This window comes from Nelumbo lutea, chromosome 1 (genome assembly GCF_056320005.1).
Source record: "Nelumbo lutea isolate HS-2025 chromosome 1, American lotus-T2T, whole genome shotgun sequence".
Classification (NCBI taxonomy): domain Eukaryota; kingdom Viridiplantae; phylum Streptophyta; class Magnoliopsida; order Proteales; family Nelumbonaceae; genus Nelumbo; species Nelumbo lutea.
The window spans coordinates 76,256,119-76,328,207 of NC_142684.1; the positions used below are offsets into that span (position 1 = coordinate 76,256,119).

General features: G+C 40.5%; 2 protein-coding genes, 1 long non-coding RNA gene and 1 pseudogene across 4 annotated transcripts; 1 reads left to right on the forward strand and 3 right to left on the reverse strand.

The window, feature by feature from the left end:
- Positions 1-849: 849 nt before the first annotated feature.
- LOC148875456 (DDRGK domain protein) lies at positions 850-9,366 on the reverse strand. The gene is made up of 8 exons (XM_088964770.1): positions 9,060-9,366; positions 8,539-8,638; positions 3,824-3,930; positions 3,210-3,311; positions 2,957-3,118; positions 2,620-2,676; positions 1,986-2,022; positions 850-1,133 (listed from the first exon to the last, which is right to left on the reverse strand). The coding sequence occupies exons 1-8, from the start codon at positions 9,177-9,179 to the stop codon at positions 928-930; spliced, it is 891 nt and encodes a 296-aa protein (XP_088820896.1). The 5' UTR covers positions 9,180-9,366; the 3' UTR covers positions 850-927.
- Positions 9,367-16,080: 6,714 nt separating this feature from the next.
- On the forward strand, positions 16,081-19,627 carry LOC148875457 (uncharacterized). The gene is made up of 2 exons (XR_016105033.1): positions 16,081-16,519; positions 19,442-19,627. It is a non-coding gene; the product is annotated as an uncharacterized LOC148875457 (long non-coding RNA).
- A 3,994-nt stretch (positions 19,628-23,621) lies between these two features.
- Positions 23,622-27,578, reverse strand: LOC148875458 (CRIB domain-containing protein RIC10-like). The gene is made up of 5 exons (XM_088964771.1): positions 27,004-27,578; positions 26,564-26,637; positions 26,358-26,464; positions 26,114-26,222; positions 23,622-24,291 (listed from the first exon to the last, which is right to left on the reverse strand). The coding sequence occupies exons 2-5, from the start codon at positions 26,607-26,609 to the stop codon at positions 24,071-24,073; spliced, it is 483 nt and encodes a 160-aa protein (XP_088820897.1). The 5' UTR covers positions 26,610-26,637; positions 27,004-27,578; the 3' UTR covers positions 23,622-24,070.
- A 31,842-nt stretch (positions 27,579-59,420) lies between these two features.
- LOC148875459 (pectinesterase 2.1-like) lies at positions 59,421-61,019 on the reverse strand (annotated as a pseudogene). The gene is made up of 2 exons (XR_016104977.1): positions 60,076-61,019; positions 59,421-59,853 (listed from the first exon to the last, which is right to left on the reverse strand). The product of XR_016104977.1 is annotated as a pectinesterase 2.1-like (transcript).
- Between the last annotated feature and the right edge of the window lie 11,070 nt (positions 61,020-72,089).

Below are 72,089 nucleotides of genomic sequence, written 5' to 3' on the forward strand. Positions count from 1 at the left end.
AATACAAGTATTTTTTATTATTTTCATCATATATATACATGTTTTTTTTTTAAATAAATAATATAACGAATTTATAAAAATTTAAAAATATAATATAAAAGATATATTTATAAAAATAAATAAATAAATAAATAACATATATATGTATTATATATATTTATAAATATATAAATTGTCGTAAGAGAGAAAAAATGCTAGGCTCAGATAGCATAATTAAAAATAAAAAACACTACAGATAGGTGAATGTCATGAAAAATTGGATAAACACTTGGAAGATGGTGGCGGTGGTGTCCATGCGAACGGTCCAAAGTTCTCTTCATTTTAAGGGTTATTTTAGAAGCTGCTTCTTTTTTAAATGTGTCTTTTGTTTATATAAATAGAAAATGCAATGCCTAGCTCACTCTCTAGAAGGGTCTCCAGAATCAGGATCCTTTTGCTTTCGATTGCCCTGTATTTAGCTTTGGCTGATCTCTGTAGGCCTTCCTACTTCCCCCGTTTTGCACTGTTGTTATTTTGATTGAATGAATTATCTCTGTTTGAGTCAAAAAAAAAAAAAAAAAAAAAAAAAAAAAACAGATGAAAAAACACAATGTAATTTATAGAAACCAGAAACGATTAAATCCAAGGACGAACTGGTTTCTCCTTTTATTAACACTATCAGTCTATCAAAGATAATCTGTTTATTTATTTATTCAAATGCAACAAAAAGCGAAACGAAATTCCTTTCATTTGTACATGTTACCAAACTATGTTAGTGGATTTTATCATCCATTGAGCGGTTTTCCTGTTAGCTTTTCAAATATTACTACCCAAGCCCTCTTGAAACAAAATTGTATCATCTCCCTCAACTTGTGTCTAATTTAGATGCTTTTTTTTATTAACATAATTCAGATGCTTTAAGAACACAGATGTACACTGGGTTTAGACTTAAGAAACAGTAATTCCTTCTGGGTTGCTGATTTCTTCAACAAACTGGGCTTTTGGCTCCAAATCAATGAATTGATTGGACTTGCTTGCTAAATGCGAAATGCTAACCCTTCCCTGGCGCTTTATGTAATCAGCAACTGCTTTCATCTCCTCCGGGGAGATGTATATGTATTTCCCCCGATCATCCATAACTCCAGACAGTCGACCTAATACGCACCAAAGAAAATAAAGAAACGAATCAAATGATATTTTTTTTCTTGGTATATGTGGCTTTCATTTGACTTTAAGGTGGTACACATACAAGTCGCCAAGGTGCTAACCAATGGTGGCTCAGTTGGCAAGTTCTCTGGCTACTTGCAGCAGAGACTTGGGATCAATCCCCGTTGCCACCAGGGTTTGGGGGGTTATGATATTGGACGGGTTACACGAAGAGAAAAAAAAAAGGTGGTAAAGGCCAATATGTATGATTTTTTTTTTCAAATCAAAGTAGCAAAAAACTGCCACATAAGAAAAATTATGGGTAAAATATAAAAATCTCCACTGAGGTTTCTGAAAAAACCTCAGTTACCTCCCTTTATTACTGTCATGAACAGAAAATGTTGGTCTAATGCATTAGTTTTTCAAGAATACCCATTTTACCCTTACATCTATCAATTTACATGAAAATTTACTAAAATACCCCCCCCCAAAAGAATTTCGCTTTTAATGAAAAAAGATCTCCGAGTTAGATTGAAATGAACAAAAGTAATTTTACTCTATAAAAACGTTGGGTCTAATGAAGTTTAGAAGGGAAAATCTGGCATTTTAAATTATATTGAAAGGTTCCCTAATAAGTTGTAAGGGTAATTTCATAACTTTGAAGTCTTCCTTACTGGAACAAAGATGGGAGGTAGCTGCAGGTTTTTGGTAAACTACAGGGAAGGTTTTTATGAAAGTGAAACCTCAAGGGAAATTTTTGCTGATGTGGCAGTTCTGTTTTTGTTTAGAAGAACAAAATCATACATATTGATGTAAACCCCCTAAGTCAACATGAATAGAAGATGCTGCAGAGCACATACCCATGCTTTCCAGTGAAATGATCCTATTGATGCAATCCTGCATTAACCAAGATCACTATTGTGATGAGAAAATCCTAATCCATGATTCAATAGTTCCTGTCATCTATCATTTAATAGAGTAATGTTGATACAAAACGTAAATGCCAATTCCCAAGCAGCTTTAATTACACCTACTAACTTGACTTTCCTCCTAAATTATCTTTACTTAAAGTTACTCTCCCCATTCAATCCTTGAATCCTCCCTCCCTCTCTCCACCATTTGATGCATATACTCGTACATCAGTCAGCTGGGGCATAAACTTGCATCCTAATGGTTGTACATAAACTACAGATTTGAACACTCAGACCATCAGTTCAGAGAGGAAAGGCCCCAGCTTGGATGGTACAATTCCCCCAAATCTCTATTATATCATTTCTTAGGCATGAACCATGCAGTTGGGGTGATGAAATGCCAAACTGTAGAAGATTAGATGCAGTCCAGATCCTACCAATTTTTTTTTCTTTTTTTATTCCGGTAAAGAGGTCCAACCAATGTTGAATGACAAACATAACTTCTCTTACACTGATTCATGAACAACTATTGTTTGTGGTTCCACAGTAAAAGAATAAAGAGATTAATGTGGATGGAAATTACCTGAGTCCGTAGCTTGAACTCTGCAGCAAGATCTTCTAATGGAACGCACTTGTTTTTCTGCATTAACATAGAAAATAGTTAGTTCTGTTTACATTGACAGTATACCATCCAATTTGCCACCCATTGTCTCTATATCTGTCTCATGTTTGTGTCCATATAGTTGACATTCTACTAGAATGCTCACTTTTGAAGAAAATTTCTCCATGTTATCACACAGTTCACATGTTAAAATTACATTTAAGTAGTTGAAAATTACTGAAATGTAGAATTGGAATTATAATAATTGTATTTCTTGACCAAAGGCCAGGATAATAGTAGAAACCAAGAAAATAAATACCTTGATGTATTCCACAAAATCAAAAAGTAATCCCTGATTCCCATCTTGCACCTCACTCTCTGTTGTACCTTCAGCATCAACAGAAAACTCCCCTTTCCATTTCTCAAATTCTAATGCAGCAGCTTCCTCTTCCTTAGCCTTTCGAGCCCTAGCTTCTTCTTCCTAATATGGAAATAGCGAGTTCCTTAAATTGAAATAGGGACATTTTATATTAAAATTCTGAAAACCACAGATTGAAGAGTAATCAACTTACCAATAAACACTCCTGTGCTTCACGCTCCTCATCCTTTTTCCTCCGCATTTCTGCATAATGATCTTGTTTTGTTTTCCTTGACTCACGTGCTGCTTCCTCAGCCTTCAAAAAAGAAGATAAACATATGTGTTTATCATTCAGAACTTGAGTTAACAGATAACAAAATGACAAAGAAAAGATAAATAACAATGTCACTGAAATTATATGGAAGTCCAAGATGTATCACAGTATAGGACACATTATCTAGAACCAGAGATGCCAAATTCTGAATAAATGGTAAAACTTCACTACTCATGAGAATTAGGTGTACATATTCAGATTTAAGAAATGTGGTAAACAATTTTATGCAACTCTTGATTTTCTTCACCTTAAAGAAAAGGTCAGACCAGTGAAAACATATGTCCAACCTTGTCTTCTAGTCTGCCTGTTCATGTGTCCCACCTTGTTTATGGGGAAAGAATCTAGGAGTTGCATAAAATCATTAATGTCAGAATAGACGGGGATATATAAATTTTCCAATAGAATGCAAGACCCATTTAAGAATATAGAACTTCCCATACAAAAGAGATGCCATGGAATCAAGATTTGTTACAGTTGCAATACTATATTTGCACCTGTCGTTGGGCTTCTCGCTCTTGCCGTTTCTTCTCCTTTTTCTTGGATGCTTTAGCAACGTAGTACTCATCTTCAGGAGCATCATCCTCACTTCCATAAACAATATCTGTATTTTGCATATATAATTGGTTAGTCCATACAAAAAATTATAATCCTCCTAACCAATTATACCAGAATATTTGTATTTCAAGTTTATAAATATTATCTGAATACTCTAAAGAGATATCTATATCTAATGTTGGCCAAATATGTTACCTTCTTAAATGAAGATGCAAGGAATGGGACAGTGACTTCAAGGGATCTACCATCAAGAAATATGCTTCGGAGTTTATTAAATAAATAATTTAATAAACAAGCTATACTGAAAAATCCTAAGGAAATAATGTTATTTCCTAAGTTTACACCTCTTCTTCTACACAGCATCTAATGCCTTATTAAGTTAGTTTAATTACTACAGAACTAAATCTTATCTCTTTTCTCATAATCTAGCTTACCTAACTAATAGCTAAAATATGCCAAATTTATAGCTTATATCTCCAGAAAAGAATAATTAAAACTATCATTAAACAGCTTCCAACCCCAAGGACTTGATTGAAAATCAAAACTATCATTCTAGCTTACCTAACTAATAACTAAAAACTATCAGTCTACCCTGGATCAGGTATGAATTGCACTCTGGTAACCTTATTAAGTTCTGGGAACAAGTTTGAATTAGGAATTCCCCCTTGAAGGATCAATTCCCATCCTTGTTTGCTCTATCTATCTAACTTGAAAAATCAGCCTATTTCCAAATTTTTGGTACCTTCTCAAGAAAATTCAGGGTTCGGGTGGAGTTTGGGATTGAGAAGAGCTGTTAGGAATTCAGAACCGAATGGTACCTCGTCTCTCCTAAACATTCATGAGGAGGTTTTATAGAACCCACTAAATCTGACAACAGGGTTTGGATTCTGTTGGCCTCAGGGGTTTTTTCATGTGTTTCCTATTTCAAAGGTTAAACTCAACCATCTGTGCCACTAGGGCAGCATTTCCTGGTTAAGGAAGTCTGGTGTAAACCTATTCCACCAAGGGTAAGGAGTTTTTGTTGGGAAGCTTTCTTGGAAATATTCAACACTTGTGATCTTCTTCAGAGAAAGAGACCTAATTGTTATCTATCTCCTCACTGGTATGTTCTCTGCAAGCCTACGGATGACGCCAGTTGCCACTTACTGATTTCTTGCTCTTTTACTAATTATATTTGGGAAAGGTGTTTCTCTTTATTTGGGTGCAGGTGGTGTGCCCCGCCAGATGTACAAACTCTTTTTGCCTTTACCTTGTTTAATTGGCCAAAGAAGAGAGGAAGAGTATTGTGGAGATGTTTAAGGGCTTCCGTCTGTTAGACTATTTGGGAGGAAAGGAATGGAAGTCTTTTCAGATAAAGAAAGAAGTCCACAAGACCTTCTAGTGGTGATCCTCCTTAGAGTGGTGCAGTAGCTAAAATCATTGAATTTGTTTAAAGACTTTACAGTGACAGATCTGATAAGAAATTGGAAGGAAATTGCAAGTTCAGCTCCAGCTAAGGACACCCCCTACCTTCTTGGACTCCTCCCCCCAGCGGTTTCTTCAAATTAAACTTTGACATAAGTAGCATTGGCGATCCAGGTCTATCAGGTATTGAGGGTGTCTTAAGAAATGAGGAGGGTCAGGTTTTAGCTATGTTCTCGGGGCCAATTGGAGTGGATGATTCTCTTAGGGCTGAGATCTAGCTGTCCTAGAAGGAATTCGAAGAGCTAATGAGCTAAACATCACTACATTGGTTATAGAGGGGGATTCCAAATTGGTGGTGGGCTGGCTAAAAGAAGAAAATGCTATCTTTTGGACTTACAGCAACAAGAAGAGGAAATTCAAGTGGTTGACTTAAGATATTTAAGTCAAATTGAACTGGGTGAAAAGAAGTGCCAACTCCTTTGCTGATGGGTTAGCCAAACAAGAGGTGACTAGGGACTCAATGTTTTGGGCTATCTTGTAATTTTGTCTTGTTTGTGTTTGCCTAAAAGTGGGGTAGTTAAGTGTTTTTATCTCCCTTTCTCCTGTAATTAATTCTTTTCTGTTAATGAAAGTTACGTGTTATTGATCAAAAAAAAAAAAAAGGGAAAATCAAAATCCCAAAGTTTGTAATGCACATGCATAGTATAGCTTGACCTGAAAGTATATCAAGCATGGCCATCTTCTCAAGAAATTGGATAGCTCTTGCTTTGTTATATGCTTAGCATCCTGTAACTTGAGGAATTGAAGGAAATATCAACTTAAAGAGCACAGATAGTCGCTACGTGTATAAATATATATTTTAGCGATAAAATAATGTATAAATATGTTTTAGATATGTTATATGTCTTATTGTATATTTAATATATGTTTTCTAATTCAGTTTTTTATTTTTTATTTATAAAAATATTAAAAATTGCAATTTGAGGCCAAAAAAGGGGTTTTTTCACGAAAGTAGCAGGGCAAGGTCTCTCCCTCTCACCTCTCTCTTTACCTAGGTAACTGTTAGCATACAAGAATGCTAGAAGCATGCTTACCCAAGCAAGATTTACCTAGGAAACACTTGCCTGGGTAAATGCACTTACCTAGGTAAGTAACGAACAAGGCCTAAGTGCAAAAGTAAGCGACTTTATTGTGGTAATTAATCATGATTTATCAAAACCTTTGCAACTTTATTGAGTTTCCATCCAATTTGATCACCAAGTGAAATGAGATGTTCAATGAAAGGGAGAATTTAAGTTCATTTTTATCATCCTCATCTTTTTTGTTTGATAAGGATGTATTTTGATGTATCAAAGAAAGGAATAAGAGAAAAAAAAAACGCCATACAAATAAGAAAAAATAAATCATCTCTTTGTAGTGAGTCATGTAAAAAATATACATCAATGCACTCCCATTGGACATAAAGATGTTAATGTTCTAATCTTTGCAGAAACTTAAGAAAAAACGGCTATTACCCAATGTTGGCCCCAGCTATTTGGAATCTTGGAAGGGGTGAACCGAATACAAACCCAACCTTTGGCCTTTCTCTTTTGCACAAAGTGACTGTTCACAAACTCAATTCCCGCACTTGTCATTATAGAAATTAGCAAATCTTACACTCATAAACTCCATCAAGGAGGAGGGGACAAAAAGTAGATCAGCTGCTCTACCTTCCCAATGATGTCAGATCAGCACACCTCTTGCCTTGAAAATTCCTGTTGTTTCTTTCCTTCCAGAGGCTCTAAAAAACAGCAAGGGGCATAATGAAGTAAAATTCTTATTGTTGATAGTAGTCCACACAAGGCCATTACCCAATATTGGTCCCAGCTATCTGAGTTCTTGGGAGGGGTAGACTGGATATAGTCCTAACTAGGGCAGGCTCAAGTTTGTCTTTTGCCAAAATTTGAATGGGCCTGGCCTGAAGCAGTGTATAATGTTAACTCAGACCGACCCGAATTGCACACCTAGTCCCAACCTTTGGCATTTTTTCTGCACAAAGTGGCTGCCCTCAGACTTGAACCTACATTCTCATGCTTGCCAGCCCAAGATTTTACCATTAAACCAAGTAATGGCTCATATGCATCTGTACGGGAAGGATGAATACTAATCTCCTATGAAAGATAAATAACATGATTGACTGGAAATAGGAAAATTCACTGGGATCCAGGTCCAATATCTTTCTATCCTCCCAATCCTGGTATATCTTGATTTTCTAAGTCCAGCCACCTCGATCAATAATGCTGTCATGCACCATATCGTTTTTTACAAAGAAAATGGGTCTTCTTTTGCTAGATTTTTTTACTATTAAGCTAGCATAATTGCATAAATCCCCCCCAGGCCCCTGTTGCTATTTAGGCCATTGCATTACATCTGATTGCTAATTATTAATTTGTCATTTCTGTTATATCTTCAAACTTGTTGTGTGGTAATTAACATTTGTAACTTTGTTTCTACCTGTACTTGGTGTTAGATTTAAAACATGGCCAAAGGTATCAGAGATAGTGGTAATAAAATCAATGAAGCCATGTTGCACAATACATAATAAATATTATGGAAGCACTATACCACAAATGAGAGCATAATAACTAATTAAGTTCATAGACATGACAGACACTCTAAAGCCAATTGAGTATGCTGTCATACATAATTAACTAAGAATGGGTTGAAATACCTTATTGCCTGTGAGGATCTAACATATACCCATAGTCCCATACAATATGAATCTTAATTTTATTGTGCCCTTATCTTCTTATGCAATTGCCATGCATCAAATGATCAAATGTTAGGTTATTACGATGTTTAATGTTTAAGTACATAAATGCAAGCACATAGGCACCTGATTGATCTAGTACCTCAACAATCAATGATGGAACACCATCATAGAATTATAGCATAAATATTCAGAAAACTCTTTATTGATTGTAACAAGCATAACAGTATCCCAGATGTATAACTCAATTCCTCATCCTGTTTGCTGATAAAATGGGAAACTTAAAACATCCAATTCACAAAATAGTTGCCTTTGTTTGATACATGCATAACTGCAAGATGGGACAAAGGCAATTCGCATTATTAGCTAGCAAACAAAAAATGAGCTCTAAAAGCTATTTAAACACCATTTAAATTATATTTAATAACCATACCAAGAGAAGAATCACCAGTTCGGATTAGCACTTAGAAAGATAAAAAATTCATGGCACTGATTACTGACCCTCTATAGTTTCCGTGGGGGCTGTGGATGTACTGGCGGCAGCTGGTCTACGCCGCATTCGACGAGCTCCAGGGCGAACTACAGCTTCTCTCCGTGGTGCCTGAGATGTATATAAAATATTGATGACGAAAAAACAAAAGAAAGAAATATCCAGTTGAAATTTCTTTTAGGGCTTTCAATTGACTAAGAATCAAATTCTAATTTCCAACAGACTACAAAAAAACAAAAAAAAAAAAATTGATAAAAGATAAAAGCAAAAAATAAAATGAAAATCCGGCACACTATGTTCATCTCTAAAGTCCTAAGTGAAATTAGGGGGAAGAAAAAGAAAGACACATAGAATGTATTCCGAGCAGTATCACGCGATAATCCAAGCCACCAAAAAAGGCACAATTAGAGCTAGGGTTCAAGTTCTTGAAGTTATAACGGGGAAGGAAAGGGGAAAAAATGAGATTGCATTGGAAGGATATCAAAATTTCAGAAAGCAATCACGTCTGAATTTATAATTGAAAAACACGAACCTGTTCATCTTCTTCTCGACCATCGGAAGATCTAGAAACCTGACGGCGTTTCCATAAATAAAGAGGGAGTAACGCCAGAATAAGAAACACGGACAAAATTGCAACAAAAATCTCCTCCATCTTTTTTGCTTTCTTTTGGCCTGCAAATTTCCCGCGAGAATTACAGTGGGTATAGAAACTTCAGGCTTCGGTTTTCTCTTCTCCCGGCCAGATTCAAAAGGAGTGACTTTCAAACTGAACAAGGACGAACGAAATTGTTGCGATTTGCGAATCCGTGAAAAAAAATCAATTAACTCGGGAAGCCGCCGATCTGAGTTACTGCCGAGTCAGTAAAAAGTGAACGCGTTGGATGAACTTGGATCTGGGTCAGGTTCAAGGTAGAACTGGAACCGAAAGGACTCTGAACCAACCCAAATCCGATAGGGGTCTGTAATTTTATACCCATAACTGTTTTCGAGACAACCGGGTCTGACCCGGTTGGGGACTGGTTGGAATTGATTTCGAACTAATAACAATTGAAACAATATATTAAGAACTAGAACCATTATTGGAACCATAACGGACTTAGTCGGTTTGGGTCCGTCGGGTCCAACCCTGATCCATTAACAACCCTAATTCCACATGCACATCTCACCATCCATAGGAAACATCTTCCTACTTGTCAAGGGAATACAGTTGGAATGTGCTATGAGGTACGCATGGGGCATGCTCTGTGGGGCGCTAATGCAAATTCAGGGCTGACATGCCCCAAGTTCCTTAAATCACATCCTACACGTGCTCCACATGCACATCCAACTACGCATTAGGAACATCTCACCATTAAAATAGATAAATAAATAATTATTTATCTATTTTGTTCATGTCAACAGTCTCTCCTTTAAGATAAGTTATTTATCTATTTTTTTCCATTTTTTTTTATTTTTTTTATTTTCTTGTTTTAAAAATATAAACAGTAATCATTGCTTATCTTGATTAGATCAACACTATTAAAGAGAGACATTTGGGTTTTCTAAGGTCTCTTATTTTAATGCATATTATTATTACATTTAAAAAATACATTTAAGAGAGAGACCTTTGGATTTTCCAATACATCTTGTTTTAGTACATGTTATTATTACATTTAAGAAAGAGAGAGAGAGAGAGAGAGAGAGAGAATAATAATAATATAAATAGGTTTAGGTTAAACAATAAAAAAATTATTAATTTAAAAATCCACATATTAAACTTTCACTAAAAATAAATATTAACAAAACTTAGTAAATATTAAAAAATGTGTTTCAATTCCACTTAAAAATCAAACTTAATAAACACTAATAAAAATAAGAAATTTAAATATAAAAATATTAATTGATAGTTTTAAACTTTTAATAATATTATTAGATAACTTATAAGTTGAGACCTTTATTGTGCATAATGAATTCATTAAAAATGATAAAAAATTAATAAAAATTTAAAATGCAGAATCCATTTTATTAACAATATTTTATTACAAAAATTGGTCCGCCCATGTCTCATTTGAAAGAAGCTATTTATCTATTTTCTCAATTTTTTGCATTTTTTCTCATTTTCTTTTGTTTTAAAAAGATAAACCAGTAATCATTACTTATCTTGATTAGATTAATAAAGTTGCACACTATTAGAGAAAGACCTTTGGATTTTCCAAGGCCTCTTATTTTAATGCATGTTATTATTACACTAGTGGGAAAATCTAAAATATTTAATAATTTTATTTACTATTAATTAATATTAAATTATTAATCAAATGTTATTATTAATTAACTAAAAGTATTCAAAATATTCCCACCAAGACTATGAAATGAATTCAGATTCAGTCCTCACAAAACGATCACACCATTCTTACAGCCACTTGCAACCGTGTATTGGGAATATCTCCTTAAGCACCGTTTTGTGAAGACTGAACCCAATTTCCTATGGAATATGGATCATTGTACTCTAGATCACCTACCAACAAATTTCATTACAACACCCTACCACCATGTTTACACAAATGGATAGGGATCAACTACCAATAAAATGCTCCTAACACCGTCTCAATTCTCATTCATAGGGAGATATTCCTGATGTGTAACAATCATGACTAATTGGTGAGCATTTGTTGGTAGCAGATTTGAACTACATGCGGTCTCAGTCTCATGGTGAGATAAGTGATGTTGAGAGGGTATTCGAACATATTTTATTGGTGAGTGATCCTAACTCCTAGATCATCGGTACCAATTAGGATAGGCTCCCCACAAAATGTGTCCCACATTACATCTAACCATGCATTGCAAATATTTCCCACTAGGGGGGACCCGTGCGATGCATGGGAAATCTGAAAGATTTAATAATTTTATTTACTATTAATTAATAATTAAATTTGTTGTTAATTAACTAAAAATATTCAAAGTTAATGTTAATATTTAAACTTTTAATAATTGTATTTTTTCATTTAATGTTGATTTATAGAAAATAATTGTTGTTAATTTAATATGAGCAAATATTTTTTAATAAATTTAGTTTTATTAATAATTTGTAGTAATTTTAATAGTTGTTATTATTTTTATAATTTCAAATGAAATTTTGATTAACTTTAAATAAATAAAAATAATTACAAAACCTAACATTTTTATTAATTTCACTAATAATTAATAATTATATAAGAATGACAACGAGGTGGGTTCAAGGTAGGGCACCCCATCCCTATCCCTACCCCATAATCAAGACACTCTACCCCATCCCCACCCCGTCCCCAGTGTTAGGTAGGTTCAGGGCAAGGCAACCACTCCTCAATGTCGGGCGAGCTCAGCGGCAAGGCACCTCACTCCTTATCAAGGATGAGAAATCCTCGAATTTCCCCGCCCTGTCCCTAGTATTGGGTGGATTCAAGTAGAGGTGTAAATTGGGTCGTGTTGGGCCAATACGACACAACCCGCATGTGGATGTTGGACTACGGGGCATCCCAAGTCGTGCCTTCCTCCCTCGTGATAATTTGGGGGGGTTGGTTCGGCACACCCCATGGGCCGAGACCACATGAGAACGTGTCGTCCCATGGGTCGAGCTGGTCCATGGGCCGAGCCTTGGGCTAGGCCTGGCCGTGGACCGAGCCAAATTTTTATTTCATACAATTTTTTATGTATACAATTGTTTATATATACAATTAAACCTATTCATGGATCGGGTAGCCCGACGGCCCAACCCAACCTAATTCGTTATTTTCAGGCTTGTGGGCTCGAGCTCGGGCTTTCTCAAATAAGCCTGGCCTGTGCCCGAGCCCAGCCCATTACTATTACATATATAAAAAAGTACTTATGTTATATTATATATATATGCTTAAATTATTAATAAATATCAATATTAGGAAATATAAATTAGTTTATTAATTTATTAAATCGTTACTAAATTAATATAATATTAGTTTATAAAAGTATACAAAAAATAAGACATTTTGTGTATAGATCGGTCTTCGGGCTCGAGCTTCGGGCTTTATATAAGGGTTGGACTCGGGCTCAAGATCTAGGCTTGATGGTCGGGCTGGGCTCAAGCTCGGGCTTGTATATTTTTTGTTGATAAGGAGGCCCGTGTTAATTATAAAACTATGATTTTTAACAAATTAAAATTTTTATTTAATTATAGTCTAGTACAAAAAATTATATAACATTTCTATATATATATATATTAACATAAAATTTGTTATTTAAATATTATATAATAATATTTACCATATATGCATATAATTTCCAAGTTGAACTTATTAGGGGTTGTTTAGCTTGAAATCTATCCTCTAAAGCCATCATTGGACTCTAAAAGTTTGATACCCAATTAGACTTCAAATCTGATTATCCCTAATAATGTGTGAACATGGTGCATATCTCAACTAGACCTAATTCAAAAGAAAATAGTTGTTCATGTTGGCCCAACACGACCCAATTTACACTTCTACTGGGGACAGGGTGGGAAAATTCAATGATTCACCATCCTTGATGAGGAGTGGAGTGCCTTTCCCTTGAACTCGTTTGACATTGAGGAGTGGTTGCCTTGCCCTAAACTTACCTGACATTGGGGACGGGGTGGGGATAGGGTAGAGTGTCTTGACTATGGGGCAGGGACAGGGATGGGGTGCCCCACCCTGAATCCACCCCATTGTTATTCCTATATAATTGTTAATTATTAGTGAAATTAATAAAAATGTTAGCTTTTGTAATTATTTTTATTTATTTAAATTTAATCAAAATTTTATTTAAAAATAAAAAAAATAATAACAATTATTAAAATTAATACAAATTATTAATAAAACTAAATTTATTAAAAAATATTTATTCATATTAAATTAACAATAATTATTTTCTGTAAATCAACATTAAATGAAAAATACAATTATTAAAATTTTAAATATTAACAATAACTTTGAATACTTTTAGTTAATTAACAACATATTTTGATTATTAATTTAATATTAATTAATAGTAAATAAAATTATTAATTCTTTCAGATTTTCCATGCACCGCATGAGTCCCCGCTAGTGGGAGATATTTCCAATGCATGGTTAGATGTAATGTGGGACGCAATGATCCAGGAATTAGGGTCACACCAATAAAATATGTTTCAATACCCTCCCAACATCACCTAACATCACTTATCTCACCATGAGATTGAGATCACGTGCAATTCAAACATGCTACCAACAAATGTTCACAACACTGTCCCAATTAGTCATGACTATTAGCATGAGGAATATCACCCTATGAATGAGAACTGAGAAGGGAGATGTTCCCAATATACAACTATAAAGGCCTGTTTGGACAGTGTTAAGAGCAATTTATTAGTAGTTGATCCGTACCCATTTGTGTAAACATATTGGTAGGGTGTTGGAATGAAATTTGTTGGTAGGTGATCTAGACTACAATGATCCATATTCCATAGGAAATTGGGTTCGGTCTTCACAACACAGTGCTTAAGGAGATATTCCCAATACATGGTTGCAAGTGACTATAAGGATGGTGTGAGCACCTTTTTTGTGAGGACTGAATCCGAGTTCATTTCATAGTCCTGGTGGGAGTTTACCTGTGTTAGGACCCACCATTTAAAATAAAAAGAAGTTCAATTTCCATCATTGTCAATGAACCCAAAGAAATTTTCTATCACCGTTCTGTCCTGTGTGTGATTCATTGGGGGTTTACAAATAAGTTGCAAATGGAAGGGGATCGAATGTAGGCATATCCATATTTGATTGATTTATATTTGAATTTGGATGGGAATTTATCCCTCAAATTTATATTGGATTTAAATTGAATTCAGATTTTAATTGGTTATTGAATAATATTAATAAATTAAATTAATAATGATAATATATTATATATTAATAATAAAATGAATTAAAATGACTATTTTATGAACAAAATGAATTGAATAAAATTTATATGAAACTTGATCTATGACAGTCTATTAAAAAGCACAACACTCATATCAATTTTATATATAAATTGAATATGAATAGGATAGGGGTGGATCCCTGTTCCATCTAATTATAAATAAATCAAATAGGGAAAATTTCCGATTAGTACCTTGTACTTTGGGTTTGGTGTCACTTTGGTCCCTGAACTTTAAAACGTGACAATTTAGAATTCGAACTTTCAAAATGTGTCAATCCAATACCTGCTATTAATCAATTCATTAATCAACCGTTAAGTGGCATTTGAAAAGACACAAATGCCCTTCGAGTGTCATCTAATTCTCTTTATCACCCATCCAAACATTGATAAAAAGTGAACAGTCCCAAATCCTTGCCTCTTCTATTCTAGCGACCCCAATTTCTTGAATAGAAGAGGCAAGGATTTGGGACTGTTCACTATTTATCAACATTTGGATGGTTGATAAAGAAATTAGATGACACTCGAAGGGCATTTGCATCTTTTCAAATGCCACTTAATAGTTGGTTAACAAAATGATTAACAACAGGTACTGGGTTGACACATTTTGAAAGTTTGAATACTAAGTTGTCACGTTTTAAAATTCGGAGACCAAAGTGACACTAGACACAAAGTACAAGGTATTAATCAGGAATTTTCCCAATCAAATATAGGCACCATTTGCAGCCTTATTTACAAGGGAATGCTTCATACTCTTACTTAGGTGGTCACTTGGTAACTTTCATTTGTGGAAGCACAAGTTCAAAACCATGAAGATAAGGGCTCTTGACATCGTAAATGGTGGTTGGGTTGAGCAGATTCATATTGAACCAACTCAATTGTATGGGGCTTAGGTCTGAATTATGTGTCCCAATTATAATTAGGTTAGGATTCATTTTTATTGTTTGGGACTAATTATATATAGGGAAAATTCCCAATTAGTACCATGTACTTTGGGCCTATTTCTACTTTGGTCCCCAAACTTTAAAATGCGACAATTCGATACTTGAACTTTCAAAACTTATCAATCCAATACCTACTGTTAACTAGTTATTAAATAGTGGTTAAATGCCTTTGAAAAAGACACAAATGCCCTTTAAGTGCCATCTAATTATCTTTATCAACCATCCAAACATTGACAAAATATTAACAATCCTAAATCCTTGCCCCTTTTATTCAAGAAAGTTGGGGTCCAAAATGCCCACTGAGACGTGCCCCTAACTTTCTTTAATAGAAGAAGCAAGGACTTGGGACTGTTAAATTTTTGTCAATGTTTGGATGGTTGATGAAGAAAATTAGATGACACTCGAAGGGCATTTGTGTCTTTTTCAAGTGCCACTTAATGGTTGGTTAATAATAAGTACTGAATTGACACGTTTTGAAAGTTTGAGTATTAAATTGTTGCATTTTAAAGTTCAATGACCAAAGTGACATTAGGCCTAAAGTACATGGTACTAATCGGGAGTTTTTCCTTATATATATTGACATGTTGCAAAGGCAATCCATTTTACTACCTATTTTTCTCATGATATCCTTATAATAACACTACAAGAAAACTGGTCAAAAGCAGTGGTTTAGAGCTGATGGTCTTAATGGCCACCGCTAGAGTGATATCTAAGGAGGCGGTCTTCTAAAGACCACCACCTACATCGGTTTTAGAAGCTAACGCGGCAGTCCATAAGAATATGTTAGGCATATTTTACAATGGACCAAATTTAAACCGGTTTAATGTTAAATGGATTGGTATAGGATAAATGTGGGGAGGCAAAAAACTTCATTCTCTCGCGTGTAGTCTCTGCAAGACAAAGGTTCATTTGACAAGACAGGTTCTTTGCAAGAGAACCTTGTAGAGAAATTTTGAAGAAGATGACAAACTCTTTTTTTCACGAACAAGAAAAATAGCAGAGGAGAATCATTTCTCGTGGAGAAGTTGGACAAGAAATATAGGGTTACAAGTGTTGTTTGTTGAGTAAAAGAGAGATACCTTTGTGCAGCTCAAGGGGAAATTCCTAGGCGATATCCAAGCACCAAATCTTGTTCATTTGAGCAAAGAAGGTAATGTTCTAACCCTCCTCTTCTTTCTTCCTCCTTTGTCATTCTCTCCTTTTTCGCTCTTTCTTTCTTTTCTTTTCTTTTTTTTTCTCAACGAACCGGATTCTGTACAGTAGCAGTGGCAACCTCTTTTTCCTGCATCTTCTTGTCGATTTCTTTCCTTCTCTCTCTCTCTTCGTATCTCTCTCTCATCGTCTTCATATTTATTGACATTTTTCTTGAATCCTGTTACATTTTCCCCTCTGATCGTTTCATCACATAGTCTGATTATGTTTGTTCTGTTTGGGAATCAATCTAAATACAAGACATGCTATGTTTTGTCTAGCATAAGAATTATGTTGTATTGTTGCTTTATCCCTGTTGAATGGATGTAGTAAGATTGATTTGTTTGACTGATTTAGCTTTACAATTTAATTTGGATGATTCTCAGTTCAAAGTTAAAAAAAAAACATGAAAAGCAATAAAAGAAAAAAAGAAAAGAGAAGGAAAGTAGAGAATGACGGTTGGAAATAGGTAGCGAAATAGTGATGATTTTTCCGTTTGCATAATTAGAGTGAAAAGAGGTGATAAGCCATCGAGGATGAATTAATTCAAACATAAGAAAAAAAGATAAGAGTAAAAAAAAATAAAAGAAATAATAATAAAATAGAATAATAAATAAATTTGGCAAGAGGAGGTGAAATGGAAAGGCTGATTCTACATATTGCGTTATATTTAGGTGAGAAGTGATTAGAATAAGTCATTAAATGAAACAACAATAAAAATACTAATTAAAATAAAAAAATTAAATTAGAAAGAAAATAAATAAATAAAAATAGAACAAATAAATGCCCAATCCAATAAATCAAATAAAATTAAATAGGATCCCATAAAAAATAACAAAAAAATATCGGGTAAAATGAACACACGAGGCGTCTAGAAGCACCACCCATTTTTGAATCAACATTGTACGCCTTTGTCAAGCACTTATCTCCAACCACCACCCAAGTAGAAAACTTGACTTTAGAGGGGGGTCGAACCACCCCGAACTAGAAAACTGGGAAAATAGTCTGGATTGGCCAGTTCCATACTAGAGAAAGGGGACTTCACTGAGAACAATTCAGATTTGGACCAATGCCAACATTGCTGATCTGTGGCAAAGGGATTTAACCTTATACCTTGCAGTTTTTCCAGCATCCCTACCACCTGCTGGACCTCCCAATCATTAAAGTCCCTCCCAAAGATAAGAGAGTCACCTGACACACTACAACACTCAACTACCTTGACATCCTTATCATTTGCCAAGAGAAATAAATCTGGATACAAATCATTCAAAGGATACTCTGAGCACCAGTTGTCATGCCAAAAATTCAGCCTTGGGAGCACCATTCCCAACCTTACACTTAATTCCTTTCATAAAAAGAGGATAAGCCTTATAGATCCCCCTTACACCCACACCTAGGTAGATTCAGCTGCATCCCACCCATCTGCGTGAATACCATATTTCTGTGCCATAACTTGCCACCAAAGCTCATTGGGCTCCTTTAAGAACCTCCATAACCATTTACCGAGAAGGGCTAGATTGAAGGGTTTTAGTTTTCTGATTCCTAAATCATTGTCTTTGATAGGCTTGCAAATCTGGTCCCAATTGACTATGTGGATTTTTCTAGGGTCTTTCCAATCCACCCAAAGGAAGTCTCTCATAATTCTCTCCAACCTTTGAACTATCTTTGAGGGGATTGGAAACAAAGACATAATAAACAGGGATACTGGCCAACACACTTCTTAGAAGAGTTAGTTTACCCCATTTAGACAAAGCTAGCTTACCATTCATTTGTTGCTCTGTACATCCATATGATTTGATATTCAAAATTTTGCTACAAGTTTGGTTCATTTATATTAATAAAATCCCTTTTCTGTGCATTTGATTTCATTTATATTTATAAAAATTGTTGTTTTTAACAAAAGGAATAACTGCAAATCCAATGACTCCATTTCAATGGAGGGTGCAACTTATTGGAATTGACCGAATAGGGAACTCATCAAATGTGTCTCATAATCAAATTCTGGTATCAACTTAATCTAGTTTTGGCATGTCAGAATGCAAATTCAACAGAAAAGTACAGAAAAGTAGATAAACCGATCAAATCATCACTCCCAAACATTCAAACTTATTCTGAGAATAGGAACCAGATCACTCCATTGGGGCCTATCCTTGATTAAACAGTTAGTATTAGTGATTAGTGCGTAAAGGTTTGGAAAAGGTCCTTGAGTTATTTTCTAGGCACAACCGTAGTAAGAGGGTGGTACAATCGGAACCCCATTTCCATTCCTACTGGAATGATATTCCCCCATTTGAGGGTCGGGAATGATCATTCCCTGCCCCTCCCTTGTCCCTTGGGAATGAAATCTCATTCCTGCTAATTCTAATTCCCATTCCTGTCTGAGTCAAACAAACTATGGGAATAGATCATTCTGATTCCAATTCCGATTATGGCTGTGACGAACCAAACAAACCCATATGTACAACTAAATTTAATTTTCATTTTGCTTAAATTAATAATGTGGAATATATCTGCTTATATATTAATAATCTTGCCTCTTATTATCATTTTCACTCTCTTCATAGCCCAGGAGGGCTAGGGAAAGATAAAAGCATGGCATGTGTATCCAGTGTCGTTGTGGAAAGCATTAATGTGCAAAAATGCTTTATATGGAGTTAGGATACTCAAATTTTGAAAACTACATATTTGTATTTGTACTGTTTCCATGTGTACTGTACAAATTTATATAAATATAAGATTTTGCACTCTACATATCTATATTTGTACTCTTAAAATGAGCCTTGAGTACAAAACCTGGATGCCACTCTAATTTGATTAAGAATTGTATTTGATATTTCATTTACTTTACATTATCTAACAATTTATATGTTATGATTTGCAGGTTAAACCATTATGTTAAGTGGATTTGCATTGGAAAGATGTGTTACATTATTCAGGAAGACTTTTTTAAATGCCTTATACTATTTTCTATGTTAATTGGATATTGTATTTAAGCAATTTGTTTCAGAAATTATAATAATTAATAATTAATTTAATTAAAAGTTTTTTATTTTTAAGTTGCATTTTTTATTTAAATTGATTTTTATGTATTATCTGCCATGGGATTTGTATTAAACAGGTACCAAAAAAATGTTGAAATCGAATTGATACAAATAATAAAAAATAAAAAAAATAAAGTCAGGGGTCATACAACCGTCGCCTTAGACATAAAAAAAGACCTAAGACGGCGGTCCAGACTACCACCTAAAAATGCAAGCAACATTTCGATGGACCTAAAGCAGTGGTCCAAAGAGATCTAAGCTAGCGGTCTGGACCGCCACCTAAAAACGGAAGCAACATTTTGACTGACCTAAGGTGGCAGTCTAAAGAGATCTAAGCTGGCGGTCTAGACTACCACCTAAAAATGGAAACAACATTTTGACGGACCAAAGGCGGTGGTCCAAAAAGATCTAAGCCAGTGGTTCAGATCGCCACCTAAAAACGGAAGTGACATTTTAATCGGCCTAAAGCAGTAGTTAAGACCACCACCTTGATTAACTCTGAGCTGATGATTTTGTCTAAGCTGACGGTCTTGACCTAGGCTGGCAATGGTTTAAGGGACGGACACATGACCACCGCCTTACCTCTGAGGTAGTGGTCTAAAGGGATAAAAAGGCGGTCACCTTGATCACCAACTTTGATCGCTTTTCTTGTAGTGTAATATGATATATATTATGGTGTTCAAATGTGTCAATTTAACAAATAAGTAGATTTATTGTCAAATTACAGTTTAAAAATATAATTGTCAATTAAAATCGGATTTTTTCGAATCGAACCCCATAGTCTCAATTACAGGCCTTATAAGGTATACCTGGAGCTGATTGAACAGCTACTTACATGCAGCACAAATTTGAAAACTACTGAATAGCTTTAGTTCCACCTTCTTTGTTATAGGGACGAAAACTTGTCTGCTCATATTTTTTATTACATTGCATGTATCCTACTCCCACCTCAGTGGAGGCCATGCCCTATTCTCAATTATAAATGAATAAAGCTGCTTCTTTTTTGAAAAAAGAAGGGTGTGGTTTGGAACTGGTTGTGCCGGTTGACTTATTGTTTAGGTGTATTTTAGCAATATTAATAGATCTCTTAACATGACTGTTCAAAATCTTGTACAGTTTGTTAAAATTGAGTCTTCGTCTTTCTGGTTTGATATCATATGAGTCCGGATTTCCTACCTACTACAAGTCTGCTCACACTTTAACCACATAGCATCGTAATCACACATGGGGAAGGTTGCATATGTATTTTGATAATCTGAAGTGATGTTTCTAATTTATACATATAAAAAAGTTAGGATAGTTAATCCCCCTTGAATAGTGATAAAGGACCCATGTGATGTAGATGCTTTGTTATAAGATATTGAGTTAGGAGTCTTATGCCATTCCGTAACAGTGGGTTCTCATGTTAGTGGTTTGACCATCCAATTTGAATAGACAATTCATTGCAATTTAAAAAATAAAAGTAAAATAAAAAAGAATTAAAATAAAAAAAGGTCAAAAACCATTGCTTGGGTTGAATAGGTTGATGGTTCAATTGTCTAAATCAGCGGGTCATTGACCAAGTCAGCATTTTTGGCAAAGGAATGATTCAAGGGTGATATGGAATTGGTTGTTTGGATGATTTTTGGGCTAAACGGTTTGACCGTGCAAGTCAATGATGGTTCAAAAACCATGGATTATACAATATTATGTATTGTATAAAATCTATTTATACAGTACATAATATAAAATATTATATTTAATATATATTATAGGTGCCATATTATAATATTTATATATATATATATATATATATCCAATATAAAAGATAATATAAAATATTATATCATAAACATTATCTATTGGGAGGTTAGTGTTAGGTTCAGGGAAGGCTAGAGAAATCATGGTTTCTGAACCGTCGTTGACCCAATTGGTCGAACCATTCGGCTTAGAAACAATCTAGGCAACCAGTTCCGTTTCACCCTTGAACCATTCCTTTGTCAAAAATCATTGACTTGGTTAGCAATCATTGACCCGAGAAATCAAACCGTCAACCCATTCAACCCGGACAATGGATTTTAGCTGTTTTTTTATTTTGATTTTTCAAATTGCAATTAGTCATTGTTTTATATCAAATGGTTGAACAACTGATCTAGAAACTGACGAGCATAATGGTTTTGGTCTAGGTCGGTTTTTAAAATATTGGGATAAATACCACCCCACCCTATTCTTGGTTACCAAAGTTGGGCTTCCTTGAAACCCACCCTAAACCCGATCGACGGTTAAAAACAATTACTCTAATCGGGGCGGGGCAAGTTGGATCTCTAGTAGGGGTGGGTTAGATTACCATCTTTACTTGGGTTTTCAAATGCACTATAGAAAAATACAATTGAAAATCTGAAGGTATGGTTGGTATGGAGTTGAACCCCTATAGGGTTGGGTCAGGTTGAAAACTATATGTCATTATGTTGGGTTTGAGTAAAAGCATTAGAGGGTCAGGTTAGGGTGAAGGCAAACCCACACTGAATTCGGCTTGTTGTGTTTATTTTTTATTATTTTAAAGTTGAATTTAAATCAATTTTAATCTATTTAGTAAATTGTTATTGATGTGTAATTTAAGTTATGATATCATGCTAAGCTTATTACTGTTTAAAATTTTTAATAATGTTAAAATTTGTTATTATAAATTATATAATATTATTATAATTAATTTTACAATTATTAGTATTAAAATTGAAAATTAGTAATTTATTTTGATTTTTCTGTTATGTTAATCATCTTTAAATGGAAATTAAATGAATAATTTTATGAATTACTAAACATTAGTTAACTAATTAATTAGTTTTGCAAACTGTTATTATTAATTGAGTTTAACATACAACTATACATGTAATGTCAACAAATGAGGCCCATATTGTATGTTATAACCATAAATAATTCAAGTTCTCTCCATCTTTTCCCTAAGATTCTCTTTTATTGATTCAAATGAATAGAAAGTAATTAAGAGAATTTTAGGAAAAAACGTGGGGTCAATTAGAGAGAGAGAGAGAGAGATTTTAGGAAGATTTAAAAGAGACTTTAGATGAGAGAGATATTTAAAGAAGATTTATAGGTTATTGGAAAGTGGGGACTCATACGAGCAAGAAGAGCCTTGGTGATGTATTTCAATGAAAGGGTAGGGAGGGGGTAATGGTTACAAGTTCTTCATTTGTAGGTATTTGAAAAGTGGGTCTAATAGGAGCAAGAAGAGAGTTGCTGAATACTGATGTGTTTCAATTAAGGAGAGAGTAGGAATGGGGTTTGGAAATAGGAGAGGCTATATGACGTAGACCACCTTTCTTTATACATATAGTATAGATATCATTTGATTGGTTACTATCATTGATTTAAACATGTCAATCTCCATTACAAGCAATGATCCAGAATCTCATTCTTGCAAATTTGTCTTATATATAAACAAGGCAGCTTTGCAGTTTTGTCCGCGAGTACAAAGAAAGGTTTATAAAAAAAAAGAGGGGTATCGAGTGACTATCTCAAGTCTCAACCACTGAACAAATAGGTTATGGGCGAGGAGATAATACCCACCATTGTAACAATGTTTTCAAAATTGAACTGGATCCGATGGTCGGACTGGAAAAACCTGAAACAGGTCACTTGATTGATTTTGTTTTACTCCAAATTTACTATTTGGCCAAAAATTGTTGATTTGGTCAATGAACCAATGACCTGGGCAGACGAACCATTGAACCATTCAATCCAAGAACAGTTTTGACTGTTTTTTGTTTTGTTTTTTTTTTTTATTAGAGCAAACCATTCATTCAAACCGGATGGTCAGACTGTTCGACCTAAAAACCAGTTCCAAAACGATTCTCTATCTGGTCCGATTTTAAAAACCTTGACTTTTGGAAAACCAAAATTCATTTCTTACTTAAACTAATGACACCAGTTTATTTTATTGTTCCATCCTTGTTTTTTCACATCTATTTATATATTTATTTATTTCTGAAAGTTTGTCTCAAAAAGGATACAAAGTCAACATAATTTGTTAATGCTAGCCATTCTATAAAATAAATCCGAATTCCAAACATAAACAAGTCATTTGAGTTCAACTATATTCCAATTTAGGAAGTACAGGCCGATATAAGATTTGGAGAACAGCTAAACATCAATGCTGAATGCAGAATGCAGAATGCTGAATGCTGAATGCTGAATACTTGTCCTTCTTCCCGATACCCCCCATGTTCACCAATAATAAATTATTATTTCATTGTATTAAAGCTAACCTTACGAGGAAAAGAAGCAAAAAGCACTTCCTCTTTGCTTTGCACAGGAAACATTATCCAACCCACCTGTCTTTCTTTGTGGCCTTGAGAGAGAAAATCCCAAGCACAAAAAAAAAAGGGGGGGGAACCCATCACCCTCTTAAGCTTCTTTGCACATAGAAAGGCCTCCAATACACACATACACCTAAAGCATAATGAGATGGATGTTCATGATGATTTTGATGGCGCAGGAGAAGGTGCTGTCTCCACTTCCGGTAATGAAGATTTTGATGATTTTGCTCTGGAGGACTTCCCCGACTTGGGAGAAGTTGCCGACGATGACTTCACCTTTTTCTTTTTAGGTTTCTTGGGAGCTTTTGGGATGTCTGAAGGTGCGGTGTCGTTCAACGCCTCTGAGGCTGCTTGGGATTGCATCGTTTGCTCAAAATCTGTCATTTCATTGTAACAAACAAATCATTAAATCGACTTAAACGCTACCGATAAATGAGATCGCCTTCCATACCCACACCGTTCCAACCGCTTTTTGCAATCTTGTATAAATAAAGCATATGAGCAGGGAGATATTCTCAATACAACGCTATAAAAGCTGTTTGAATAAACTTTGCCCTGACCAAAGCCAAATTCCCTATTATACATGTGCCCGTTTGGAGAGACTTTTACACAGGCTTCTGGCATTGTATGAATAGGAGTGCAAGTTGGGCAGGCTGGGCCAGATTTATTATCAATTCATGCCCAACCTAGGCGTAAGACTCAAACCCAGATCAAGCCTGAGGTCAAGCTCGACCTCTTCAACTCAAGCCCAGTTCGCAACATAATTTGATGCATTTGAGTTGGGCTCAGGTTCAGGTCAGGCTTAGGTTGGTCAATAAATTTACTCTAAAATTATATATGTATCTATGTGTATAATTGGGCCAAGTTAAGATTAGGTTTGGGTTACCTACAAGATAGGCCTGAGCCCAACCCAAAAAATAAAAAAGCCCAAACCCGAACCCAGCCCAAGGACCAAAAAACTAAACCGAACCTGTGTAAAATTTCAGTTGGATTGGTCGAGGGTCCGCCCAAATTATACCCCTATGTATGAACCAGTCAATAGAAAAAGTCATAAAACCCTGTTTGATGAAAATCAAAAACTAAAAATAGGCTTACACAAATCCAAAAATCAACTTTCCACGCAGCTCAATCACCGTAAAAGCCCTCTCAAACAGAATCTATACTCGTTTAGAACCCTGCGGATCTGTTTTTCAATTATAGAGGCCCAATTAGGCCTGTATTAACAAATGGGCCTAATATCATCAAGTGGGTAAGGCGTAGGTCCAATGGGGCTGGGCCAATACTAATTTGGATAAGGAAGTTGAGTGGTTATGCCTCAAGAGTCAAGACTGTTGAGGTCTGGTATGATAGAGAAAACACAGACATACCAAACATGTAAATACACAGGCAGCGAAGGAGATTCCAAACACGAAATATCATCATCACCATATGAAGCTTATCATTGAACTGGACCACCAAATTATTAATGGAATGACCGAACGACCACAGGAAGGGAATGATGAGATCAACTTTAGATTCAGCACTGCGGAATATGGATCCCAATGGTTTTTTTATTGTCCAGAAGTCACCGTGTGATTCTGAATCGACGGTCACTGGATCTCCCTATCTTCGGATGGACCAATAGTGGGCCCGCCCGACCAGGTAAGGGAATATCGTCCAGGTCCAGGAAGCCCGTGATCAAACAGAATCATTCCCTTCTAGAAGGGTGAATTAATTCTGCTCTGCAGCTCCATTCTCCTTTATTAAGAAGGATAGGGTGTCAATTTGCCAATCCAAAGATTCCCCTATTTTTGTAAGTCTCAAACAAACTCAATAGGTGGTGGGTAGCAAAAAAGCGTGTCCCGTGAGACAACAACCCAAACGGTCCCTACCTCTTCACAGTTCACACTGTGGAAGGCTGGAAGTAAAGCATCTTGTGCATTTTCTAATTGACTAAATTAACCCCCAAAAGGAGGAGACCGGATATGCTCCTCACATCTGGCGCTTCACAGGCACCTTACACGCACATCCAATACTATGCATTGAGAATATCTCCTGTATTTATTAGTTATTATTCACGGGAGATGTTCCCAATGCACGGTGAATGTATCTGTGAAGAGAAGATTCTGCTTCCAAATGGAGTATGTTATTGTTAGGAAGGGAGAAAAAGAATAAGGTGACATCTGGCCTGATGAGAGGGAAACATGAAATGAAACCTACCTTGAGAAGACCAAGGTGAAACAGCACTAGGATTGGAATCCCTTTGTTCATGAGCAATGTTGTTTACGGACGCTGATGAGTAATCCTGTGAAGTCTTGAATTCGTTCATCTACAATGCCAGAAACAGAGAATAAATGTCAAATAAAATTGAGAGAGAGAGAGAGGATCCATCATCTATCATCTACCAAGCTTTGTGTGTGTGTGATATGTAAGAAAGAAGCAAGAAATTAAAGATGTTACGTACCCAACTGGGTGCAGCAGAATTCTGGTCATCCCACCCAATGTGAGCCACATGCTTAACATCTGTTGGGTGCCCAATCTCCATCTCGCGTTCCTTCACTTCCTTGACACCTGCAGAGCAGGACAAACCAGCCCATTTCTCATCTTTTGCTCATAGTAGATGAAAATGTATGAAAAGAGAAGAGAAATGGATCAACAGAGAGGAATTACCAAAGATTTGGGAAATGAACTTGAACCCTTTATAGATCCCCTTCATCTTTGTTATAGACCAAATCCCGCAGACCCTTCAAGATTTGAATCAACGAAGAAAAGAGAAAAAAAAAAAAACACAAACAATACAGAGACAGACCTGGTTATATGGATTTGAATTCGTGAAAAATTTCCATACAGCTCAAGAAAATTAAGCAAAGGTGTTGAACATTAAATAGAGTGCAGCAGGAGAAGCCAGGCGATTGGTATGTATTAAATCCATGATCTCGGAAAACATAAACAGGTTAATAATAATAATAATAATAATAATAATAATAGGGTGCATTGCCGTTGATGAAAAAAAAAAAGAAATAAACAAATTACGTGTCGATGACACTCTTGGGTTTAGGATCTCCGTGGCATTTAATACGAATCAGAAGAAGAAAGAACATTAATGTTACCTTTCGACGAAGAAAAGTTGATTAGTTTGTTTGGTATCGTAAGGTTTGAGATTCAGATGTTAGTTCCTCTGCCTCTTCCTCCTCCTCTCGTCAACAAACTCCATTGTCATTCATCTTTGATACTTTGTGGTTGAAGCCCGAAGGAGACAATTAACATGTGAAATTAAACCTGGGTCGTCTGTTTGGCGGGTCTAGATTTAGAGCATTAGAGAGCAGAGACCCAGGCCAAACACACACAGGCAGAGAGGGAAAATAGAGTTTGGGGCCTGGTATAGATCAGAAATTAAAGCTAAAACTAAAAGGCTTCATGCATTAATGGGGGCGTAAGGATGTTGGGAAGAGAAGCAGAAGGAAGAGGTCTGGGAGGATATCGTGAAACCTCCCAAACAGAGGATAAGAGAAGTCAAGGATTTTAAAGGAGATAGAGAGAGAGAGAGAGAGGGGGTACAACAAGAAGACGGGCCAATTAAAAAATGTCATCTCCCTGTTTCGTTGGGGATACGTTTGTGGTGTTGCCGTTAAACCGAGTAAATCGCGCTACCTCTCTCTCTCGTTGCACACACACTGATACAGACAATAATATTATAAATATATATAGATATAAATAGAGAGTTGTTTGAATGCGAGGCCTTGCCCTGTTCTGACTGAAGGGCAATTTGGTTAGAAAAAATATAACTGGGTTTGTTTGTCATTGACACTAAATGACAGATATATCCTCTCAATGTCCAAGCCAAGGAGGTATCTCCGTTTCTCTTTTGAAAAGGAAAAATAGAAACCTCGTAAATTGAAGAAACTTGGCAGACAAATGTGGAATCATGATTTTGTTGGTATGAGGATATTAACGGTGGACATGAAATCCTCTCGTCTCCTGAGGACTCGCGAACCCAAATATGGAATCATGATGATGAGATGTCGATGTGTTGGCTCGGCTCGGCTCGGCTCGGTTTGCACCAAGAGCTAACCCGAATACCAATTCATAAAACTGGTTCGAGGTCGGGTTTATTGATTTTTCACCCAACCTGAGTCGTGTGTCGTGACTCGTGACTCATCTCTCTGCAGGGTGAATGGGTGATGGCACGAGAGAAGTGGATCGGCCGGGCGGGGACTGGAGCAGAGGAGAAATTCCAAAGACAGTGAGAATCTCGAGAAACGGGGGATTTTGATTTTTGAGAGGAATTGAATTCCAAAGCCATCAGGCGTCAGCGCTTTCAACTTGAGATGTTTGATTACAGTTCAGGGCTGGTCTGGGTAGATCATGTAATGTAATGAATAGACATTCATAGTTATTGATTGCTTACAAGTTACAAGCGTTCCCTTTGATTCGTATTTTTATAATGTTCTTCAGGTTCACTGTGCATCAGAAAATTATATACTGGCCATCTTCTCCCAATTAAAGCCGTTAGATTGGTGGACTTAGACCATCATTTGATGCTTTTTTTTTTAAGCAAAATAATAATAATAATAATAATAATAATAATAATAATAATAATAATAATAATAATAATAATAATTAAACAGAGCGGACATGAGACCTATTACGTTCTAGAGGATGGATGATCTATGAACATTTTAAGTTTTCAATGGACAAAACAACAGAGATTCAGGATTCCTTTAAATCACTAATCATTCATTCTACCCAGATGCTTAAATAATTTTAAAGCTTAGACATAGGTTTATTCCTCTGTGTGCCTCTGGTTTTCCATTTATGAATGATGAATCCACCTCATGTTCTCTGTTTTAATTTCAAGCAATATATAATATAATTCTACAAAATACAAATGCTGGTGTTATCTTGTATTTATATTATTATATATGATGAATGGCGTTGTTTCTTCCTTGGCAAATTGATCCCACCAACTTCCAACAAAGTTTCTAGCAGCTTATGCAACTTGTTCTTCGAAAACATTAAATTATGTAAGCCGTGGTTGATGGTTGGTGGGCAGTGGCAGATGAGAGATGACTTGACGATGGTTGTTGCCTAGCTTAAGCCTAACACAATCCCCTTTTTTACTTCGCTACTGATGTGAACCTCAATATATCTTAGTGTCACCGTTTCCTGATCCGGTTACGTTGGACAGGGTGTGCATTCTGCATTCTATAGGGATCTCCCTGTGTGACATTAATCCATACAAATTCCATGCAAACGGAGAGAGGCTGTCGGACACAGCACAGCTTCACCAAGACACAACCCTTTGAGTTTCCGGGCTTACTATGGGAAAAATATCGAAATTTAGGTGATTTGTTGCATAGTTGGAAGACAGGTTTTTGATTAAGCACAACAGTTATATATATATATATATAATATAATAATAATAATGGATTTTAAATAATGAAGATGACCCTACGTGGGTTGACACCATTATCATATACAATGCCTGCAATAATAAAGAAATTGGAGCTATTTAAGGCGTGATATTGAAACTGACACAGAGTAGTAGAGATATAAATATAGAAACTGCCACGGAGAGGGGGGAGATCAAGTCAATCATGTGATTCTATACCAATTATTATCTTGAATAAGCTTTTGGATGCAATAGCTGTGATGCAAGTTTTCAGGTTTTGTGCTTTTGGGCTTAAAATAGTTTTTGTCTTTAGATTATTACTTAAAAAAATATATATATTCTTATCAAAGGTCAATGATCAAAGTATTGGAATTAAGTATCATATTGGATAAGTCAAATATGAATGTAAATATGTTTTTGAAATGCATTGGTATGAATGAAAGATATAGAAACACTTAGAAACGTTAGGGAAATGTATATAAATCATTTAAGGTAGATAAAATAAATTATTTATAATTTTTTTGGGAAATTAAATCTTAAATTATTCATTTAAGGTTTTTATAATTATAATTTTCTATATTTCATTAATTTTGTTGGGAAATTTATTTATTTAGTACTTTTTGTATAATAGCTCTACTTTTTCAAACGATAACTATATTTTCATTATTAACATATAATTATGTGTAAAATAAAATATATAAATCATTTAAGATAGATGAAATATATTATTTTTATAAATTTTAGTTTTTATTATTTTTTGGAAAAATTAAATCAAAATTTATTTATTTAGTTTTTATAATTATATATTTTAAATTTTTATTAAAGATGATAAACAATCCAAAAGCAATAAATATATAGTTTTGTCAAACTAGACATAAATAGCTTTCATATTTGCACGTATCGGATCATATCCACCGATACGTACCCAGTCATGGCATATGTATCCCATATCCATAACCATGGATACAGATAATGATGTAACCATTTCTGGTCACATACCAAATTTTTGTGATGTATCAATTTTTTTTGGCTAAGTGCCTCATCATTTGACCTACTCCTAGGAGAGGATGGTGGAGCTCCCTGGTGGTGAGCTACTTGGTGACAAGCTCCCTCGTGGTGAGCTACTTGGTGACAAGCTCCTTGGCGGTGAGCTACCTAGTGACGAGCTCCCTAGCAGTGAGCTACCTGGTGATGAGCTCCCTGGTGGTGAACTACCTGGTGACGAGCTCCCTGGTGATGAGCTACCTGGGTGGACTCATCATTTGACCTACTCCTAGGCGGCCTGTAAGTCAGGGGATGGTGGAGCTCCCTAGTGTAGCGCAACCTAACTGCCCTCTGCATGAGGTAATCTCCTCTCCTTTGTAGGCGGCGAAAGCTGAAGGACCTGCGAGAACTCCATCTTTTCCTCCTCTTCGTAGGCGGCAGGAGTTGAGGAACCTGCGAGAAATGAATCAGAGGAACCGAGGGTATTTTCCTGGTGGGGACTCTCTGACGCCTAAGTTAGCATTCTGATTGTAGGGAGCTTAGAGAGAAATGAGAGAGCTAGAGAGCAGGGATTACCTCCATTTTTTCATTCTTTCCCCTTTGTCTTTGGGGGTCAGAGTCCTTATATAGTGGTGTCTTGTCAAATCAGGCGTAATAACCTCTGTCAAGTCAGGCATAACTACCTCTATCTCTTTGCCGCAACCGTTATTGCTAGAGCTGAGGTGGCGGGTGCAGGCTGCTGTTGCAGAGTATGACTCTACCAGTCAAGGGATAGCTCTCAGGGCTGGCAGGCACGACGCCACCTAGCGAGAGACGCGGGCGCAAGTCTCCAGATCTGTCAGGTACGGTTGTCAAGCAGGAGATCTTCCTACGATACGCCGAGCTACCCCTAAGTGGCGAGCTCTTCGTAAGACGCTAGGATGCCTGCGGAGTGGCCAGCTACCTGTGGCGAGCTGCCTATGCCGAACTGCCCCTAGCTTCCCGAGCTCCCCAAGCTATGCCGAGTTACTTGTGGCAAGCTCTGTCGAGCTGCCTGTGGTGAGCCATGCCGAGCTGTCTATAAGTGGCAAGCTGCGGCAAGCTCTTTCGAGCTACCCGAGCTGCCCAGTTGTCAAGAGGCTGCACTTGGTTTGTATGAGGTGCCAGGTGTCACAATTTCACTGGAGGGCCAAATCTGCCCTCATCATTTGCCCCCCACTCTCTTCGCTGAGAGTAACTCAACGAAGGGAGTAGATTTCTTCTTTTGGCCCGTAAGTCGACGAGCTAGTAAGTGCTGGTCCAATTCCTTAGGCTTTGGGAGCTGCCTATTTGTGGCGAGCTGCCTGTAAGGTGAGGAGGTCTCCGCCAGTTCAGTAGTGTAGCCCTTAGGCTCCGGGGGCAACTTATAGTTCACTTTTGCTGATTTTGCTCATGCTGAGGAAGCGACTAGGTATTTAGCAATAGTGTGACCTGTAGGCTTTGGGAGCGACTCGTAGTCCACTATTCTTGACTTTGCCCATGCCGAAGAGGCGATTGGGTCTTAAGCAGTAATGTGGCCCGTAGGTTTTGGGAGCGACTCGTAGTCCACTCTTCTTTGACTTTGCTCGTGCCGAAGAGGCGACTGGGTCTTAAGTAGTAATGTGGCCCGTAGGCTTTTGGGAGTGACTCGTAGTCTACTCTTTTTTGACTTTGCCCGTGCCGAAGAGGCGACTGGGTCTTAAGCAGTAATGTGGCCCGTAGGCTTTGCCTGTGAGGTGCTGAGCTAACCAGGTGCTGAGCTACCTGTGAGGTGTTGGGCTGACCAAGTATCGAGCCACTTGTGAGGTGCCGAATTGACCAGGTGTTGAGCTACTTGCGAGGTGCCGAGCTGACCAGGTGTCGAGCTACCTGCAAGGTGCCTTGCTACCAGTGAGGTGCCGAGCTGACCAGGTGCCAAGCTACCTGTAAGGTGCCGAGCTGACCAGGTGGGTGCCTTAGAGCTATGATTGCGTTGCATCAGCTTTGTAATGCTGGTCACCCACTCCTACAAGAAGCTACTAGGAGCTCGACCTTCGGGGGTAGCACTACTAACTTGTTGCCAGCTCATACGGGAGCCTTGGAAGGATCGACCAGTAAGGGTGCCAATGTAGTCTGTTGGCCGTTAACTCCGGCGGAAGCTACAAAGAGCTCATCTTTGTAGGGGGGACCTTGCGAAGAGGACTGATGAGGCTTTATCTGAATTGAAAGTAAACTTACTCTGTTAGCTCCCTGTGTAGTATTTGAGTTCATGAAAAATGTAAACTATAAAATGAGAGCTTCAATTTCTAAAAAGTGAGGACTTAGCTTTCTAGGAGAAGAGGACTTAGCTTTTGTAGGATGAGAACTTAGCTTTTTGTAGCGTGTTCCCACAGACGGCGCCAATTGATGTAATCGTTTCTGGTCACATACCAATTTTTTGTGATGTATCAATTTTTTTTGGCTAAGTGCCTCGTCATTTGACCTGCTCCCAGGAGAGGATGGTGGAGCTCCCTGGTGGTGAGCTACTTGGTGACAAGCTCCCTGGTGGTGAGCTACTTGGTGACAAGCTCCCTAGCGGTGAGCTACCTAGCGACGAGCTCCCTGACGGTGAGCTACCTGGTGATGAGCTCCCTGGTAGTGAGCTACCTGGTGACGAGCTCCCTGGTAGTGAGCTACTTGGTGAAGAGCTCCCTAGCGGTGAGCTACCTGGGTGGACTCATCATTTGACCTGCTCCTAGGCGGCCTATAAGTCAAGAGATGGTGGAGCTCTCTGGTGTAGCGCAACCCAACTTCCCTTTGCATGAGGTGATCTCCTCTCCTTTGTAGGCGACGGGAGCTGAGGGACCTGCGAGAACTCCATCTTTTCCTCCTCTTTGTAGACGGCGGGAGCTAAGGAGCCTACGAGAACTAAATCAGAGGAACTGGGGGTATTTTCCCAGCAGGGACTCTCCGATGCCTAAGTTAGAATTTTGATTGTAGGGAGCGTGGAGAGAAATGAGAGAGCTAGAGAGCAGGGATTACCTCCATTTTTTCATTCTCTCCCCTTTGTCTTTGGGGGTCGGAGTCCTTATATAGTGGTGTCCTGTCAAATTAGGCGTAACAGCCTCTATCAAGTCGGGCGTAACCGCCTTTGTCTCTCTGCCACAACCGTTATTGCCAGAGTTGAGGTGGCGGGTGTAGGCTACTGCTGCAGAGTACGGCTCTGTCAGTCAAGGGACAACTCTCAGGGCTGGCAGGCATGGCGCCGCCTAGCGAGAGACATGGGCACAAGTCTCCGGATCTGTCAGGTACGGTTGTCAAGCAGGAGATTTTCCTACGATACGCCAAGCTGCCGCTAAGTGGCAAGCTCTTCGTAAGATGCCTGGCTGCCTGCGGAGTGGCGAGCTGCCTATGCCGAGCTGCCCCTAGCTTCCTGAGCTCCCTGAGCTATGCCGAGCTGCTTGTGGTGAGCTATGTCAAGCTACTTGTGGCGAGCTCTATCGAGCTGCCTGTGGCGAGCTATGCCGAGCTGTCTGTAAGTGGCAAGTTGCGACAAGCTCTGCCAAGCTGCCCGAGCTGTCCAATTGTCAAGAGGCTGCACTTGGTTTGTATGAGGTGTCAGGTGTCACAATTTCACCGGAAGGCCAAATCTTCCCTCATCAGATACGATATGCCCCATATCAGAGTATCACATCAATACCTTAAACCTTATCAAAGGCTAAAAGGAATTTTGGTTCATTTTTGTATCCAGCAGCCTAAATCTTAACAGAGAAAACTTATCCAAACAAAGCCTTAATTTTCTCCCATGAAGGCAAGAAGTGTACCCACAGTTACTCTTATATTGGTTTCTTGCTACATCTTGTAATTTAATTTTACTAGTTTCATTTTGTAAAATCATAATATATCTACACACATCGCAAAGAAAGCTTTTCCTATAAACTGTTGGCCTATTGATGATTTTAATTCTAAGATTTCATGTATGGGCATCATAAAATAGATGCTTTAGACTGAACGTTTTGTTTATTTTGGATGTAGAATATAGAAACTAACATTTATAATTAAGAAGAATGATATCAATATGTGGTATTTCATTATATTCGATCTGTTCCTAAAAAGCTTAGGCACTTAGGATTTTATATACCATGCTATAAAAAACAAAAACATCAATATGTAATGTGTGTTTTGTTTCCAAAACTGAAATAAAAAAATGTGTTATTGAATTTTTGGTTTAAAGAACCTTTTTGATTGTTTAATATCATGTTCCATAAATTATATCTATTTATATATATATATATATATATATATATATATATAATTTTCACAAAAAAATTGTTTTTGTTTTAAAAATCACTATATTGATGGTTTCAAAAATAAGTATGGTTTTTTAAAACAAAACCAACTTGTTTTTGACTTTTGAAAAAATGCATAGTGTTCATGAAAGTGTTTTTGTTTTAATTATTATGTGGCAATTTAAAAAAAAAAACAAATAAAAACAATATGGCCTGTGCAATATTTTCCTAACCAATAACTAGTAAGTAGCAACAAAGGTGAAAGCTAAAGTTGTCATTAGAACAAATAAGAAAATTTATTTTTTAGATAAATAAGGAAGATAAAGAGGACAAAATTGTAATTTTCTAGATATTATTATTTAATAGGAAATTGTCAAAAACACACCATGAGTTTTCAACATTTCTCTTAAATTCACCACAACTTTTTAAAACATCTAAAACTCACCATGTCACTAAATTGGCGTTAAAGAGACTAACGGCTGTTAATATATTACCATTTTAACCATCATAGAAAAATATAAAATATATACATATATAAAATACATACATATATTTTAATATTTAGAGATGAAAAAAAGGAAAAGTTCAAAAAATATGTTTAAATATAAAAACACAGGAATTACAAAAGATATAAAAAATTATAGAAACACGCAAAAAAAAATTATTTTCAAATTATAGAAACTATAGAAATTGAAAAACAAAATCAGAAAATAAAAATTCTAGAAAAAACACCAAAAATTAGAAAAACACAGAAATTGCAAATAAAAAACAAAAAATACAGGAAATTTTATACATGGTAGAAAATAGAAAAATGTAAAAAACAGAAATAATAAAAAATAATAGAAATTATAACAAAACAATAAAAATATAAAAAAAAAGAAAATTGAAAAACGAAAAAGACCCTTTTCCTCTAACTCATCATTCAAGGGTGATTTGGTCATAAAAATTATTATTTATGCTGGCATGGACACCTTTGTTAAGAAACATTAACAGTGCACACTAACAGAAGATGAGTTTTGAAAAATAAAAACTTATTGACATGGTGAGTTTTAGACGTTTTGAAAAGTTGCGATGAGTTTTAAGAGAAATGCTGAAAACTTATGGTGAGTTTTAGACAATTTCTCTTATTTAATAACGTCACAACCACCACCATCATCATCATCATGAATTTTATGGGATTGTTGTATATATACAAGTCGTAACCCATAAACCCTATTATGAGTTAAACCTTTTGCCTTGATTATCCCAACCCATCAGTTGGACCCATCCATCTATTCCCATCCTTGAGGAGTTCAAATCTCCACCCCACAATGTCCCACAACACATTCCCGCTGGGAACATCTCCCGATGATAGTACCATTTCCAATGATGTCACCATCGGGAGATGTTCCCAATACGCAGCAGGGATGTGCCGTTGGACGTTGTGGGGCAGTCCCTTGTTGGGCGGAGATGTGAACTCATCCACGGGCTGGTTCTGATCACAATCATGCATTATGCCTCAACCAGAAAATGTGACGAGAAAACAGAAAAAGGGAGTGAGAGAGGTAGTAGAATATTTAGTTATTAGACTTGACCCTCAGTAAAAGGAATACCAGTGTACAGTATACTTCAACCAAAATCCTTGTATCAAAATCAGCACAGTTGGTGAATTTCTTGACTCCGGCTGCAAGGTCAGTGATGAATCTGGATCTCCTGTCCAAAAGAACTCTATCCACATCTATCCACATAATATCTCATTCACACATGGAGAACATCTCATTCTCATAAATAATATTATGTATTGGGAGATGTTTCTAATACATGGGGCAATGTGTTGTAGGTAGACGTGGGTAGAGTCCTTGTGAACAGGAGACCCGGAGTCGTTAGTGATGACTGATGACATGATAACCGGCCATGCATATCGCGCTTGGTTGTATCAGTTCCGAGTCCGGCCGGGGCCACGCTTCAAGTACTATCCCCATGTTATAATGTCTTTTAGTTGAAACCCTTTTGGTTTACAAGAGAGAACCAGGCTGCCACCTGCCGGCCGGACCACTGCGCTTCTCAAGGTTGGACTAGATGACAACAGCTCTACAGTAATAGTTGTATTATGGATGGGTAACATGGTATGTTGAGAACCTGAGAGGTCGGAACTTGCTTGGAGTACTACTCCAGTGAGAATGACATGGTCATCTGACTTTGTCCATTCATGGGTTTTCTGGCCATCATCAGTTGAAATGAAAGATGCTTGTGATGATGGAGCTAAGCAGTCTTTACTCTCTAGCGGTATAGCAGTGGGAAGTTCTGTGTACAGATGGTGTTTTGGCTCGTATATATTAATTAATGCGGCCATGGTGAACGGTGGTTTTTGACGACTTCTGAAGATCTGACTGAACTGAATGATTCTGACTGGCAAAGCCACTACTCAACGCTCTCGTGGTCCCTTTCTCTCTCTCTCGATCCATTCAGAGCGCTTTAGAAAATAGAAATGGAAGGTACGTACACTTTGAAAAATTCAAGGTTGCATGAAACGCTCAACTTTACATTCTGGGTCCCTACGATTGCTGGTTTTGAAGCAACTAACGCAACAGTTACACCTAATCAGACCATTAAACCATTGGATTATTTCTTGACTATGTTATGCGTGAAAGTGAATTGGTACTGAGAAAGTGCAGAGGATATAAAGGTTAATGGAGTTCGAAGACTTATCGATTGAGGTGTATGTCTAACACTGTCCTTAAGCAGAATTTTGCCTCCTTTGGATAATGTCTAGTGTAGTACAGGAAATTCTGCGTTCTGCTCCAAGATTCAACAACCTTTAAGGCATTCAGTAACGCACTCTTAATATTGAGTTTTAACACTAAATATTACAGCAATCTCTTAACTCAGAAAATGAATGCAGTATGTAGAGAATGAGTGAAAATGCTAAGAGAAAAACGTCCAGGGTATAAATAGATTTTCTAATGCAAGAGAAAGAAGTGGCACTTTTATGAGAGACGCCATTAAAGGTTGCGATGAAGAGATGCTAAGTCAAAACCGGCGGATTTGATTAGAAAGAAGAAAATGAACAGTCACTTGTTCGAAATTGAAAATAAAACAAGTTTAAAATGAAGGCACAACTATTCGAATAAAAAGAAAACCATAAAAAAAAAAGTAGGCAAGTAACCTACACCCATGCCCCAACCCAACCCAACGTCTTGGCTCGATGCGCGTGTGTGAAATAGAATCCCCAACCACCCCAAGCCATGAGACCATATGTATGGTACCCCATTTGGGTCCCCATAAGGGAAAGACCATCTCCAATTAATAAACTTAACACTTCCCTTTTAATTTTCCAATGTGGGATTCAAGCAAACTAGGAGATTGAAAAGTTAGGCTAAAAAATGGAGGGAAGCAAAATTTTGAAATTTTTGGCAAAGGTCAAAGCTTATGTGAGCATGTGACTTGTGTGGGTGTGTGCAAATAAAGACAAAGGACAAAAAGTTAAATTGACAAAACTAACCCTACTAAACTTTTGAATCACACTTAAAACATATTACAACAATCCCCCACACGATTCAAAAGTTTAATGCAATGACGAGATTACCGAGTTGAGATGCTAAAACAAAAATGCAATGATGTAAGTGTCTTTTGGACTATGAACTTACAATAGGGTATGCAATTAGGACCTATAGAGGTTTGGTGGACTAAGCCTAAGAGCCAATTCTCTTTATCATAGATCTATTGATTTGCTACCCACAAAATTGTCTTATAATTGCTACATGTTCAATGGGGTAGTGCTAAATCGGCCCTACACCATCTTGGTTTCATGGATTTACTAGAAAACCGGCCTAAGTTTTCATAGGAGGCAACCTCACCTCCAAGCTCACATAGGTGAACCCAAAATGTACAATACAAGTGTGAACTACTTAATCACATAATAAGTGATGAGGGGTAATTTGGCACTACCTAGTAAGTAAAGGTCACGTGCATGCGATCTGCCCATAGGATGATAACTCAGTAAGACGAGACTAGTCAGCAGTTTTCAGAGCTCAGGTGTTCGGTCACCTCAGCACAAAGCCACTTAGGCATAAAATCACCTCGGCATAGAGTCACCTCGACATAAAGGCACCTCGGCACTTAAGCCAGTTCGGGGCCTAGGAAATGAAGTGACACGTAATTGACTCCAAAAGCTTCCCAACAGACTCCGAACCTCATGGGATTACATCGTGTAACGACAGGCCTTATCCTCTCCCATCTGGATCGTGCGGTAATGATAGATTTCATTGACAAATACGTTACTCCCCGACTAAAGCGAAAACGGATTTCATCTACTCGGGCCGAAGATCCCAGAACCGTTTCATGAGACCCATGTCAGCTTAGCTATATAAGAGCAATAACCCCTCTAGGACCCAGGTACGCACGATTACTTGCATTCAAGCTCTCTAGCACTCAAATTTTAGCTCGTAACCACAACTAGAATACTGACTTAAGCATCAGAGCGACCTCACCGAGTCACCCACCCCGGTCTCTCTGATCCCTGTTTTGCAGTTTGATCCAGCTCACCACGTGAGCACGTCCAGGCAACCTTTCAGCTAGGAGCTTTCAGATTGTGCATCATCAATTAGCGCCGTCTGTGAGAAATGATTGAAAGGTCATCCCAACCCTAGTTACCATCTCACTCTCAATCTCAGCCTCAATGGCACCATCTAGTCACAACGAAAAGAGCGACATGAACATCGCTGGGGGGCAAGAGCGGCAAACAGTCACTCCCTAGGGTCCCTCGGTGACAATCGGCCAGTTCACCATTTTCCTGATTGTCTCCGGGGTCCCATCACTGTCCATGCCGCAAACTACCCAATATGTGAGTGTCCTACTCCCCAAGTGAACGCCACATTCTCGGAGCCCTTCAGGCTTCCCCCTAGGGTCAGGCACTCTCGGTTCAACGACCTCATCCAGAGCATTCGAACGATGCATATCCAAATTTACCAGATCCATTAGTTCCAATAGTTTCAACAGTACTACTTCTATCAACAATATTAGCAGCAATTTCCACCACTGCAACCAAACCAGCCAGCAAATCATCATCAAGGGCAGACCCAAAACCAAAATCAGCACCGGACTCACCAGAACGTTTGCCAGTCTCCCCCCCACGGTAAAAGAACCTCGCAAGTACCGATCCCTCCCACGGGACAGACCCCGCCACGGGGTACAGTAGATGACTGGCGTACTCCCCTGCTTCTCGAAGAGAGAGCTTGAGGGATAGGTTCGAACCCAGCCAGCTCGAGAGGCACAGTCAGCAGTCCCACATCTAGGTAATGTAAATCGTCAGCTCGGGGCCCAAGGTGCGGGCTTGAGAGGAGAACCCTCGGTTCCCTGCGATAGCCAGCACCGAACAGGCGATGAAGAAGAAGAGGCGAGGAGAACCCTTGAACCACCTCGCCCTACCATTCGGAGTAAGATCGAAGTACCCAACAATACTGAAGCTGGCAGCCCAAATGCTGCACCACCAAAGAAACAGCAGCGGCGACGTCGCAAGACTTGCCATTCATCGGCAAGGAACAGCCCACCTGCGAAGCCCAACCATCTAGCAGATCAAGGTCAAGAAAGAGAGGAGGTGAGCTCAGTGGCCACAAGAACAGCACCCACTCTGTTGCACCGACCATCCCCTCTATCACCCAAGCTCTTGGCGGCCCCAATGCCAAAAGTTTTCAAGGTACTACCGCTAGACAAGTATGATGGGCCCTTTGATCCTAACGATCATCTAGACACATTCCAGTCCCAGATACATCTCGCCGAGGCCAATGAGGCTTGTATGTGCATGGCTTTCTCCACCACATTCAGATGAGTAGTTCAAACCTGGTATAGAAACTTTGCATCGGGGTCGATCAGAAGTTGGGCGCGGTTCTCAGATATGTTTACAACCCACTTCATCACCAGTAAGAAGTGCCTAAAGTCACAAGAGAGCCTTCTGAATGTGGTGGAGAGGGAAGGAGAGTCAATTCGAAGCTACATCAAGCACTTCAACGAGATATGCCTACAGATACCAGACCTTGACCCAGTAGTACGTCTCACCGTAGCACGAAAAGGAATCACTCATAAAGAGTTCAAGTGGCACGTCATGGCCAACAAGCCGAAGAACATCACCGAGTTCCTCAAGCTGGCCAATCAGTTTATCAGTACAGAAGAAGAGATAAACCAGAAAATCGACAACCAAGGAGAGAAGAGGAAGAGAGAGGAAGAAGGAATGAGCAGCAAGAAAAGGAAAAAGAGCAGGTCCCCTAAGTGAAGAAGTGAGTCCCCGAGCTTGAAGAGGAAGTGCCCCTCGTGAAGTTACAGGTCGGGTTGGTGTTCTAGGACCCCACCAGTGGAGAGAACCAACTATACTCTCCTTAACGCAAAGCGAGGAGAGATCCTAATGCCATCAAAAACTCCTCTATCATTAGATGGATACCCAGGGCCCCATGCTACGGGGAGACCCAACGACCAGGAACCCGAACGTCTATTGTCACTTTCATTGGGACCATGGTCACAACATAGAAAACTATAGAAAGCTCCACGATGAGATCGAAGAGCTAATCCCCGTGAATACTTGAAGAAGTACATCTTGCATGGGAAAAAGGACAAGGGGACCGACAGGGAGATCGGAAGAAAGGCGCCTCAGAAAGTAGTAGACAGAACGAGCAACCACCTCGCCCGCTACCAAAAGAAAGACCAATCCGCAGGGTGATTAATATGATCACTGGAGGATCTATTGTAGCGGGGTGCACAACAGCAGCTGGAAAAATGTCAGTCCGAGAACTGGAGCATGAAACAAAGAACCCACCCAAGCGACCTCAGATCGAAGAGCCCATCTATTTTACCAAGGATGATGCCCGCAGGATTCAGTATCTTCATGGTGACGCCTTGGTCATGAAGATGATCATCAATGACTTTGAAGTGAAGCGGATCTTGGTGGACTCATGTAGTTCGGCCGATATCCTCTTCAAAGGAACCTTTGATAAGTTGCAACTATAGCAGAGCAATCTAAAACTAGCAGATGCCCCACTAATAGGGTTTAGCGGAGAGGAAGTCAGGCCTATAGGTCGCGTCACAGTACCAGTGAAGGCGGGCACGTGGCCGAATATTGTCCAGTTCGAGCACACATTCTTGGTGGTCACAACTCCATCCCCCTACAATGCAACCATAAGTTAGCCTATTACGCATGTTTTATGCACGATAGTGTCAACTTACTATCACGCGATAAAGTTCTTGATGGATTACGGAGTAAGGGCGATACGAGGTGATCAGCTTGAATCCCAAAAGTGCTATGTAGCTGCCTTCAAGGGAAAAGGAAAACCTAGCAGAAGATGTCAAACTAGAGCGACCGACAAACTACACCGAGGAGCAAGCTGCCTCAATGGAAGAGACGGTCCACATACCGGTGTCTAAGACCAAACCGACCAAGACTCTCCAGATCAGTGCACTGATAAACGAACCACTCCGAACATAGCTAGTAAGATTTTTACTTAACAATTTAGATGTTTTCGCTTGGTCCACGATAGAAATGCTCGGAATTGACCCTAGTATAATAACTCATAAACTTAATATGGACCCTCTAGTTAGGCTAGTTAAACAAAGAAAAAGCAACCTTGCCCCGGAGCGGTAGAGGGTAGTCGATGAGGAGGTCGAGAAGCTCTTCACCGTAGACTTCGTCAGGGAGGTCCATTACTTGAGCTAGGTCATCAACCCTGTGCTTGTGAAGATAGCCAATGGCAAGTGGTGCATGTGCGTTGACTACACTGAACTAAATAGAGCTTTCCCAAAGGATTGCTTCCCCTGCCCAAAATTGACCGCCTGGTAGACGCGACTTCAGGGCATGAGTTACTGAGTTTCATGGACGCCAACTCCGGCTATAATCAAATTAGGATGGACACAACTGACCAAGACAAAACTATTTTTGTAACCAAACTTGGGCTATACTGTTATACCTTTGGTTTGAAAAACACTGGAGCAACTTTCCAATGACTAGTAAACAAGATTTTTGAACCCTTGATTGGCAATAAAGTAGAGTGTTATGTTGATGACATGGTCGTGAAGACCAAATTTTCTAGATCTTTAATTGACAACTTAGATGTTGTTTTTCAAATTTTAAGGAAATACAACATGAAGTTAAACCCAACTAAATGTGTCTTCAGGGTCACGTCGGGCAAGTTCCTCGGTTACATAGTGAACCGACATGGCATCGAATCAAACCCGGACAAAATCAAGGCCATCTTAGAAATGCGACCACCCTAGAAAATCAAGGAGGTATAATGACTAACTAACCGGGTAACTGCCTTAAACCGATTTATGTCCAAATCGGCAGGTTGTTGCCTCCACTTTTTAAGGCAATTAAAAAGAATGAAACTTTCGAGTGGACTGAAGAGTGCCAACTCGTGTTTAACGAGCTGAAAATGTACCTAAGTACAACCCTGGTTTTAACTCGACCTGAGGAAGGAGATGTGTTGAAGTTGTACCTCTCTGTGAATGATGATGCAGTCAGCTTGGTACTAATCAAAGAGGTAGATCAGGTTCAACAACCTATCTAATATGTAAGTAAAGTGTTGCAGGATGCAGAAACCAGATACCCCAATATCGAGAAGCTAGCATACGCGCTAGTGGTAGCAGCTCGGAAACTATGCCCATACTTCAAAACCCATACCATCTTCGTCCTTACCAATAGACCTCTGAGGCACATCCTCCTTAAGCCTGAGGTGTTAGGAAGATTAACGAAGTGGTCCATCGAGCTTATCAAGTACAACATCCAATTTGAGCCACGACCAACAATCAAAGTCCAAGTCTTGGCGGAGTTCATAATAGAATGCATGTTCAGTACACTGGCCCCTGAACTGACTGAGACCACTAACACGATGGAGGCGTCGACCAACGTGGCACCGGTCCCGGTTAGATTAGTACCACCCTAGGACGAGGAGTCGTGGATCCTCCATGTTGATAGCTCATCCAACGAGCGAGCAAGCGGTGCAGGACTGATATTGTACGGCCCAAGCGAGGTGAAGCTGGAGTATGCTCTTCGGTTCGGATTCGAGGCATCGAACAATGAGGTGGAGTATGAAGCGCTAATTGCCGAGCTAAACTTAGCAAAGGAAATGGGAACAAAACACCTCATCGTCTGCAGTGACTCACAACAGGTGGATAACCAAGTCAATGGTGACTATGAAGCCCGCAACTCGACTATGGCAACCTACCTAACCAAAGTCAGAGAGATCCTTCCAAACTTCAATTCTTGTTTTATCAGGAAAATTCTAAGGTCGGAGAATGCTCAGGCCAATGCCTTATCACGACTAACAAGTACAAGCGACAACACTATGTGAACTGTGTACATAGAAGACCTGCCTCGACCCAGCGTTCTCAGGGGGGTAGAAGAGGTCACTCCCGTGTTGCAAGCAGAACCGAATTGGATCAACCTGCTCGTTGATTATCTGCTCCACGGGACCCTACCTACAGAACGCAATGCAGCTCGAAGGGTAAAGTGTCAATCAGCTCGGTACGTCCTCATAGACGGGTGGCTGTACTGGAGATCCTTCACACTCCCCTACCTACATTGCCTGCAACCCTCAGAAACTGAGCTTGTACTTCATGATATCCTTGAAGGTTTATGCGAAAGACACTTGGGGGGTAGGGCCCTTGCCCAAAAGGCATTAAGACAGGGTTACTATTGGCCCACAATGAAGGCAGACGCACTAGAGGTCGTGAAGAAATGCGACAAATGTCAGAGGCACGCCAACATCCCCCATCAGCCTGCTGCCGATTTGAAGTACCTTACTAGCCCGTGGCCCTTCGCATAGTGGGGAATCGACATCCTCAGTCCTTTTCTGCCAGCAATCGGGCAGAGGAAGTTCTTGGTCGTGGCAGTTAACTACTTCACGAAGTGGGTGGAAGCTGAATCGTTGGTGAGCATTACGGCCCATAACATGTAAACTTTCTTCTGGAAAAACATCGTGTGCCATTTTGAATTGCCCAAAGTCTTGATTTCGAATAACGGTAAGCAATTCGAAGGCATTAAGTTCCAGAACAGGTGCGCCGAGATGGGGATTTGGAGAAACTTCACTTCGACAGCGCATCCACAAGAAAATGAATAGGCTGAAGTGACGAACAGGGCTATCCTCCAGGGATTGAAAGCTCACCCCGCGTGAGTTAAAGGCTTGTGGGTGGATGAACTGCCCAGTGTCCTTTAAGCCTACCGGACTACCATCAAGACCGCGATCGATGAAACACCCTTCAACCTCACATATGGGATGGAAGCTATGATTCCAACAGAGATTGAAGTACCGACGTTGAGCCTTGTCGAGGAGGTATGCGATCTAGCCCACATTCGAACTATAGCTTACTAGTTGCGGGTAGCTCAGTATTATAACGCCTAGGTCAGGAAGCAGCTATTCTGAGTCGGTGACCTGGTCCTTCATAAGGTAACGATACCTAAGCCCGGCATGGGTAAGCTCGGTCTGAATTGGGAAGGTCCTTACTAGGTGAGATGGGTGTTCGGAGAAGGAGCATACGTGCTTGAGACCATGGAAGGGAAGCAGGTACCTCGAGCTTGGAATATCGACAACTTAATGAGATACTACCTATAAACCTCAATGCAAGCAAAACATGACTAAGTCCATAAGACCACCAAGCTGATCCTATGGACGATGAACTGGAGATAGGACCATAAGTCACTCCCAGAAGCCTAAGGGATGTAGTGTCGAGCTAACAAAAGACCTCGGCACGATATAAGACCTAGTCGCTTCTCCGACATGGGCAGAGAAGTCCTAGTTGCCTCTTCGGCATAGGCTAATCAAGACTCGATCGCCTCGTCGACATGGGCTCATTAAAACCCAATCGCTTTGGCATGGGCAAGTCAAAGTAGCCAGGGCACAGACAGGTTGGGCATGTACCCTATAGTGTTTGTTCGCCCCAGCGTATGATAATGACTAGATTATTCCTTTGTTGAGCCGACCTCGCCAAGTCGGGAGTAATCAATACTTAGAAAAATTTTGCTACCATTTTGCAAAATACTTGTATTCCATTGATAAAATGCTTTGAGTATATAATAAAAAAAAGGAGAAAGATTACAACTTTTTAGTCGAGCTTGGAGGCTCAGGACATCAAGTATTTACAAAGGGGGGTCCAAGAAAAGAGGCATTAGTCAGTTCGGGGCTCCTCATCCCCAACAGAGGCTTTAGTAGGTAGATCTGTCTCCATGCAGTCCTTGGCGGCACCAGCCTCCTCTCCCTCTCCCGCCATTTCATTTTCGAGAAGGTGGCTTTAGTAGGTAGATCTGTCTCCATGCAGTCCTTGGCGGCACCAGCCTCCTCTCCCTCTCCCGCCATTTCATTTTCGAGAAGGTCATTGTTGCTCTCCTTCTCGAAGTCCGGATCCTTGGTTGCTTTAACGACCATCTCCTTGGTGATCTTGGATGTGGTGATGGCATTGAGGTCGAGGTGGGAAAATTCACGCCAAGTCAACCACCTACTGAGCTTAAACCCCTTGCAGTAGCCCACTGTCCCAGCCTCAACCAACCTCTCTTGAAGATCCACCGAAGACTTATACTCCTCAACCACCTTGACCTTGGCCTCCTCCATCGCCTGCTGCATGATTTCAGTCTGCTCCTTCACAAGAGCCTCAAGGTTCTCATTCTCTCTCTTCAGCGCCACCTCATGCTCCTTGAGCTGCTTCTCCACCATCAGCAGAGTCAATAGCTCCTTAGCTTGTGCGTCATTTTTCAGTTGGTTGATCTCGCTACGAGCTAAGTTGAGCTCGGAGTGGGTGCTTCAAGAGGACTCCTTGGCTTCGAGAGCTCACTTTAGGTTCATCTCAGACTGGTAGGCCAAGGCGTGGATAGAGGAGTTCACCTACCAAAAGAAGAAAACAAGTATCAGTATGAAGAAAAATCTAAGTGTAAAGCAACCTGAACGATAAGCACGTACCACCATACAGTGCATCGCTGCTTGGGCCCCAAGTTGAGCAATCGGCAAGTCAGCCCAACGAGCGACCTCCTCGCCAAACACCGCATCCTTGCTCTTCAGAAGGCCAAACTTTGGAGTCAAAATGCTTTGGACTGAAGTATTGTTGTCTGAAGAAGTAGCGGTTGCTTATACGAGCTGAAGCTCTGAAGAGGTGATCTCCTTGGGCATGCGAGGCAGTCTGGCCTTGCCTTGGTCCTCCTCAACCAAGTCGATCACGGGAGGTTGTTCGACAACTGGTGGCTGCTCGGGGATGGGGGCACCAACGTTCGAGGTGGTAGTCTCGGCATGGAGGTGAGCCTTCTTGGAGGCCCTCTTCTTCTTCTTCCCCTTTTGCATGCTCCCAAAGAGCTCATCGGTGGGGATGTCATCCATGGAAACTACAACAAGTGATGAACTAAGTCAGATACAACATTGAAGTAAGACGAAGAAGAAAAGGGTACAACAGTTAGCGACCTACCAGGAGGGCCTAGACCGGCTTGCACGAGCTTCTCCTCAGTCACGAAGTTTACGAACTTCAAACTAAGATTCGCCCAAGATCGGACCTCCTCCCTTGTCTTTGGGTCCAATCTGACACCGGGGTCCTTGATGACTGCCCTCCAGTGAGTGGGGAAAGGCCACCCCTCGGTGTTATGGACCATGAAGTAGCATCTCTTCCAGGTCGGGACCTTATTAGGGAGCTCATGCAACAACTTGTACCCAAGATGAGGAGACATATAGTAACTTCGCCTGCGCTCGGGTAGAACACAGGCCGAGTTATTTTTTATGGAAAGGATCGAAGAAAATATGTAAAGGTCTAAAGGTCGGTTGTAATAGTGGAAAATGGCAATGGTACCTACGATGTTATGGATGGAGTTCAGATGCAACTAGTCTATGGCAATGTTAAATAACTTAACAACTTCGATTATGAATGGATGGAGTAGAAGACGCAAACCAACTACGAGTTGATCCTTAAAGACCACAATCTCGTCATGACCATGATCCCAAGGAAAGTGGCCTAAGGGAATACTATATACAAAGTCATTGGGAACTCTATACCGAGCAACTAAAGAAAGGAGTCTGTCTGCTGTCATTGTAGACGGACTGAAGCTGTCTGGCAGACGACCTTGGTGTGAGGTGGAGGCTGACTTGCCAGAGGCTTCTCGCTCTTGCCGAGGTGAGTCCACCTCGAACGGATTGGAGTCGATATCCTATGCCGAAGTGCCCACCTCAGAAGGATGAGGCTCCGTAACCTGTGCCGAGGTCCCCACCTCGGTCTCAGCAAACTCGTCGTTCCCATCTAGAAGGTTATTTAAGCTAAGACTAGACATACTAACAGAAAGGACAATGGAATCAAAAGCAAAGGAAGACGGACTCACCAAAAGAAGACCGAAGAAAGAAAGATGACCTCAGACCCAGGAATAGCTAATACTGAGTTGGGATACTTGAACACGACCTCAAGGACTTTGGATTCACAATTTTGTGGCGAAGAAAATGGGTCATTCGGCCCTTATTTATAACCAGTATATCCGGGGATCAACGACCAAGATCTGCGTGATCCAACGGCTCCAAGGAAAACTGATTGCATGCTACTCGAGGTTGAAATCAGTTTAGCGTGGGTTTTAACGTCCATGGAATTTATAATCGACTTGACGTCCGCGCATACCTGATACGCAATCTGAGACACTTCCTGGTTGAGCCAAATGATCGAACAGGTCTGACTAACGGTCCACCCTCCATATCACCTAGACTTCGTGCCAAATCCAGCTGGGCTCGTCATGAACTCCCTACGTCGGGTCAGGACCCATGGCACGAGGAGTGGGGGTCAATTAATGAGGGGTAATTTAGCACGACCCAATAAGTAAAGGTCACGTGGATGCAATCTGCTCATTGGATGACAACTCAGTAAGAAGAGCCTAGTCAGCAGTTTTCAAAGCTTGGGTGTTCGGTCACCTTGGCACCTAAGCCTGTTCGGGGCCCAAGAACTGAAGTGACACATAATCGACTCCAAAAGCTTCCCAACGGACTCCGAACCTCACAGGATCATGCCACATAACAGCAGGCCTTATCCTCTCCCCGCCTGGACCGGGCGACAACGATAGACTTCATTGATCAATACGTTACTCCCCGTCTAAAGCAAAAATGAATCTCATCTACTCAGGCTGAAGATCTTGGAACCGTTTCATGAGACCCACGGCAACTCAACTATATAAGAGTAACAACCCCTCCAGGGCCTAGGTACGCGAGATTACTTACATTCAAGTTCTCTAGCACTCAAATTTTAGCTCACAACCACAACTAGAATAATGACTTAAGCATCAGAGCGACCTCACCAGGTTACCCACCTCGGTCTCTTTGATCCTTGTTTTGTAGTTTGATCTAACTTGCCACGTGAGCACGTCCAGGAAACCTTCTAGCTAGGAGCTTCCAGATCGTGCATCATCAATATGCAATCATGAGATTAGCAAGATTTATTAAGAGTATACAACTCAACCTAAAAGTAGTGAGCATTTTAAAGTGAGATATGGACAAATAAATGAACTATGCTCAATGGGTCATCTGGTGACTCCATTTTTCTTATATGAACCTAGGTCATGGGATCTCCACTTGCTTAGGTTGGGCTTCCATCACTAATGACCTCTGAAATAGGCCCAAGTCCCATACCTCTAGAAGATTCAAATACAAGCTTCCTAGGAAGATCTTTGGTCAAGGGATCTACCAGGTTCTTTTCTGACCGAACAAAATCAAGGGATATTATCCCATTGGAAATTAACATTTTCACTACATTATGTCTCAATTTGATATGTCTGTTTTTACCATTATAGATCCTATTTTTTGCTCGAGTAATAGCAATCTCACAATCAAAATGTAGTGAGATATAGGGGATTGGTTTTTCACATAAAGGAACATCAACTAAAAGATTTCTTAGCCATTCAACTTCAGTCCCAACCTTTTCTAAGGCTATAAATTCAGATTCCATTGTTGACTTGGCTATGTAGGTTTATTTTGATGAACTCCATGATACAACACCCACATCAAGTGTAAAAATATAACCACTAGTGGAGTTGGATTCCACATTAGAAATCCAATTTGTATCACTATATCCTTCTAATATTGAAGAATACCCACAATAAAACAAGCCATAATCCATAGTTCCTATAAGATATTTTAGAAGTCTAACAATAGCATGCCAGTAATCATTACTAGGACAATGAGTATACCTACTTAATCTGCCAACCACATATGCAATATCAAGACGAGTGTAACTTTTGAAATACATAAAACTTCCAACAATCCTGGAGTATTCTACTTGAGAATACTTGGATCATAAGGAGTTTTAAGTGGAGTACTATCAAACTAACCAAATCTTTTAAGTATTTTCTCAACATAATGTGATTGAGATAACAAAGTACCTTTATTGGTTTTATAATTTTCATCTCTAAAATAACATCGGCTTCACCCAAATCTTTCATATCAAATTTGGACATTAAGAATCTTTTCGTATCTTTCACAACTGGCAAGTTAGTTCCCATGATTAACATATCATCAACATATAGGCATATTATAACCTTAGAGTTGTCATTAAATTTACTATATACACAAGTATCACTACCATTTATAAGAAAACCATTAGATGTTAAAACATTGTCAAATTTTTCATGTCATTGTTTTGGTACTTGTTTTAAACCATATAAGGATTTTACTAATTTCCATACCTTATGTTCTTGTCCTAGAGCCTTAAAACCTTCAGGTTGGTTCATGTAGATTTCATCCCCAATATCTCCATTTAAAAGTGCAATTTTTACATTAATTTGCTGTATCACCAAATTATGTATAGAAGCTATGGCTAGGAGTACTCTAATAGTAGAGATTTTGATTACCAGTGAGAAAGTATTAAAATAGTCTTTCCGAATTTGGTTTAGCTCATTTTGGTAGGTCTACTAATTCCCAAGTATGATTTGACAATATAAACTCTAATTCACTATTAATTGCCTCTTTCCAAAAGTCCTCATAAGAAAAAGTTAAGGCTTCCTTATAAGTTTTAGGATTTTCATCAACTAGGTATGCAAATAGGCCATCACCCAAGTTAGTCTATTTTCTTGCTCTTTTGCTTCTAAGGTCAAAAGTTGATTCAGAACTGTTATCAGGTACTTGGGTGTTAGGTGATTCAATTAGTCTGCCAATTCTATTTTCAGTATTAGTTTAATCCCTTTTATGGGGAAAGATGGTTTCAAAGAATTCTGCATCTTGAGACTCTAAGATAGTATTAGGCTCTATAATATTGTTTTTAGATTTTTAAGACTAGAAACCTATAAACTGCACTATTTTGTGCATATCCAATAAAAGTACAATTAAATGTTTTTGGTCCAATTTTCCTCTTTTTATGTTATGGGATTCCAACCTTTTCTAGGCACCCCCACACTTTCAGGAATTTTAGATTTGGTTTATAACCCTTTCAAAGTTCAAAATGTGTTTTTCCTGTTTTCTTATGAGGAATCATGTTTTATAGATAGCAAATAGTTATTATGGATTCCCCCCACATATTTTGTGCTAGACCAAAACTTATGAGTAGACAATTCATCATTTCTTTTGAAGTTTTGTTTTTCCTTTCTACAACTCCATTTGACTTAGGAGAGTAGAGAGTGAGTGTCTCATGTATTATTCCTGTATTTTCACGAAATTCCTTGAGAGACAAGGAATCATATTTTCCTCCCCAATTAGTTCTGAGTATTTTAATTTTCTTGTCTAATTGTAGTTCAATTTCATTTTTTTACTTGTAGAACATTTCTTCCGCCTCATCTTTATTTGTAAGAAGATAAATTTTGGTAGATATGGAAAAATCATCAACAAAAATTATGTAATATGATTTTCATCCTATAGATATAGTTCTTTTCACATCTCCTAAGTCACTATGTATTAAGCCAAGTAACTTATTTTCCCTTTGTACTGGTTTGTGACTTTTCTTAGTGAATTTTGATTCTACACATATTTGACATTTTTCAAGATTGTTTTCTGAAAAATCAAAAATTAATTCTATTTGTTTCATTTTCTTTAAGTAAGGAACACTATCATGTCTTAATCTACCATGCCAAATGTCAATAGAGTCAACCATATAAACAAAAGTAAAATAATTTTCGTTCATAATTTCAAGTACATTTAGAACAAATAAATCGTTACTGCAATAACCTTTCTCAACAAACCCCAATTTCTACTGAGTATAAATTTATCGGATTCAAAGGAGAGTTTTATCCCTACCTTCGAAATCATATTTTTATGGTTGCTGGGAATATGAAGGACATTGGAAAGTGATAGAATTTTCCTAGAAGTCAATTTTAAGAGAACCTTTCCTTTGACAATAATGGGAGCGGGCCTAGAATCGCCCAAGAACACTTGCTCACCTTCCCCAATGGGAGTATAGGATTGGAATCAACTTCTGTTACTGCAAATATGTCTTGTAGCTCTTGTATCTAAGATCCATTCCTTAGAATTTGCTAACATGTTTATCCTCTGAAACAACAATTGCAGGAATGACATTTGATTTAGTCAAATTGACTGAGCTTTTGTTATTGTTACCATTGCTCAAGTTTTTCTTATTGAATTTGCATTGTGGTGCCCAATGTCCCTGCTTTTCGCATTTGTAACAGGCACCATAGTTCTTGAAGTTGGGATTGAAGTTTTTCTTGAATTTCTTGTTTTGGTGGTGTTGTCCTCCATTTTTCCCTTTAGTTCTTTCATGCTTCTTGCCTGTTTTATCTTCAATCAAATTAGCTTTCAATGATATATCACTATGTGCATCAGCCCATTCTTTCTCCCTGTTCTTTTCTTCAATTCTGATATGAACTACCAATTCTTGTAGTGACATTTCCTTCCACTTCTATTTCAGATTGTTTTTGTAGTGCTCCCAAGATGCAGGGAGCTTCTCAATGAGAGCCCTAGTAATAAATTATTCTTGGAGCATGATTCCTTCATTTTGAAGGTCATATGATCATTTGGTTGTCATAAATTTGTGGTGAGACAGATTTCTCCTCAGACATGGCAAAAGACAAAAAATTTCTAATGACATATTTTTTGTCCCTAGCATCATCGATAATGTATTTAGTTTTAAGGGCATTCCAAATTTTAGCAACAGTGGGGTACATTCGACAAACATCAAATAGTTGGTTTGTCATAACATTCAGAAGTGCATGCCAACAAATCCTATCAGTGAGGTCCAAGTTTGAGTTGATGTGGATTTTGCAAGTTCATATAGGTCATCTGGTGGAGAGTCATCAAGTACGTAGGCAACACCATGGATGTCTAATAGAGAGTAAACTTTGTGTTGCCAATGTACAAAATGAGTTCCATCAAAAGGTACAATTTTTGAGACATCAAGAATTACAACTCTAATAGCATCTATTGTAAAATTAGAGCAAACACAGAGAATAAATGAAGAACTAATTCTATTTAAGATGTTGTGGGTGAAAGTGGATGCTACTATGAATGTGCAAAAGATATAAAGGTAAACGGGGTTTGAAGAGTTATCGGCTAAAGCATGTCTAAACACAACACTGCCCTTAAGCAGAATTTTGCCTCTAGATAATGTCCAATGCAGTACAGGAAACTCAACGTTCTGCTCCAGGATTCAACAGCCATCAAGGCACTCAGTAACTGTGCACTCAGAATACTGAGTAACGCGAACTGTAACAATCTCCAACTCAGAAAATGAATGCAGTATGCAGAGAATGAGTGAAAATGCTGAGAGTAAAACGTGTAGGGTATAAATAGATTTTCTAATGCAAGAGAAAGAAGTGGCGACTCATTTGAGAGATGACAATAAAGGTTGCGACAAAGATATGCTAAGTCAAGACCGACAGTTTTGATTAGAAAGAAGAAAATGAATAGTCACTTGTTCGATTTCAAAATTAAAACAAGTTTAAAATGAAGCCACAACTGTTCGAATTAAAAGAAAACCAATAAAAAAAGTAGGCAAGGAACCCACACCCACACCCACGACCCAACCCGGCCTGGCGCACGTGTGAAATAGAACCCCCAACCATCCCAAGCAATGAGACCATATGAATAGTACCCCATTTGGGTCCCCATAAGGGAAAGGCCATCTCGTAGTAATAAGCTTAACACTTGAAATTTTCCAATGTGGGATTCAACCAAACTAGGGTTGTGTTTAGTTCCGTGGGCATTTATTGAAAAAATGCCACTACATCAGCACCACACAGGCGTTGGCATTTATTGCAGATGAAGCAAAATGAAACAACTATTTGGTTTCACCATTTATAAAATAAATGGTAGAAAAGTGAAACACTTTGATTTTTGTGCATGGGGCATTTGGGGAAACATCAAGTTCTTGTTTCCCCCAATGCTAACTAAACTTTTCAATCAGACTTAAAATCATATTACAACAGACTACTGTTGCTGGATGGTTGAATTGATATTGGGGTCCGTCCGGATCTCCTGTAATCGCATTTCAATCCCTTCGACCAGAAGTACATTGCCTGAGGCGGCCCTGACGAGAGCTCAAGTCAAGTGCCCAGTTTCATGAGCTTCAGTTGAACCTTATAAAGCAATGGCGGAGTCTATCTATAAATACAGTATATCTCAACTCTAAAAGAGGTCACCAAGGGACCATGCACCGCATATATGTTAACAGTTCATCCATTTCCAACTTGGCGATTTCCTCCTGCAGGAAATGAGAGGATTTGCTACAGAAGTCAACATTTCTGCTTCAGAAGGAACCCTTGCACCAGCTATATATATATATATATATATATAAAATTGACTTCTACAAACTTCCTTGTTTCTTAAGAAGAAAGAAATCCTACATTTAATTGTCTTAAAAACAGTGGTTACTGGTTAGGTTCCGCTGTCTTGTTCATAGAGCTGGTGAAACGTAACGTTAGTTTGATGGTTAGAGGATGATAGTGGGACTTACCCATACTGTTGTTTCTTCTTCCTCCGCCTGACTTTTAGGCTATGTCTGGTTTGAAGGAAAAGGTAGGATAATCTTTACAAGCCTTATATAAGTTTTCCTGTCTTTACCTTCCTTTCTCTACTTTTTTTCTTCAAACCAAACATAACCTTAGAAGACTGTAATCTGTAATTAACAATTATAATTTCTAACATTGCTAGAAACCATGCCATGCCAGCTGAAGCCAGATGCCACACCGACATGGGGGGTAATGGTTATTCCTTGTGGTGGTTGTAATTAGGTCAAATCATTGTTGGCTTGAAATAATTGACTGGACCCCTCATAACAAGGTGGGGCACATAAGCCCTGCCTTCATGTTACCAATATATGAATATTTGACGCCCAATGGGCCTTGTTGAATGACTTATGTTGGGCTGCCGCTTGGGCCGAGTTAGCCCAAACCCGACCTGAAAAGGTCGGGTTAGGTAAGGGTTGAGGGGTTAAGCTTTAGGGTTGGGTCAGGTTGAAGTTCGGGTTAGGGTTATGTGTATGTACATAATTTCACCAGGTTTAGGGCCTATACTTCAGAACCAGGAGCTAAGTATTTTCCCTATACTCCAGGGTTGTGGATGCTCTGTTCAGATAAGATAACCGATATGAGTCCACTCATTGTGCAATTATGGCCAACAATAGTAGGCTTACAGCTGAAACTGATGGATCCCTCTAAATTTGGATAGCGTATTGCAAATTGTTGAAAACTTGAATGGTAAGTTTACAAACACATTCTCTTACCATGTAAATTCGTTCTTCGCCGGTAGGGCATAATACAAAGAAAGCAGAGACGCACACACATACACAAGGCTGAGCAGATAATCTTAAGATACCATCTGATCCATTGACAACTTTTGGGTGGCTGTTGTCTTCTGACTAGTAAGATCTTGGACTATATCCAATTATCCAATCAAAAAAGTGACCAATGGTAGACTGGGTAAGGCCACTTATGATTCATGCTTTTCGGTTTCCATTACTAATGGGCTTGAGATATTAAACACATGAAGATAAATAAAAGCCCATGAACATAAATAAATGATGGGCTCCCTTAGAAGGGAAAATAAAAGTAAATCTCCAAATCAATTCTAGATTAAGGAATGTGGCTGATCTAAAAGCATCTTTCAGCTCCATTCCTAGGCCTCTAAATGTAATTGCTTGTTTTGATTTATGCGGATGCGCTATCTCTGTTCTGTGTAGCCCATTTTTGGTTCTTAAAAAAAAAGGAAAAAATTGAGGGAGAATTGATTTAATTAAAATAAAAGGTGAAAATAATGTTTTAAACATTTTCCTATTGTTGAGAGAAATTCTCAATTTCTATAATTAATCCATTCTGACATTTGTGAACTCAATGGTGTATTAACTAGATGAGATAAAAGATACTTCATAACATTTATAGATGACTTTTCTAGATACACCTATGTCTACCTTATGAGAACTAAGGATGAAGCCTTTGACATGTTTAAACTATATAAGACTGAAGTTGAAAATCAACTAGAAAAAAAATTAAAATCCTTAGAAGTGATAGGGGTGCTGAATACCTTAAAAATGAGTTTAATTCTTTCTATGAAGAATTTGGAATAATATATCAGTGTTCTGTTCCTTACACCCCTCAACAGAATGGTCTGGCTAAAAGGAAAAATAAAACACTTACAGAAATGATAAACTGCATGTTGTTAAAAGCCAATGTACCCTTAAACTTTGGGGGAAAGCATTCCTAACAGCTTGTCATTTACATAACAGAATTGTTTCTAGAGTTAATAACAAATGCCCATATGAATTATGGACAGGAAGAAAGCCTAATTTAGCATATCTAAAAGTGTGGGGGTGCTTAGCATATTATAGAGTTCCAGATCCTAAAAAAACCAAATTAGGACTTAGAGCTAAGAAAAATATGTTTGTTAGATATGCAGAACATAGCAATGCCTATAGGCTTCTAGACTTAGAGTCCAACATAATAATTGAAACTAGAGATGTTGAATTCTTTGAAAATAAACTGTGTTTTGAACCTACAGAAAATGAATCCATAGAAAATGACAGAGAAATTCAGATCTCAATACCTGTTGATAATAATGAGACTGAAAGAAGAAATGACACAACTATAACACCTACAATAGAACTTAGAAGAAGTAAAAGACAAAGAACAGAGAAATACTTAGGTTCAGATTTAATCTCTATTCAGTCAATTGTATTTTTGGTTGAGGCTGATAGAGAGAAGATTTTAAATAAGATACCTATTGTCCTAAACATTGAAAATGATCCAAAAACCTATAGCGAGGCCATGACCTCTAGAGATGCTGCCTTTTGGAATGAAGCTATAAATGATGAAATTGATTCAATAATGTCAAATAGCACATGGGTACTAATAGACCTGCCTCTAGGATCAAAACCAATAAAATGTAAATGGGTCTTTAGAAGAAAATATAACACTGATAGACTATACAAACTTTTAAGGCTAGATTGGTAGCAAAAGGATTTAGTCAAAAGGAAGAGATTGATTACTTTGACACCTATGCACCAATGGCTAGAACAACTTTCAATAGAACACTCATAGCATTAGCGTCCATTTATCACTTATCTGTTCACCAAATGGATGTTAAAACCGCTTTCTTAAATGGTGATTTAAATGAAGAGGTTTATATGGAACAACCAGAAGGATTTATTTTTCCTAGAAACGAGAAGAAAGTCTGTAAACTGGTTAAATCACTATATCGATTAAAACAAACACCTAAATAGTGACATGAGAAATTTGATTCTTGCATCCTAACTTTTGGTTTTAAACATAATAGTGCTGATAGATGTATCTACTCTAAATTCACTGAAAATTATGGAGTAATTGTGTGTCTTTATGTTGATGATATGCTTATTGTGGGTACGAATATGGTTGGCATAAATGAAACTAAAAACTATTTATCATTTGTCTTCAAGATGAAAGATTTAGGAGAAATAGATACCATCTTGGGAATAAAAGTTAAAAAGCATAGTAGGGGCTATGCATTAGGCCAATCACATTATATTGAGAAAGTACTTGAGAAATTTAAACATTTAGAGTTTAAAGAATATAGCATGCCATATGATTCTAGTATAAAACTAGTAGAAAATACTGGTAGAGCAATTGCACAACTTGAGTATGCTAGTGCAGTAGGGAGCTTGATGTATGTTATGCTTTGTATCAGACCTGATATTGCATTTGTAGTAAGTAAACTCAGTTGGTTTACAAGTAATCCCGATGGAGAGCACTGTAAGGCAATTAGGAGAGTTCTTGGGTATATCAAGAGAACATTGGAACTTGGCTTGTTTTATTGTGATTATCCAGCTATACTAGAAGGGTACACTGATGCAAGTTGGATTACCGGTAATGGAGATAACAAGTCCACATCTTGATGGATTTTTGTCCTTGGTGGGGGTGCAATTTCTTGGGCATCCAAAAGATAAATTCGTATATCTCACTCGACCATGGAATCCGAATTCATAGCCTTAGCGGCTGTTGGAAAAGAGGTTGAATGGATTAGGAATTTATTATTAGATATAAAACTTTGGCCTAGTCCTATGCCTCCAATTTCCATTTACTGTGATAGTGAGACAACTCTGTCAATGGCCTATAGTGGTACCTACAATGGTAAGTCCAGACATATAAGTCTGATACATGAATTTGTTAGGCAACTGATTCAAGATGGTGCCATCACTATAACCTATGTGAGGTCAAGTAAAAACTTGGTTGATCCTCTTACCAAGGGCTTGGCCAGAGAATTGGTAAGAATGACAACTAAAGAGATGGGATTAAAACCTTTTACTTAGTCACCTATAATGATAACCCAACCTGAACTGAAAAACCATCAGTACTGGGTTTAATGGGTAACAACAAGTTACAGCAATGTGACTGTTAGCACTGACATTGAGAAATTTTCCATCACAACATAAACGGTGTTGTCTGTTATGATGAGAGGTTGAGATAAACTCTTAATGAAGTTCTGAAATGTGTCAAATAACGGAGCACATAATGGAACTTCACCTATGTGAACATAGAAGTGGTGCCGCTTCTCATGAGGGTTTGGGTTTGCTCTCGGGATTGTTCATTAAACCAGGAAAGAAGTACATGGCCATAACAGTGCTGAGCAAAACTTGAAACTCTTGTAGAGACTGGACATTTTTATGGGTATAGGTGTCTCCGGTCTGTCTTGAGAGTAATTGGTTTAAGATCTTATCACCAATAACTTTGACAAGACTCTGAGATAACTATACTAACAAAAGGTTTAAGTTGATAAACACCTTTTTTATGCATAATTGTGTCATAGTAGTTTTGGATTGAGAGAAAACTATGTAATTGATCAATCAATGTGGGGGATTGTTGGATTTTAATCTCATAAGAGATTAAATCCAATTAGTTTGATTGGTCAATTACATGAGAAATTGCACTTGCACACTTGATTGAAAAATCTGTTTTTCTCTTACAAAACCTGGTTTTGAAATTGTCCCACATTGGATAATTATAAGGATTATTTTCAGTATTTCAATAGGAGCTGATTTACACTCCTTAGAATTAGTAGAGGAGAGTATGGGGATTCGATACCGCGCAATGCGCGCGCATGTGTGCGGCACTTTAGAGGCGCACTTTGCTCGCACCCGCATGGCTCGCGATGGACGGCTCTGGTTTTGGTGCGTTGATCACCGTTGATGAGATCAACGGTCACGATTCGATCGGGTGTGTTCAAGAGGCACAATTCAAAGTTAACAGTCACCAACTGTTAACTACTTTTTAAACAGTCACAATGTTTGAAATTGTAACTGTTCAATGTGCCTTCTCTAAACCAGCACCTACCTTTTCTTCATACCTCTTCACAAATTATTTAAGGAGCATGATTCAGACTCCAAATCACACAATTTCAAAATTCACTCTCTCTCTCTCTCAGTCCGGTCTGCTACAGTCTAACAAAAGGTTTCTCTGGAAACTCTTCAACTTTGCTGGTTGCAGTTTCTCACCCAAGGCTCTGTTGTATCCTAGGAACGAATTTGTTTGTAACCCAATAGCAAACTCAATAAAACTGAGTGAGCAAATAACATTATAAAGACAGTGTCTTCAAACGTGACTCAGAGCTTCTCCTCCTAGGTTACAGTGACCCCATCTTCCCAACAGGAAGTTCCTGTATTTTGGTTGGGGTCAATCCGACCCTGTGTTGTCACCATGTTCTTTTGGGCAGTCATGGGTTTTCGAGCAATCAGTTTGCAGTTCTGGAACACCACGGCTGCATTACCAAAGATGAAATCAACAGTGCCGGTGATGTAACGGGTCTCTGTAGAATTGGCGGAGGGAATGCGCATAGAGGGTGTTCTGGTATGCGTCGATGCGGCAACGGTTTATGACGGACTGATCTGCTCCAACTCTCAGCGCCACCGCCTGATGCTTCTGCGGACCTGCTGTATTTTGGAACAGATGTCTTGAGCTATGAATCCATCGCCCACGGCAGCTGCAATTGGAAGATATAGATCACATTACATGTTCATCATATGAATCTTCAGTAATGATGTACATGTACCAATGGACTGTGCAAACAAATCTGCCAACGCTCAAGTGAATCCCTGCTGCCATCACTTATGCTCGTGAGTGGCAGAGGCAGTCTGCTATACAGTGTTCATGTAATTTGTACAGTAATAACATAATTTATGTATAGAAAGTGAAGTGCTATTACCAACAGTTTTAGAATTGAACGTGGTCGACCCATCGTCAACCTTGAGGCTGCCTGTAATGATGGTTGAATTCATGCCATCACCAGCAAGCATCACGTTCTTCTTCCTTTTCCCTATCTCCACATTTTCCTTGTACGTTCCTTTCTTCACATAAATCACATACCGGCTCTTTCCGTCGTCCGGCGCCGATGCCACAGCCTCCTGCACCGTCCTGAAGTTCCCACTATCGTCTTTCGCAACTACAACATCGGGTTGGATCTCTGTGGAAGAAGAAGCCTTGAGTAGCTTTCTGTCCTTCTTCTTCACCCAAGATGGAAACGTCCCGTTCAAGAGTCGGAGCGCATCGACCTTGGACGGGGAAATTGCCATCAACAGGGCCAATGACGTCCTTGCCCTGGCTATCAGATCTTTGAGAATGCCGTCCATGGCTGATAGGGCCGATCCGTTGAGTCCGTCGTGGCAGGTCACATGGTTGGTCAGCACACTACTGAGCCATGCATTAGCATTGGCCATGGAAGGGTTGGTGCGAGTAAGTACAGTCGTAGTGGAGTCCATTAAACGATCGATGGATAGGTCCATCAGCGCCCATCAGCGCTACGCAATCGGCCAATGCCGCTTGCTGTGGTGGGTCGTTGGTCCGAGCGTAGACGCTACGGGCCACCTCAATGGCATGGCTTGTGACCGACGCAAATTCTTTCAGGAACATCTGGAGAATATCTACATCACTGGGCCTTTTAGATCCATCGTCCACTGCTTCGTCGGAGACCAAGGAGAGGCGTGAGTGTGTGTGGACAGGGAAAGAGTAATGAGAGGAGCGGTAGAGAGATGCTAGAACGGTAGAGGAGACGAGTATGGTAACTAGACAAACAACAATGAAGAGGCTCTTACAAGAGGTTTTCCTCTTGGGACTGGGAGTATGGAGGATAGGTTGGTGGTCCTTTGCCATCAGACAAGTAGTGAAGTATAGTTAGGCGTTCTTGGTCTGGTTCATCAGCTCTTCTTTCTTAATTAAATAGGGAGGAGAGGACGCAGGCCCCAGCATTCTTCAACTATGGATGGGCCCAAAATACCATTTGTCCAAATTATGTAGAACATAGTTGCATAGACCCATCACGGGATGGTTGGTAAGTCATAAGTTGAATGGTCCAAACGTCAGACCCACTTTTATATCCAATTCAAACAAAAAGAATTAATACGAAAAAAAAATTGTTTTTTCGAATACTCATAACATTATAACAATCTTTGAAAGTTGGTGGATGGATTTGTCTTATGGCTTAATAGCAAATCGGGAAAGCCCACGCAACCCCGTAACTCATATTTAGGGCTCCTTTTATGTCTATATGAATATTTATCAATTCCTTAAAATATATGCTGACCTGGAACAAGGTCATAACAGGCTTATAACCATGGTTTTTAAAACCAACCCGGTGACGGAACCGGTCAGGGGTCCGGTTATCGGGTCGAATGGTTCTATCGTTCGAATTGAATGCTCGGCCTATTTTGATAAAAATTTAAAAAATGGTCAAAATCGTTTAAACGATTAATCGCCCAATTCAGTGGTTTGTTGACCAAAATCAACGGTTTTGGGGGGAAATCCGGTTTTTGGGAAAAACAGAAACGATCACCTAACTAGTTCCCGGTTTTTCCAGTCCGACCATCTGGTCCGGTCTAGGTTTAAAAACCATGATTATAACTAAGCTATTAAACAAACATCCATGCTTCTCTTAAGGCATGATTTGGTTTGAAGGAGAAAGTAGTGAAAGGAAGAGAAAGATAAGACACCTTTATAAATCTTGTATGAATTCCTTGCCTTTCCCTTCCTTTTCCTATTTTTTCCTTCAAATCAAACATAACTAATGGAGCGCAATCCGGCCGGTCTTAGGTGTCAACGATTTTGCCTCTGACTGGAGCAACGGGGAGCCTGAAACGGAGAAGATGAGGGAACTCTGAGGGAAACCCGGTGAGATAACTCCAAAGCTCAAGTTAGTATTCTCTCAAAGGCAAAGTAAAGACCAGATGGTGCAAAGTTCACATGCATTGTTGTTGGGGGTAGGGGGCCTTTTATAACCACTTCGCGCACTCACTCCGAGGCCTCTGTCAGATCGGGTATGATTATCTCTGTTTCTGCCAATTCGGGTGTCATCCTTTCTGCTGCGACAGAACCGCCACTGCTCCTTGTCGGCACCGTCTCTATAATTGGAGATGGCGGTGGCAGGTGGCCGTTTGAAGTGCGGCCGTCAAGCGTCAGATCCCAAGTCAGTCAGGTGCGCCGCCCCCTGGGTACGAACTTCCTCGGTGTTAGGCATGATACGGTTTGTTCAGTTTTGGCGCCCTGGAGGTGAAGTGCTGGAGTGGTGAGCGAGGTGAAGTCTCAAGTTCGGAGGTATGTCCTAATTGCCATAGGGCAGGCCAGTTCGGTGAGGCGTGTCCCAAACTGCTATAAGGCAGGCCAGTTCGGTGGTGTCCTGAACTGTTTTAAGGCAGGCCAGTTCAGTGAGGTGTCCCGAACTGCTACAAGGCAGGCCAGTTTGGGTTTTGCTTGGGCCTAAGGGAGAGTTTGGGTTCACAGTAGTGAGTTCGGGCTCCTAGTAGGGAGTTCGGACCGTTGGTTCCTTTAGTGCTCTTGCCTTGCGCGCTGTTTGTGTCGAGCTGTTGCCTTTGCCATGTGTTGCGTAATTACAAGGTCATGCCAAATCTTCCTTCATCAATTGCCCCCCACTCCTCGTGCCAAGGGTCCTGCCCGGGCGCGGGGAGTTTCGCGAGGTGGGAGGTGGATATGTCCAGTACTTCGGACCCTGATAGTGCGAGGTGCATTGCCAGGGCTCTTCGGTTTTCTCGAGTGTCCCAAAAGGCGGGAGACGTGCCTACCTGCTTACAAATGCTAATAGACGTGGCAGTGCGCGCTTATTTCAAATTTCAAAAAAGCGCGCCGCTGGGAGACGTGACAGCGGGTCTTTTGATTTTGAAAAAAGCACACCGCTGACATTTGAAAGGCGAGGAGACGTGCGCTGGCAGTTGTCAGTTACAGAAAGATGTGCGCGACGCATCGTCAATTTCAGAAAGATGTGCACCGGCGCATCGTCAGTTCCAGAAAGACGTGCGCCAACATTTCGTCAAATTCAGAAAGACGTGCGCCAATCACGTCTCGGTCTCAGGGGACGTGCGGTCAGCGTGAATGTGGGCCGTCGGATTGGCTCTGATCTACACTGTTGATTCTCGGTTACTGTGGGTATAAATAGTAGGGGACCCTAGTCGATTTGTCACTTTCTTGAGCTCGCGTCTAGGCCTTTCAGTTCGCGTCTAGGATTGCTATTTTGCCTTCAAGGTTTTTTGCTTGTTCCAATTTCCAGAGCCTTCAAAACTTTTTTCAGGTGAGTACTTTCCTGAATCCACCTTTTCTCCTCGATGTCTAGCTTGGATAGTTCAGACGATTCTTCAAGTAGGTCTGATGTAGGTTCTACCCCCCGATGGCCTTAGTGGTCCTGAGGTGGAACTTGAGGACGACTTCGAACCCGTAGGCTGAGCCGCTTCGGGCAATTTGGCGTCTACCTCTCGTCGAGGTCGGATGCTAGATAGGTTTGGTCCTTCGACCATGACACCCGGGGGGCTCCAATCTCTTATTATCTCTTACAATTTGCCTGGGGGGTATGCCTATTTCATTCCTTCGGGTAGCTTTCCTTGGGAACACGGTCCTGATGAGATCGTGATATTTCGGGAGCAACTCGCTATGGGGCTGCGATTGCCTTTCCACCCCCTTCTCGTCGAGGTCATAAACCATTTCGGCGTTATTGTTGACCAGCTTCATCCGAACTCTATTCGTAACTTGGTGGGGACAATGTCCCTTTTTTGCGAACAGGGCTTCCCTTTAGACTTGGAGATATTCTCCTCCATTTTAATGCTCAAGAAACAAGCAGGTTTTCTTCCCGGGGGTAGGCGGGCGTATTACCTGTCTCCTCGCCCTGGTTTTAAGCTCTTGCACGAACTTCCCAACAAGGTCCCGGCGTGGAAGCGGGACTACTTCGGGGTAAGAAGTGCACAAGGGTGGCCTTTTTAGACCGGGTGGGGGGAGGCCACCCCTGATTCTGGTGTCACTCTCAATAAAGAGACGGTGAAGGACCTCTGACAATGGGCACGACTAGGGCTAAAATGCAATCAGTACCTAACGAAGGCCAAGCTTATTGCGGCCGGCCTGAGTTCGGGTAGGTTCCTTGCTCAGAGGTTTCTTGTTCGCTTTGTTCCTTCATTTTTTCTGATGCCGAACTCTTTTCTGCAGGTGTGATGGACTCAGAGAGGACTCGCGGGGGGCGCCTGTTCCAAGGCATGAAGAGGAGGAAGCGGGTTGCCAAGCGAACTCATATCGAGCTGCCCCAGGATGAGGAGCCTCAAGTTCCAGACCACACGTCGGAGGATCCACCCAGGGAGCCCAAGGTGGCTCCTTCAGTGCAGGAAGCGGCAGAGGCCCCTTATGCCGAGACTACTCACACAGGTGCTCCCGCCTACTCTAGTGCTCCTGCTTACTCTGGGTCCGCTCATACACGAGCTGGGCCCTCAGGCTCAGGAGCTGAAGGGGGGTTTAGGAGCGTGCTGTCGTCGAACTACGCTCTTCAGAAGAGTAGGGAGGCCACTTTCCCCAAGGAGATCGTGGCGTGGACCGATCTTCCCTTGAACCAGATCATCTGTCGTGTCGTAACTCATGCTATGGTGGTGAGTCAAATTTCTTATTGGTCCTCTTTGATTTTATACTTCTTGTTGTCGTTAATCACTTGTTCCTTTTGGCAGGTGAACTCTTCTATTCACGCCTTAGCAGCCTAGGTGGAGAGGAGCTCGAGGCAGGCGTGAGCTGCCGAAGAGGCTTTTCGTGCCGCCGAGGCGAATACCCGAGCTGCTGAGGCGGCCGCTCATGCTGCCGAAGAGGCTGCTCGCGTTGCTATGGCCAGGCAAGCAAGGTCTCAGAGGGATGCCAAGGCCATGGGGGTGGTCATGAAACATATGGCGGACCTGAGGCTGGACCTGCAGCATCAGGTTGAATACCTTCAGGAGGACATAAGGGAGAAAACGCAGATCTTTTCCCAAGGCCTCAAATATGCTAAGAAGAAGGTCATTGATGACTATATCGCCTCACCGCGCTTTGACGACCTGATGGTGGATTCTTACAGAAGGAGATTCAAACTGAGCCGGTGGATGATCCGGAACACGTACCCCGAGCTCGATATTAGTGCCATATCCACTTCGCATATAACTCAGGAGATGGCCAATGCCGCTGATGGCGAACCGGATTCCGAGGGTGAGGCAGGACCTTCAGGTGTCGTTGAAGTGCCTTCTGATGAGGAAGAAGTAGCTCCGGGCTTGTGAACAGTTCTCTTCCTTATCTTGCAATGGAATGGGCAGTCTTTTGGTTAAGTGTTTGTTGTTCTTTCTCCCGAACTGGCATATTTGCCGAACTAACAATAAGTTTGATCTATTTCTTGCCCGGGTTATTGCACTCGCACGACCTATTTCGGTATTTTATACTTAGTCTCCGCTCGCCTGAGTTTTTTGGCTTTTTCTTTTCTTGCTTATGCCGAGGTTCCTCCGTTAGCTCGGCATCCTGGCCCTTAGGCTCTTGTAGCGATTTCGTCCACTTCGCTTGGCGGTCTATAGGTAGTATCGCCTTAAGTTAACGATGTTCCACGCTCGGGGTACTTGTTTGCCCTCTAAGATTTCAAGCTCGTATGCCCCTTCGAGCTCTCTCTTTACTATGTAGGGCCCTTCCCAATTTGGTCCAAGTTTGCCCACGCCGGGTTCGAGCACCATAATCTTACGGAGAACCAGGTCACCAACTCGGAAGCTTCGCTTCTTTACTCTGGCGTTGTAGTACCGAGCTACTTGCTGCTGGTAGGCCACTGTCCGGATGTGAACGATGTCTCTAACCTCGTCCAATAGGTCGAGGTTGGTACGCAACTCGTCTTCATTTGTCTGATCGTCATATCTTCTAGTCGTAGTGTAGGTATTTCAATTTCTGTTGGAATTACTGCTTCAGTGTCGTAGGTGAGGTTGAAGGGGGTCTCTCCCGTGGCGGTTTTTTCTGTAGTCCGGTGAGCCCATAAAACACTTGGTAGCTCGTACGCCCACAACCCTTTAGCTTGGTCTAGACGTGCTTTCAGTCCACGCAGGATGGCTCAGTTCATTACTTCTGTCTGACCATTTGCCTGCGGGTGTGCGACCGATGTGAAGTTCTGACGGATTCCCATATTCTGGCACCATTCTTGGAACATGATATCCTCGAACTGTTTGCCGTTGTCAAAGATCAATAACCGAGGTAGCCCAAAGCGACATACTATGTTCTTCCAAAAGAAGTAGGGAAGCGTGTAGGACCTTCGGTACAACCGTTCGTCTATTATGATGTATTTGGCTGCTTAGCGCTGCACCCTCTTGGCTGCATTGCGGTCCGCAGGGAGGGTTCCATCTAGCAAGAAGTTCGCGAGTGGATCAATCCAGCTCGGCTCTGCTTCAAGGATGGGAGCGACCTGTTCTGCCCCACCGAGAATGCTAGGCCGAGGTAAGTCCTCTATGTACACGGTTCTCATGGTGTTGTGACTCGTGCTAGCTAACCGAGACAGAGCGTCGGCCTCAGTGTTATCTGACCTCGGGATTTGCCTGATGAAGTGTGACTGGAAGTTGAGCAGGGCCTCTTTTACTTTTGCTAAGTATGCGATCATGGAGAGCTCGCGTGCTTCGTACTCGCCCATAACCTAGTTGACCACGAGCTGGGAATCGCTGCAGATGACTATGTGTTTTGCCCTTACCCTTTGTGCTAGGTTCAGCCCGGCTATCAGTGCCTCGTACTCTGCCTCATTGTTGGATGTCGCGAACGCAAAGCGTAGTGCGTATTCCAATTTTGTGCCGCTCCGGCCGCATAAGACTATTCCAGCCCCGCTGCCCTGTTGGTTCGAGGAGCCATCTACGTGAAGGATCCAAGTCTCCTCATCCCAGTTCACGCTCGGCCTAACCAGGAGAGATGCCATACTGGCTGTTACTTCACGGGGTTCAGACTCTATTGGCTTGGGAGCTCCGGGTTCACCCGAATTGGGGATCTCGGGCTCAACCTGCTCAGGGGCTTCGAGGCTGAATGTGCACTTGGCGATAAAATCTGCTAAGGCTTGGGCCTTAATGGCAGTCCGTAGCTTGTACTGGAGGTCGTACTCGCAGAGCTCGATGGCCCACTTCGTCAGTCGACCGGAAACTTCGGGCTTGAGTAAGACTTGTCTCAGAGGTTTGTTAGTCAAGACGACGACGGTGTGAGCCTGGAAATATGGGCGAAGTTTCCAAGCTACAATTACTAGTGCGTACGCTAACTTTTCTATCTGCGGGTATCTCGCCTCTGCTCCCTGTAGAATTTTACTAACATAATAGACTTAGATTCTATCTTCCAAATTCTGCGTCAATATAGAATGAGACTGAACCCAAACAAGTGTGTCTTCGGTGTCACGTCAAGTAAGTTTCTAGGGTACATTGTCAACCGGCGAGGTATTGAGGCCAATCCGGACAAAATAAAGGCCATCCTAGATATGAGACCATCCCGAAAAGTAAAAGATGTTCAGAGGCTAAATGGCCGCATAGCCGCCCTCAGCCGCTTCATGTCCAAATCGGTAGACCGCTGTCTGCCTTTCTTTAAAGCAATCAAAGGCAAAGGGTTCGAATGGACCCGGGATTGCCAGCTCGTGTTCGACGAGCTAAAGACCTACCTCGCAACTGTGCCAACCTTAGCCAGACCCGAGGAGGGCGAGGCCTTAGAACTATAAGGCCAAGGTCAATACCGGGCATATCCGCCGTGGACCATGCAAAATTATCTAAATTTTGAAGTAAGAAACTCACCAGTTCAGTTCGTAGAGGCTCCTTGACGGAAGCACCGATCTGTAGCGTTTGTGTCGGATCTGTAGCTGAGATCGGGATCGTGACCGTTTCCTCAGTGGGCAAAGCTCGTTCCTCACCCTGCTCCGTAGGCCACTCCAGTTCGAGGTCGTCGGCTGCCTTGGTTTTTCACTTTAGGGCGGCAACATAACATTTGCGAGACTCAAGCTGGTCGCCCCGTGCTATGCCCACACTGAAGTCTGTGGGGAACTTCATTGCCAGATAGTAGGTGGAGACCACTGCCCGCAGAATATGCGTAATTGGCCACCCTATTATGGCGTTGTATGGGGAGGGGGTCGCGACCACTAGGAAATCGTGGTTGAGTCTTATCGCGCAAGGCCATGTGCCGACTTCCACAGGTACTGTTATCTTCCCCAGGGGCCTGACTTCCTCTGCGCTGAAGCCCACCAGAGGAGTGTGTGCAGGCTTCAACTCGCTTCTCTACAATTGTAGTTGGTCGAATGCCGATTTGAAGAGGATGTTCGCCGAAATGCCTGAGTCCACAAGTACGCGCTGGACTTCAAAGTTGCTAATCCTTAGTTTTATGACAAGCGCGTCATCGTGGGGATAGTGAACACCTCGTGTGTCATCTTCTGTGAAAAAGATTGGTTCTTTCGTCTTTGGCCTCTTTGGAGGGTTATGCTCTTCCCGGGCTGCCCCGCGAACTGACATCCATGCTATTGCCGAAGTGCAACCTGCTACCACCGAACCACCCACTATCACGTGGATGGTTCCCCGAACTGGCCTCTCTTCTAGAGGAGGTCGCTGCAAGGCTTCGGCTGGTCTACTGTTGGACTCGGGGGCATCCTTTTCGTGCTCCCCTTTCCGACCTGCTTTATTATTATTGTCATTATGTACAAAATTTCTCAAGTATCCGCGATGGATGAGTCCCTCTATCTCGTCCCGGAGATTATTACATTGCTCGGTACTATGACAATGATCTTTATGAAAACTACAGTATAGATTTTTATTTCTCTTGTTTGGAATACTCTTTAGGCGAGGTGGCCACTTTATGTAGGGGGTGTCCTTGATCGTCATCAAGATCTCAGTCCGCCTTGTGTTCAATGGCGTGTAATCCATCCGAACTGCTAAGGGAGTTTGGGACGGCTGGCTTGGCTTCGCCTCTCGGGTCTGGCTTCTTCTGTCGCCTAGGTTGGAGGGATCGCCTTCTCTTTTTCTTTTCTTGACCCCACCTTCGGTTCTTTGGTTGATTTCTTCCTCTGTTCTCATGAACTTGTCCGCAAGCTTGAGGAAATCGGCCACGGTTGCTTGCTGGCTGGCCACCATGTGCCATTTGAACTCTTTGTGCATTACCCCTCTTTTCGCCATCGCGAGCTATACCGCGGGGTCTAATCGCAGTATCTGCAAGCATGCTTCATTGAACCGCTTGATGTAGCTCCTGATGGATTCTCCTTCCCTCTGGATTACCCCGAAGATACTTTCCTCGGTTTTGGGGCACCGCTTGTTGGTAACAAAGTGTGCGGTGAAGATCTGCACGAAGTGGGCCCAACTTCTTACTGACCCAGGAGCTAGGTTCCGGTACCAAGTGCGGACCACCCCCTGAAGGTGGTGGTGAAGGCCACGCACATGCATGACTCATTGGCCCTAGCAAGGTGCATTTGTGACTGGAATGTGTCGACGTAGTCTTTGGGGTCAAATGACCCATCATACTTGTCCAGAGATGGAAGTTTGAAGTCTCTAGGCATGGGGACTGCCAAAAGTTCTGATGAAAGGGGGGAAGGAACTGAGAGAATTGGGAGAGTTTTTACCTCATCCAAGCTCGTCTCTTCCTTGCCTCTGAGCTCGGGTAGGACACGAGTAGCAGTTTGGCGACTTCGTTGCCTTCTTTGAGTGGGCCTAGTGCTGGCACTGCTGGCCTCCGTGTTGCCGAGCTCGATGGGCCTGGAATGTTGGTCTGCTGCTAGGGCGCTAAACTGGTTCTCCGTGAGTGGGAGCTTGGGCTTGGAGCGCCGAGGTGACTTTGTGGGCGAGGTTCCCGACCCACCTGCGAGCTGCGAGGCAGGGGTAATTTTTCTTTGCTTTCGGCCTAGGGATGAGGCCTGGCTATTAGGGGGGTTCTGGAGTTGGGAAGCTTCTCCTCGATGAGGGCGTCCACCTTGAGGGGAGGCCTTAACCACCTTCAAAACAGGGTGCCGGGGGGGAAGCAGTGATTGGTTTAGGGGTAGTTGAGGGAACTGCTGCTGATAATGGTGTTGGGAGAGGTGGTGTAGTACTTGGTGTTGCTGGAGTTGGTGCTGCTGGAATTGTTGCATTTGGGCTTGCATTGCCCGCATGCATTGCATTAGGTCGTCCAGCTAGTTCTGGCGGGTCGCCAGTGGGACAACAGTTGGTTCAGTGAAGGTTGTTTCGATAGGGAGTGGAAGAGGGGTGTTCAACAAAGGAAGGTTCAGGGGCGCCACTGCTTGTGGCACATTCAAACTGGGGATCCCATCCACTGAAAGAGGGATGGTGAACTGCCCAATGCACACCACGGGAACTTAGAGTTGCTCTCCGGTGGTGGTCATTTCTGTGCCACGTTCGGCATTGTTGGAGGAAGCCATGGGTGTTGGAGTTTTTTGGAAGAAGAGTAGGTAAGAGAGGTAAGAGAGATTTAGAGGGAGGCTTTTAGAAGCTTTCCCACAGACGGCGCCAATTGATGTAACGCAATCCGGCCGGTCATAGCTGTCAAAGATTTTGCCTCTGACTGGAGCAACGGGGAGCCTGAAATGGAGAAGATGAGGGAACTCCAGGGGAACCCGGTGAGATAGCTCCGAAGCTCAAGTTAGTATTCTCTCAAAGGCAAAGTAAAGACCAGATGGCACAAAGTTCACATACCTTGTTGTTGGGGGTAGGGAGCCTTTTATAACCACTTCGCGTACTCACTCTGAGGCCTCTGTCAAGTTGGGTATGATTATCTTTGTTTCTACCAGTTCGGGTGTCGTCCTTTCTGCTGGGACAGAACCGCCATTGCTCCTTGTCGGTGCCATCTCTGTAACTGGAGATGGCAGTGGCAGGTGGCCGTTTGAAGTGCGGCCATCAAGCGTCAGATCCCAAGTCAGCCAGGTGCACCGCCCCTGGGTACAAACTTCCTCGGTATTAGGCATGGTACGGTTTGTTCAATTTTGGCACCCTGGAGGCGAAGTGCTGGAGTGGTGAGTGAGGTGAAGTCTTGAGTTCGGAGGTATGTCCTAACTGCCATAGGGCAGGCCAGTTCGATGAGGCGTGTCCCGAACTGCTATAAGGCAGGCCAATTCGGTGGTGTCCCGAACTGTTTTAAGGCAGGCCAGTTCGGTGAGGTGTCCCGAACTGCTACAAGGCAGGACAGTTCGGGTTTGCTTGGGGCCTAAGAGAGGGTTCGGGTTCACAGTAATGAGTTCGGGCTCCTAGTAGGGAGTTCGGACCACCGATTCCTTTAGTGCTCTTGCCTTGCGCGTTGTTTGTGCCGAGTTGTTGCCTTTGCCACGTGTTGCGTAACTACGAGATCGGGCCAAATCTTCCTTCATCAATAACCTAAGCACATGTTTGATTTGAAGAAAAAGGTAAGAAAATGAAAGAAAATATAAAAAAACCAATACAAAATTTATAAAGGTTTTCCTACCTTTTCATTCCTTTCCCTTACGTTATCCTTCAGGCCAAATATAGCCTAAGGGAAAAAGAAAAGAATATTCTGGCTTTCAGGCCAAATATAGCCTAAGGGAAAAAGAAAAGAATATTCTGGCTTTCAGGCCAAATATAGCCTAAGGGAAAAAGAAAAGAATATTCTGGCTTGTAATTATATTGAAATTATAGTGAAACGAAATGATTCTCAAAAACGATGGAAGAAAGAAATGAAGAAAATTGATATATCCAAGTTAGAGAAATAGTGACAGATTCTTAGGAGAAAAGGCATAAAATAATATATATTGTGTGTGCTACCCGTGCTTTAGTTGGCGTATGGTCAGCGAGTAGTTTGAAGCATTCAAGTTGCAATAAGGTTGCAAACAGACCTGTTCATGGCGGGATTGGGCTCTGTCGGGCTTTGCCTCTTTATCAACATAAAATGTGTAGATCTGAATTTGAGTCCGAAGTCGGATTTGTACTTAAAATATTTATTTTATATAACACAAGTATTTCTTTATTATATACA

Excerpts from the sequence above, each read along its gene's own strand:
- LOC148875456 (XM_088964770.1), bottom strand. The coding sequence starts at position 9,179 with ATGGAGGAGATTTTTGTTGCAATTTTGTCCGTGTTTCTTATTCTGGCG. Across the intron at positions 3,119-3,209 it reads AAGCACAGGAGTGTTTATTG|GAAGAAGAAGCTAGGGCTCG; the intron begins GTAAGTTGATTA and ends TTTCCATATTAG. Across the intron at positions 1,134-1,985 it reads CATTTCACTGGAAAGCATGG|GTCGACTGTCTGGAGTTATG; the intron begins GTATGTGCTCTG and ends GGTGCGTATTAG.
- LOC148875458 (XM_088964771.1), bottom strand. The coding sequence starts at position 26,609 with ATGAAGGGGATCTATAAAGGGTTCAAGTTCATTTCCCAAATCTTTG. Across the intron at positions 26,465-26,563 it reads GTTCATTTCCCAAATCTTTG|GTGTCAAGGAAGTGAAGGAA; the intron begins GTAATTCCTCTC and ends CCTGCTCTGCAG. Across the intron at positions 26,223-26,357 it reads ATTCTGCTGCACCCAGTTGG|ATGAACGAATTCAAGACTTC; the intron begins GTACGTAACATC and ends CTGGCATTGTAG.